Raw genomic sequence first — 72,089 nt, 5'->3', positions numbered from 1 at the left:
CAGAAAGAGTTGTAAAGATTTGGAGAATTACTTCTCTCTCTTCTTTTTTCTTTTAGCAGTAAAGAGAAAAGGGGAACAATAGTACTCCTGGGAGCACCAAATTAGCTACTGTTGTGGGTTCTCATTGGTGTGATATATGGGACCCACCTGCTCACTGTGTGGGTCCCATTGTTACCATTAAACCCTGGTGGATCTTTAATCAAGAATGGGAGTTAGCAATGAGCTCCTCCACCTTATCCTGCACGGGAATCTGTATCTTCCTCTCCACCTTATTCTATATGAGCCAGTTGCTGGAGAGAATGACCAAACATGGTCAAGGTAAACTTCAGAACTCCAGTTAGGATGATTTAGGCATGAGTGTGTATTGGTTTATTCTCTAGTTGTTGCAGACACCTTGTTGGCACTAATGGTGATGCAGGACATGAAAATTAAATATGATATGCGAGATTTCAGGCTTAAGATCACGTTAGTTCAGAAACAATTACACAAATTCCATATCCCACATGAAAGTCCAAACATTCAATTAAGGGGAATCTATGCGGGTCCAGGCCTACACATGATAGGGCTGGATCAATAAAAATTATGAACCAAACGATACTCAAAGATAAGAAATAATCATCCACACATGCATAGTAATCAGTCCCTAGTCCAAGTGATTCACTAATTTCAAATCAAGGAACCCTAGGGTAAGAAAATGGGCATAAGATTGGGGATTTGAGTAATTTAGGGTTAGGTTTAGAGATTTTGGGTGAAAACGGAGTGAAAGAGAGGAGAGAGACGAACCAAAGAAGTATCGCATGCGTGGACAACAACAATAGCCCAGACGCACGTGCGTGTGATCACGGCCGCACGTGTGTGGGGCCCACTATTCAGAAAAAGGCCACCTTGGCCCTGGTCGGCTAGGGATGGACTCCAAAACTCCCGAATCTCAGCTCGATCCGATGTACGGTTTCTGCGTGGTGCTCCGTCGAAGTTTCAGCCCTCCTGTAGGGCCGGATTCTGAAATTCTGATGTGGAGAGGAGAATTGCTGCAATAGATGATTGATTCAAAGTGTAGATGATGGAGTGAGATGAGAAGAAGGGATGGTAGAAGATGGGTAGTAGAGATGGTGATGTTTGGGAGCAAATTGGGATAGATGTGGCTTCGCACCACGGTAGTTAACCTTTCGATGAAGGGATGGCTTCGCACCCAATTAGGCTTCACAACTCAGAGAGTAGGAAAACACAGAATTTTTATTAATCTTCAATGAATGAAAAGAACTACAAGGGGTGCCTATTTATAGGAAAACCCTATACCCCAAAACTCGCACCATGTGCGCAACCTATTACTTGGCGATGGAGTAAACTAAAATAAAAAACAAACAAAGAAATCTAAAACATTCACGATGTTCTAAATAATAACAATAAGCAAAACCTAAAATATGAAATCAATTCGACTAGCGGGCCATGATCATGAGATCCCATGATGGACTTTTCTTGATTATCGGGCCCATTTTTTTGAACAAAAACTCCGTCTTCTGGCATGGGGGCCCTCCCTGGACATCGTCATCGATCCAAATCGACGGTGGGGCCCTCCTTCGTGTGTACATGTGTAGGGGGTGGCGTGCGTGCGTGTGATGTCCCCATCAAATGGTAAGAGCTGCAAACATTATACACAACAGCCTTGTTAGAATTTTTTCATCTTCAGAGTCCAGATTCATAGGCAGCTTATGGGAAGTTCATGGAGTCGGCAGTTGGTAATGCTCCACAAGGTACAAAAATGCTAGGGCAATTCACCTGAGAGACTGAAGATGCAATTCAAGTTACATGTGCCGATGTGGTTCACATGTGTGAGGTCTGGGCCATTCAGCCATTGTGAAGATGCAAGGGCCCAAAAATCAGGCTTGTTCACCATTCAGGTGGCCTACACATGAATGGGAGAAATGTTCAATTAGAAAAAAAAGATGACAAATGGTCTAATATCCAGCATACACACATGGCACACCTAATGAGAGGACACGTGACACACCTAATGACAGGAGGGCCACGGAATGTTCAATGCTCTCTCCACTTGAAGAGTGGCCTGGATCCAGCCTGCACCCTCCACACTGGTACGTCCTGTGAATCGCCTCTTCAATATCTCTTTGATCGCATTGCCTCAGTATTAGTCAAACAACTTAATATTTTTTTAACATTGATCTCCGTTTGACTTTTCCCAAGCTTATTGCAATTAGTGCCCAGACTTTACGCTATGCTTGGACAGCGCAGATTTGGAAATCAGAGTATTCAAACAACCAGGATTTAAGTGACGCGTGACCAACGCATTAGCAGTAACTTGTGATTTTGCATGGAACCTCCTGCAAAATCAAGCTCGGACCTTCTTCTGCCAGAGTTTCAAAATGAAGGGTAATGCTCATTTGGCAAGTCCAGCTCCCCCAAAGTCCTGATTATTTGGAACTCTTGATTTTCAAATTTTGTTGCCCCAATGCAAATTCCAACATTTGCATTCATCAGGATGCACTTGAAATCAGTAATTACAGTGTCGATTGTATCGGTTGATACCATCGATATCTTACAATGTATTGATTGTAGTAGGGAAGTTTCCTAGTATCAATCTATGTATCGCTATATATCACAATGTATCGATGACATATCGATATATTGTGATATTATGACAATATCCCGTTATAAATCCCCAATGTCATTGCTACCTATCACACGTATCAATGACATCACACTTGCCCCAATCTCCTTCTGAAAATTTAAAAAATTCACCAAAAATCCATGAAAAATCATTTTCTCTGGTATTTATTTATTTTATTTTTATTTATTAATTTGCTGGGATTACGTTGTGAAGGGGTTTTTGACCAATGCTTTTCATTTGTTTGGAGAGATGGGATTTTTTACCTATCCTTTTCATTTGTTCGGAGAGTGTGATTCTAGAAACCTAATAGATGAGTTTTTGATAATTAAAATTTTCTCTTGATTAAATTATTTGTAATATGTGAAATGAAGTTATCTTTAATTCTAGAAACCTAATTGATGAGTTTTTGATAATTTAAACTGTTCTCTTGTTTAAATTGTTTGTAATATGTGAAATGAAGTAATCTTTAGAAAAAGATAGCAATGAAGTTAGTAATCCATAATATTGATGCTTTGCTTGCTGCTATCATATACATGCATCATGCTGATATTATAATATACATGCACTATATTATAGGATAGATTTGGCTTTTGAATGGTATTGGTTATATTTTTATGCATGTCTTTTATGATTTATTTGCATCACTTATTATGCATGTCAGAGAACGCATAGTTTAGGATCACATATAAAGGAAACTTATTATATATACTTGTTTTTTGTAATCTATGGAATTCTGTGTGCATTAATGTTGTCTTTAATATTTATGAAGTTTCATTAAAAAAAAAATTGACCAATTTCCCAATGTTTTCTGAAAACAGTGATGCATGCAATATTTCCCATGCGATACCTAATGTGTTTTAGTATCCCAAGGGTGCAATACATGCATCAATGCTGATATTGAAACACTGCCTGAAACTATAGTCGGGTGACTTCAGTTGACTTATCTGCACGACTATCCTTCGGTTGAATATAAAAAGCTGGAAGCTTAGGGCCTGTTTGCATGCACACCAGTAAAGAGAATGGCATGCAATGATGCTGGATTCCACTCCGTTTAGCTAGTGGAGGTGTTTGACGCATCCCGCGAAGTGCAGAAGCCAGGATGCGAGATGCTTTCTGCTCTTCCGCCCGCAAAAGGGGCACTCAAAATGGGAGTGTGATTGTAATGGTCTGGCCCGTGGTCATCCCATTCTCATTTCAAGATGTGCATGATTCGTCTCCCAAACAAATCGTGTTTGGAACCATTTCAAGATTTGAAGTATCGTGGAAATGAAGTGTCTTCCATAAATGATACAGCTTTATCCACCCGAAACAACCTGATACAGCCACAGGGCAATATGGGGCGTATCAGTGGTGAAACATGGGATAACCCCAAACACTAATGTTGAACCTTGATTCATTTTGAGCCCCATTGGGCCCCACATGCTGAGTTGGTCTGCTGATTTGAACGGTCCCCTATCACTATACTACCACAAGAATCTACTGTCCAATAGTAATGCTTCAATCATGATCCTGATATCTGATTTTTTAGGGTAAATGTGAGAAATTGAAAATTTTCATTTCAATGTTAAGTTCATCTAAATACGAGTAATGGTCAGAATCATCCGTTCAGTTTAGTTTTCTTCCGGTGTCCATTATAGTGTGGTGTGTACAACATCTATTCGGATCATCGCAGCATCCATCATGTGGGCCCCAAAGGGGCGACACATGCTGGAGTCGGACAGAGGGAGAACGAATTCCGAAAAAAAGAAAAGAAAGAGCCGATCAGCATTCTGAGTAAGGCTGGCAATGGGCTGGGGCCCGGCCCAGAAAAATAAAAATTTTGAATAGGTCCGACCCAAAGACTGGGCCTGATTTGTTCAAAATCAAGGCCAGGGCCCACCCATCGTAAGGCCTAATTCTACTATTGTAGGTGAAAAATTGAAAAAGGCATCTCCTTGATAGGCATGGGATGGCACCTTTCACGACTTACCCTGTAGCTGTTGCCCACATGACCTCATTTTGTCTTGTTTGCTTGTCGGGACGTGGGTGTTGCAGGAAGTTACTGCAACACGAAGCTCTGCAGGGCCTACTGCGATGTACGCGCGAAATCCATTCCTTCCATTTAGTTTGTCAGATCATGCCAGGATGAGAGCTTAAAATAAGGGAGACCCAAGACCTAAGCGGGCGAAACAGCGGGAGCATTGATTCCCCACTGTTTCCTGTGGTGTGGCTCTCTTGGGTCCTGAGGCTTCCTCGTTTTGAGTTATCATCCGAGCATGATCTGAAGAAACTGATGAACGGAGTGGATTTCACGCGGACATCGCAGTGGGCCCCACGGAGCTTCGTGTAGCAGGAACTTCCTGTGACAGCTGTTGCAGGAAACTCAGGTCCCTTGTCGGTGCGCCAGTGATTTGCCTCTCACATGATGTCTTTTGTCCACGACATGTGAAGTGCACTCGCGCGACTGCACTTTTTTGTCATTTGTCCTTCTCACGCAATCGAGATCCAAGCCGCACGTTAGAGGGACCCGTGTCGAAGGTATCCTGGTCCAAAATTAGCCTGACCGTCTTGTAGAAGCAGATTGCCGGTGACCTCGGGCACGGATATTCCTGTGCCCTGGGCTGTGGGACCCACAGAGATGTCCGTAAAAAATCCTCTCCGTCCATCTGTTTTGTAAGACCAGAATAGGAGAGGATTCTGAGTATCTGGCAGATCTAAAACTCATCATGTGGGCCATACCACACGGAAAAGTGGGTGATAGAGGTTTTGCATCATGATGAAATTTGTGCCCACCGTTTATCTGAGGTAATAACCCTATGAACGGTTTGGATGTCATATAAACATAATGATCAGCTCACCTAAGTTTTGGATCTGCCTGATTTTTAGACTCCTGTCCTATCGACTATCGTGGTCTTTCAAAACAAATGAACGGTTGGTTTTGTCACATTATCTATGAAAACCCCACACAGCCTCAGTAGAAGTTCTGTATCAGGATGAAATCTGTGACTACTGTTTATCTGAGGTAATAACCCTATGAACGGTTTGGATGCCATATAAATATTATGGTCAGCTATTGGAAGGCTTCAACGGTGGACATTTTTGTTCCCGTTGTTTCATTGGTGTGGCCCACCTGAGTTTTAAATCTCCCTGATTTTTATATTCCCGTCTGATTATGGTCTTTCAAGACAGATGACCAGAGTGGATCTGTCACATATTTGTATAGACGCCATATTACGCTCTTTCAAAACAGATGAACAGTGTAGATTTGTCACGGACATCTCTGTGGCCCCACACAGCTCCGGCCACAGGAATATATCTGAGCGTGGGTCACAGGCAGTCCGCTTGCACTGGGAAGAGTCCATTTTGACCGTGTGTCTCACCCGAGAAGCCTTTTGGCTGATTTTTGACAAAAAAGGTTAACCTCCATGATAAGACTTGTTTGCTGAGCAGCTTACATCTGGGAATGCTGACATGTGTGAGCAGATCACCCGAAAACTGCACTTGCACCTGCCAAGTTGACCTGTTTAGCTTTGCTAAAACAGGTGTGGTTTTTTTTTTTTTTTTTTTTTTTTTTTTAAAGTAATTTTCATTATGAGAAATCATTTTTAATCTTTAAGCGTGTTTGGTTAGCCACCAAATACATTTTAGAAAAATAATTTTATAAATTTCAACCTTTTTTATATAGCTAAGATTTCCAATTCTCGACGATTGCAAGTGACCCTTGGCCCACAGAGATGCCTGTGACAAATCCAGTCTGTACATCTGTTTTGAAAGGCTACAATAGGACAGGATTCTAGAAAGCGGACAGATCCAATACTTAGGTGGGCCATACATGAGAACAGAAATGTCTTATTTTCCATCCAAACTGTTCATAGGGTTATTATCACTCAGATGAACTATAGGCACAGATATCATCCTGATACAAAAGTTTTGTCAACCCCTACCGTTCAATCCCCACTGTTTCGTGTGGTATGGCTCACATGAGTTTTGGATCTGCCTGATTCTTGGATTCTTCTTCTATTGAGGCCTTTCAAGACAGCTGGACGGGGTGGATTTGTCACAGACATTTAGTGACCCCACACAGCCTTGGGTACAACTCACAAGAATACCTCCATACCCGGGTCACAGGCAATCCACCTCCACTCATAAGTGTCCATTTTGATTGTGTGTTTCACTCAAGGGAATAGTTTGGCTGATTTTTGGAAAAAAGTAACCTACATAGTGGGACCTCTGTGATGAGCTGCTTAGATTTTGCCATGCTGGCATGTGTGAGCAGGGAGCACCCGAAAATTGCCCTTGAACCTGCCAAGCTGGCATGCTTGGCTTTGCTATTTTTTTCCTTTTAGGTAATTTTCATTATGAGAAATCATTTTTAAGCTTTAAGTGTGTTTGGTTATCTACTTAATTAATTTTTAAAAATAAATTTATAAATTTGAATTTTTTTCTAACTAAGATTTTCACTTCTTGCAAATTGCCTATGACCGTTAGGGCCCATTGAGAAGTCCATGACAAATCCACTTTGCCAATCTGTTTTGAAAGGCTACAATAGGATAGGATTCCGAAGATCAAGCATACCCAAAACTCCAGTGGACCACACCAATGAAATAATGGGAACAAAAATGTCCATTGTTGAAACATTCCTTGAGCTGACCATGATATTTATCTGCTATCCAAACAGTTCATAAGGTTATTATCACTCAGATGAACTATGGGCACAAATATCACCCTGATACAAAAGTTTCATCAACCCCCAGTGTTCAATCCCCGCTGTTTTGTGTGGTATGGCCCACATGAGTTTTGGATTGGCCTGATTTTTAGACTTATCCTATTGCAGCCTTTCAAAATAGATCGATAGGGTGGATTTGTCACAAACATCTTTGCAGGCCCCAAGTAGCCCTAGACACAAAAATATCTCCATGCCTAGGGTCATAGGCAATCCACTTCCACTTGAAAGAGTCAATTTTGACCGTGTGTCTCACCTAAGGAGCAGTTTAGCTTATTTTTATAAAAAACAGAAGAAGAAGAAGAAGAAGAAGAAGAAGAAGTAATTTACATGGTAGGACCTGTGTGATTAGCTGCTTAGATCTTGCTTCGCTGGCATGTGTGAGCAGGAGCACTGAAAATTGCACTTGCACATGCCAAGTTGGCCTTCTTGGCTTTGCTAAAAAAGTTTTCCTTTTATCCTTTTCTTGTAATTTTCATTATGAGAAATCATTTATAAGATATAAGTGTGTTTGGTTAGCCACTCAATCAATTTAATTTTTTATAAATTTGAACTTTTTCCGACTACGATTTTTACTTCTAGGAACTTGTGATGTTAGTAAAAGTGAAGATTTCTCTCCTGTAGTAAGGTTTGTTATTTGAAGACTAGCGTGTAAGGAAATACATATGCATGCAATCATGCCATGTAGATTTGAGATCAAATCCATCTACTGGTTAGTTTGACTATGTTTTCCCTAAAATTAAGTTGGTGATCTAACAAGGTAGGCTCCAATATTAGAAATAGGTGGATGGATTAGAAAATTTTAATGAAGTGTTTTAGAGCTGTACATTTTTTTTTGTATGCTGTGGCCCACCTAACCAATGTATTAATCTAACTCTTAGGCTAAGGCATGATGGATTAAATAACAAATTAACCTATGTACCATGATGGTGAATGTATGGCGTGTAATCGAATTGTATTGCACATGCACATGAGCTTAGGCTTAACAAATCTAAATATCTCCCAATAAGCCAAATGAATGGACACTGACTTCCTTATAACCTCGCGTGCAGAGTTGTGGGGCCCACCGGCTGGCAACATCTAGTCACTCCATGCTTTTAGTCACATCATGTTAGGGTATGACTCCAAAAATGAGGTACACTCAAGACTTGAGTGGGCCATATCTAGGGCTGTCAATGGGCTGGGTAGTCCAACGAGCCTTTGGGCTTGGCCGGTATTGGGCCGAGTTTGGTTGGTGTATCAGACCCGACGGTCAGGCTTGGGCTTAAATCAGGAGCCCGTTGTAAATAGGGCTAGACTTGGGCTTAGCTCCCCAAGAACCCATAAACTTGACTCGCCTGATACGTCTTTTCTAAATCTAAATTTCTCCATTTTCTCTCACTCTCTGTCTGGCTCTCACACGCGCACACATTTTATTTTATTTTTGTTAGTTTGTTAGTACACAACACTATCAGTTCACGCTCATAGTTAGCCACCCCCACTAGGGATTGATACCAAGACCTCAATGTGGAAACGAGGTATCATGTACATGAGGCACACCAAAATATCATTTATCCATGGATATATTGAAGCTTGAGCTCAGGTGAACTCGGGTCTAACTTTGTGTAAATGTCCTAGGCCGGACTTAGGTTGAAATATTTCAACTCGTCATAGGCCGGGTTGAATTTGAGCTTAGGTTCAAAATTGTAGGCTGAGCTTTAGAAAGAGCTCATTCTGGCCCTAACCCAGCCCGTTGACAACCCTAACCATGTCATGAGAAACAATGACGATTCAATGCGCGCAATTGAAACCAAAAATTGTTTTCATCATGCATGCTTACCAAACAAGGGTGCAAGCAATTATTAAAAAGCAAATCTGATGAGAATCAATTTTGAAGTTAACACAATCAAGCCAAACATGCCCTATCCATGGCTCTTCCTTCTAAAACTTACCTACCAAGTTACTTTTTCTCTCTCATGTTCCTAAAGTTGCTCGAATTTTCAGGACGTCCACTGTCCATCGAGTATACCTGTTCATGCATGTTTAGGGCCCCTTTGGCCAGGTGGATTGGAAGGGATTGGACGGTATTGGAAGTTAAATCCCGGGATGCGTGCCAAACAGACTGGCTGATCTGATACCGGGATATAGTAATCCCATGGATCTTAAGACAATCCACTGACAACACCATCATTACCTTTAAATCCCATCCAATCCACCCTAACTTGTTCAAATTTGCTTGGGACATGTTTGGTTTGAGGGATTGGAAGGGATGGGAAGGTTTAATCCCGGGATTGGCCGGGCGTGCCAAACAGACTCGATATAACAATCCCATGGATCTTAAGACAATGCACTGACAACACCATCGTTACCTTGAAATCCATGCCATCCACCATAATACCCTTCAATCCCTTCCAATCCACCCAGCCAAACAGGCCCTTAACCATTAAACTCAAAATTCATAATAATTCAGAATTCAAGTAGGCCACAACGTAAGAAATAGTTGGAATTAAATGGCCTTCATTCTATGTACATTCCATCCAATCTATTCACCCGGCCAGCCTCATCAGGATGAATGAATCATCCAAAAATCAAAGTATTCCAAAACTCAGGTGAGCAATGTCATGTGAATCTAGAGGTTTTACATATAAAATTTTGGAGAGGTCCACTTGAATGTTGAATCAGCCTGATTTTTTTGCCAAAAAAAGGAGTGGTGTACCTGATGGATGGCGTGGATTTTACGTATGTTAAGTCATTTAATTCGTTTCCACATGTGTAGGGGCGGCTCAAAGTGGTATGCAAGTGAAGCAATAGCCTAAGGCCCCCTAATTATGAAGGCCCTATATTATAGCAAAACTAAAATTTCTAAATTATGAAGGTCCTATATTATAGCAAAATTAAAATTAAAAATAAGAGAAAAAACTTAAAATTTTTGAAATAAAATTTATTGAAAGGCCTACAAAATAGGAACATTTAAAAATTAGTTTACAAATTTAAGATTGAAATAAAAAACAAATCCTATAAAATAACACTATCAATAATAATAGTCTAACTCTATTATCTCTTTTCAAAATGATAGTATTATTTTCAGTAAATTCTTCTCCTAAAACCTAAGACCACAAATACCTACTTCATTGCTAATTAAGTTTTAAAAAAGTTAAATTCTAAGCCTCATTTTTATGACTCGCCTAGGGCCCTCGAAAATGTTAAGCCGCCCCTGCCACGTGTGAGAAAGTAAGCACGCGAGTACCTCTGGCGCCAGGTAAGCATGCGTTTTCCTTGATTGTGGCTGGGCGTAACTCGCGGGAAGGTTACCAGGACGTGAAGCGTGAGAAGCCTGCCCATCCACGCGTGGACAGGTGTCAACATGGCTAGCGTGTGAGAGATCCAGGCCATTAATTCGTTTGGACCACGGTGCATATCTGTACGAAACAAATGAATGGCTGGAATTAGCGGTTCATTTGTTTTATACAGTGACTGACTGAAGGAGGGAAACGGCTTGGATTTAGAGTCAGATGATCTAACTACAGTGTCCCACCTGATGGATAGCTTGAATCTTTCACACGTTTCCATATAAATAAGTAATGTGGGCTTAGCAAATCTCCGCTCTGGCTCTGCAGTGCAGACAAGGTCAGGGCGGTTTCAGTTAGTGGTATCAATAGCTGCTACGTTGCACATCTGAATCACGTGGGGTATAGTATGAAATCTAGAATTACACTCTGTAACGAGTTTATAGGGCGTCGCTTCGGTGGATCCTTGACAGTGGGCCCACTTTGATGTTTGTGTCTTAAATCCACGCCGTCCATCTGTTTCTTCATCTCATTTTAGGGCTTGACCCCAAAAATACAGAAAATCCAAATCCCAGTTGGGCCACGCCACAGGTGATTGAATGCATACCATATAAAAACTTCCTGGTGGACCAACGGAATGTTTATTTGCCATCCAACTTACTGATAATGTCACAAAGACGTGAATCCTTACTCATGCTTGGGTGGCATACTAACAAGAGTTTCAAGATGAGGTCATAGGTTCAAGTACCCGTGGTTGTGTAAAAATACTCGTGTGTGAGTGTACGTCTTAAAAAACAGAAATCCAAAACTTTTGTGGCCCAAGAAATTTTTAATAGCTAATCACTATGTGATGTGTCTACCTAAGATTTGGATCTATTTTATTTTTTGCTTCATATCAGTGAGCCCCAAAATTAGGGATGTATTCAAGGAAGGTTTTTATTTTTGTTTTTCTTTTTTTAAATGATCCAAGGTTTGAAAATCCAAATTTAAAATTTAAAATTTAAAATTTTTAATTTTTTTAATCCTCCATCTCATGTCTCATCATATAAAATGATTTTGGAAAATGAAATAGTAATGTCCATTGAGTTTTAATAAAGTGGATCACCAATAAAATGTTAATGAGAATTTAGTAGAGCCATTTCCTATATTTCACGTGTTGCAGGATTATGTTTAGGACTGTCCATCAAGTTAAACCCATCATGGATTGGATTGGATTGATTTATGATACCCATAAATGGGATGATCCTAGCCATATAAATACTAACCTTCAAATCAACACTGGAAAGAGAAAAAATGAAAAGAAAATGCTAATGGTCAACATTAGGTGGTGGAGAATAGAGACAAGTGATGGCTATGGGTTGATGATTCAAGCATAATGAGACCTGTTAGTTAGACAGTCCATATTGTTGGATCTTCCACATGCAACACGTAGGGAGAGGGCTCTACCATATTCTGGTTCTTCTGAATTTTATATATTTTTTAATTATTTCTCTTTTATCCTTTTTGGAAAAGTTCTCTGGAGCCTACATGACATGCATTGAATGATGCTCTACCTAACCTTATTAATTATTAGTCAAATGGTTCTACTATTGCAGTTTAAGTAACCCTACTAAGTCATTTCTCAATACTCTAAGCAGCTAGATATGAACCCAAATTTGACAAGTGTCTTTAAATTACATGTGTCAGGATCTAATGAAGCCCAATCATTAGAGGGGTACAAGCTAAGCTCGCTGGGGTTGAGGATGGTTGACACGGGTACAAACGTGATGAAGTTGATCACCGTCTTCCTCAAAGATAACTATTTCGGATCCACAAAGCCTTTCTAGACTCTTCACAGAGAGTTCTTGAAAATTCATAAATTGATTGATGATCGAGATAAACGAATCAGAGACTCTTTAAATAAGGATACCAAGTCTTGAAAGAATTTTCGAAATTAAACTACAACTAAAATTCCCTAAAATTCATAACTTATTATAAATGCTATTTATAGTAAGTGTCCTATGTCGGTTAACCACGTTATTTTCCTCATTTTTCTAAACACTATTCATATCAGACACAACTCCTAAAGCCGAATGGATGAAGAGTTACATATTACCCAAAACTTACTAAAAATAGTAAAAATGGAAATAAACCAGGAATTTGACTGTCGATCTAATGGAATCTCATAAATTCAGTGTGGACAACCTGCCATTGGTTGGTTAAAGTAGCCTGTCTTACCCAAAATCATATATAGTATATTGAGTAACTCATTCCGATTTGTGAGATATGCTTGTTTTAAGTTTTTGACTATCTTGATGACGTTTGCCTCCGATCAGGCATTCTTTGGTCCATCTTGGACATGAAAGTGTCCACAACTGGCTCTACATCAAGGGTAGCATCCCCTTGCTTGGGGGTCCTGGGGTGTGCCCTGATTTAGAGGGTAATTTTATAATTCTACACAGAATTTTAATAAATCTTAATTTATTTGGGGTAATAAGAGAGCTGTTATCCCATTGAGAGTTTTTTACTTTTGCTTTCACCGTAATGGATGGGTGTAAATTCGTAAACACACTTAAAAGAAAACCACGTGAATCTCTAAATCTCTATATGTGGTATGGATTTCCTTTCTTTTGAATATGATATTGTTGTGCATATGGTCCAAGAGATCTTTCTCCCAACTATATTTCATTGAATGAGAACTGTAAATAAGTACTTTAAACTGCTCAAATTTTAACTGAGGTTAGCCATGCCACCATGTCTGCTTCAAACCCAAATGCAGTTCTCAAGCCAAGTTTAGACCGACAGGCCTTAGCCCTAGCCCATTGTCAGCCTCATGACTATTTTCCAGCCTAGCCTCGCATGTTTAGGGCATCTAAGTGTTGCATGTATGAGCTGGCCCTACCGTGAATAACCAGTGCATGATCAAACAGGACCGCTAATTAGGTGGGCCATTCGCATCTGTTGAATGAGGACCATTAAAAATTCTTTCAACCGTCCATTACATGCGTGATATTTGCACCATACCAATTTCTTGCCAGGTTGGCATGTGTGGTTGCACGTGGGGAGGGTGCGTGTGGGTCTTTCAAACCCTAATTTATTAATAAAGGGAGGCTCCAGAGATCTACACATGATGCGGATAAGCTAATACCCCATTTTGTGGACATAAATTACTCTTTTCTTATTCCTCTAACGTTCGAAAGCTACACTTATTTTATTTTTGTACATTACATTATTATATAAAAATAAATAATCTAATGGTGTAAGTGCATTGAGAACCTTCCCATACACTTGACTAGCTGGCATCCTCATCACCTACCTGGACCGTCCATTAGGTCCAGCTCACTCTTCAAGGCTGCCTTGAAATAAATCACACTAACTGGACGGTTGAAATTGTCAAGTCAGTGGTATACAAAATGAATGGACACGACGGTAATTAGAGGATATATAGGTCCAATCACGGGGTTTAGGATCATATAATTAGTGTGATTTTTGCATGGTAGGGGAAGAAGAGTGAAGTGGACCTAATGGACGGTCTAGATTGGTGATGTAGATGGTGATGAGTCGAGATACAGTTACGTACGTGCATGGGAAAATTTCCATACATAGCCTATTTAGATAATTTCGTATATAAAAAATGGACGGTGCTTTTTGTCAAATTAATGATAGACATGAGGTTAAGGTAGTATCACCGAGCTCAAGCACGTATACCACAAGCATGCGTGCCCCGGTTGCCACGTACTCGAATGACCATCTCAATTCCTATCCGTATATTTTATTAGAGAACACAAGCCATCGCGACAAACGTGCCGTTGGGATTTTGCCCGCTCCTGCTAAAGAGATGAAAGGTTGATAAGGATTTTTGGGCAAGTAAGGCCGAGGGGGAAATTGGAGATACGAACTGGGTTTGGTGAGGCTGGGAAATACAGGGTTGGGTGAGCCCTCATGTGGTGAGATTTGATTGGCCCTGCCCATGTGTGATGTTGGTCGAGTAAGACCAGCTCTACATTTAGCTAGCTAGGTGCTCCTGTCAGAGATGAGGCGGATGTGAAGTGAGGATAATGATTGAATACTACTCTGTCCGTGACCAGGAATGGATATGGACTCTTGAGGGGCACAATGATACATGAGTTTTATCCACACCCTCCATCCATTTTGCTCATTTTAGGGGACAAGCCTAAAAACGAGACAATTTCAAACCTTAAGTAACCACACAATCAGAATAAACACTTCTTACAGCTGAAAACTTTTCAGAGGTTACAAAAGTTTTGGATCAAGTTGGTATTTGTGTTTTTCTTTATCTAGGTCGAATGGGTTTTATTGCAATTACCCATCGCAATGGATCGTAGGGAGGTTTCAATGGTAGGTGTCATTATCACTGCTCTTCCTGTGGTGTGGTCCACCTAAGGTTTAGATTTGCTTCATTTTTGAGCTTATACCATAAAATGACATGGAAAATGGATGGACGGCATGGATACATACAGTAGCCCCTCAGAGTTCTTAAGTAACAATGGCCTGGGTAGTACCAAATCCATGGCCTGTCCAGTGCACCAAAAGTATGTTTGGATCACATGGCATGCATGCTTCGGGGTGTACATCGAGTCGAACCAAGTTGAGTTGGCCTCAGCTCGACTCGGCTCGGCCACTAGCTGACCTTAGCTCGAACTCGGCTTGGTTTGGTCCTTGAGCCTGACTGCCCAGCTCGGCTTGGTTCGATCAGTAGCTCGGGCTAGTTTGAGCCAAGATCGAGCCGAGTTGACATGTGCAACATTTTCACAACACCTGGGCTGCACCTTCGAAATTTCATTGTATTTAAGACAACAACAATAGTTTTACAGGTATTTTATCAAACACCTTCTAAGCAACATAAAAATCAAGAAAAAAAGGATATTGATTTCATATACATACCTTCCTTCCACCAACCACACTTCGTTGAGTCATTTCATCAAACACTTGGTGAGCAACATCAATATCAAAGTAACCGAGTCACCGAACTGGTTCAATTCGAACTGCGTTCGATCTGAGTCGAGTCAAGCTAGGGCCAGCTCGAACTCATTTTCGAGCTCAAAAAATCAGCTCGGCTCGGCTCGAACTCAACTTCGAACCAAGTCGAATTGAGCTTTTTCGAGTTGAGTTGAGTGAGGTAACTGAGCTAGCTCGGTTCGAGTACACCTCCATGCATGCTCTCTCATCAACACAAGAATATTCACACAGTCACTAGAGATGTTGTTCCATCTACAGTGGGGTCCATGGTTTGGGTGGTTTTGATTAGTGTGCAAGCTACAGGCCATAAATTGCAGCGAACAACTCTGACAATCCAGGCTCTGTGTTTCATTTGGTGAATGTGTACTGTTGTTCTGACTCTTCTATTTGAGTGGCTGCCACACTTCTATCCTCTTGCTTTTTTGGACGTCGTCATGCCTGTCCACGTAGTTGAACCCCCACAAAAGCCATCCTCAAAACCGACAAAATTCTTCCCTTGGGAAGTCACATGGGTCACCGAGATGTATATGAGAATTCCATGCCGTTCATCAGTTTCTCCAGCTAAAGTTAGGATATGATCTAGAAATGATTCAGAAGCATAAGTTGAGTGACCCAACTTTAGGAAACAGTGGGATATAAATGGCCACCGTTGAAGCTGTCCGGGGGCTCAACATGATGTTCATATGCCATTCAAACCTTTCACAAGATCGATTTAGCTAGGATGAACTGAAAACATAAACATTAGCCTCGTCCAAGATTTTTGTGTCCCCGTCAAAGTTTTTACAGTAGGTGTTCCGATACATCCCTACTATTTTCGGTAGGCTCATGTCTTTAAATGATCCAATAAAATAATAGACTTGATGAATTTCTGATAGACATCTCATTGGCCCCATGCAGCTTTGTAAGAACTCTATAAGGTGGGGCTTATTGATCAACGGTTTGGATTGTCGTAAAGGTTGGATGATGTGATCGATTAAACTAGTGGGCTCCACTATGTTGTGATACATTCAGAATTCGTATAAAGAGTAGAATGCTATAACTTTGATAAGCACACAATATTTTAATAGAATTAGGATTTCCAATTCACATGGAGCCTTGGGAGAGGAGTTTTGAAGGGTTTCAAACTCCTCGATCCCTTAACCTATATTAAGAGGGCTGGGTCCCCATTTTTACACCAAGACAGAAGTAAAAATCTCATCATATCTTCTCTACAAGGGTGTAAAGGAAAGGAAGATCCTAACATCCGAATTTGATTCCTTTGTAATCTCTATAATGGCGCGCATCACAGATAGGTAAGCTATCTAACTCCTGTGATCTCCATATCGAATGCATAGCAAGGTCTTTCAGCAATTCTGCAATAAGAAATTCTAACAAGCTTCCGATGGTAGGAACTTCTTGCAGGCGGGCCATAGATAAGTTCCTTGATCACTGAACATTTTGCCATGTATAATGTGAGGGGAGTGGATTAGGTGCAGCCTGGTTGCACCTAAGAAAGTAGGACCCTTAATGTGGAGCCCACCTTGACCTATTATGTATTCTATATTTATGTCATCCATCTGTTTTGCAGGATCATTTTAGGGCATGAGCTTGAAAAATGAATCAGATTTAGATCCAATCTTAGATGGACCACCATACTATAGGAAACAGTGGTGATTGAACTCCCCCCATTGAAAAATTTCCAGGTATTATAATGTTTCTATGATATTTATTTCCTCTCTAACTTGTTGATAAGGTCACAGTGCTAGCCTTAATGAAAGGAAAAAAATAAATAAATATTAACTTGATCCAAAACTTTTATATCTCATAATAAAATTTCACATTTGATTTAGATTTGCTTCATTTTTGCTCATGCCTTGAAATAATCTAGCAATACAGGTGGACAGCATAGATATAGAAAACATAAGTCAAAGTGGGCTCCCCAGTAAAAGCCACACCTTCCCAGGTGAGAACCGCACCTAATCCGCTCCATAATGTGAGAGGTTCGCATGACAATTAGCATGCGTTGGGGCTGTGTGGGGCCCACCTTGATGTTTGAGTGCCATCCGATCCGTCCAACGGATGCACCCCTCATCTTTTACCTAGATGCAAATCCAGCTGCCTGATTCATAACGTAGGTGGGCCAAACCAAAGGGAATAATGGGGGATTAATTCATAAAAACTGTCAAACTGCTGAATGGAAAGTGGGGTCCATCCCACTGTGTTTACAGAATCCAACCAAATAATTAAGTGCACACCCACCTGGGAAAAGTGAAACAGCAGAAATAAATCCATTCCAAAGTTAGGTGCGCTACAACAAGTAAATATATAGCTTTTAAGCATGACCGTTCATTTATCCAAGTGGTGTCCCCGAGGGATGATTCTTGGATGCACGGTTGATTCCATGTACATTATGGAAAATGTTTTGATTAAAATTATTTTAAATTTTATATATATATATATATATATATATATATATATATATATATATAGGTCCGTTAAAAACTTGATTATCTGTATTTTGAGATTAGTCCAGGAGGAGAGAAGAAAATACTTTTGAAATAGGTAGTGTCGGGTGTCTTATTATTTACCTAGTAAATTAGAGTAGTATTAAAACACAGTGCACGCACAATCCTAAGCTCAGTGTGAGGGCATGAGCAAGTGAGGCAATGTGGGCTTTTTTTTTAAATTATTATTATTATTATTTACACACGCATCCGACACACACAACCACACACAAGTAGTAGGAGTTCACCACCTATGTGTACCAAAACCAAGACCTCACGTTGAAACTCCTTAGAGACCACTGATGTAAGGACTCAAACCCAAGGCAATGTGGTTATAGAGGCGCTAATATCACACTTTACATATAGGTGTGAGTTGCGGTGCAACAATGACTAAGAGAGATAGGTTAGATGGCTAGATTTGGAGTACTATGGGTAAGAGGTTCTGAGAGAGACGTATCTATTTGAGAGTGTTGTGGATTTGGATTGCTGGGCAACTTGTCAACACTCTCAATTATTTTAAGAATGGACGAATAGCACTTTAAAAATAGTGTGATAAAAAATGCTTTAACTTGTTATTAGTAGTTTTTATTTTTCATTCTTTTTATAGAAATTATAAACATGTAATATGAGAATATCAAATTATCAAACAATGTATACATCATGTGCAGGCCTCACACAGGTCTAACGCATCGTACTTGCCAAATATTGGAATGGATTTGATCATACATCGCGTGTATTTTTGTGGAGGAGGTGATTATCATGACTTTGCTGTTAGCACTCAGGATAGCTAACAACCGTATTTATGCAAGAGGTATACGTATTTGCCTAACGGACATCTGTACGTACATGTGTACAATCTACGGAGCCATCCTATCCTATCTGAAAAGCTTGCAACGAAGGGAAGAAAGAACAAAAGCATCCCACGTAGGCTCGTTATTCTATTCTAGTTTCCAGATGCTACGCTATGTCTATTCTTCTTCCTTGTACTCGCATTAGGTGTAGCCGTCCCTCACACGCATAGCAGACAGGTGGGCCCCACCTTTTCTCGAATGGGTCTCATCATTTCCTTCAATGAGAGCAAGGAGCACCCCCTGCGCCCTTTACCCCGTGAAAGAGGTTTCGTTATTCCCCAACTATACCCGAGGATGGTAAGATAACTATCGTCTGTTTTTTTCTTTGGTACTTGGCTTCTCACATGTGGTAAATTGGCCTGGGTGTCAGAAATCTAACCTGCTCATTGTGACAATCCCATGGTGTAGATGCATTGTGTAAATAATTGGATTGATCTAACAATCAGGTGGGCCACACATTCATATTAAATGTGGATCACGTGGTCCATTGTTACTTATGTGCATTAGACTTGCTTAATTCTTTAGGGCTTTATCAGCAAACAAGCACCATAGTAGACAAAGACTATATCATTGGTTTTAATTGGACGACAGGTTACTATCAGAAATTTCTTACTTAGGTACCTAACTAATTTTATGTAAGTTTTGGGTTAGCCTACCTCTAATAAGAAACATTATGTAAATCAAGGGCCGCTGGACCTGCTTGTACTCAACTTGATTGGAGCCAAACACTATCCAATCCATGTCTATCTTTTTATAGACGGACATGGATTCAGCATTACTCAAAATAGGCACAACATTGCTTATTAGATAACAGGTGGCCAAAGGTGCTATCTTTGGCAGTGGCCTGCTATCAAATCGAATCCAAATATATTATACCATGTATTGACATTTTAGTAATAGAATAACACAAATTCTACCTCAAATGTGAAGCTATTTTAAATATGGCCTCAAGGCAAGTACATAAAAGGGTAACATGGATTTTCTGACATTGGGTGTTGTGACCATGGGCTACCTTGATATGTGTTGTATACTGGCATTATCCATTTACCTTCCTAGCTCATTCAGTGATTGGCTGAAAAGAATTAAAAAAAGTAGATTCAAATGGTAGCGGAATCACATCACATAAAAAATAGTGGCAATTGAACAACCACGGTTAAAATATTTTTTGGACCACAAAAGTCTTGGATTAGACAATATTTGTGTTTTTCCTTTATCCAAGTTCATATTATCTAACCAACAAGCTGGGTGGAAAATAAATATTATAATTGTCCAAAGTAAGTTTTTAATAGTGGGCATTGTTCACTGTGGTGTGGTTCACATAAGATCTGGATTTACTTCATTTTTTTTAGCTCATTCCTTAACATAGCCGGAGAAATGGATAGATGGTGTGGATATAAAACACATATATTAAGGTTTCCCCTAGGGTCACTGCCTCACCAAATCCACCTTCACCGGCTGTACACTAGAGCATTCCTCTCAGTGATGGTAGATATGGTGGGCACTTCACCTACAGCATCCCCTTCATGACAATCATTTTCCCCATTAAGAAAAGGACGAACCAATTAAAATGCGGGTTACATTTTGAGGCGTGCCTTCTCCGCCTCGGTCCCACCCTATCAATGGCTCCAATCATTATACGCAGGCCTAGTGCATGGTGGAGATCAGGCATGATCACATACGTTCGAACTGTGTGGGGCCCACCTGTAATTTATACTGTGACTTCTCGTATTCACCGTACATCACATGAATAATCCATATACAGGACTGAGGTGGGACACACCAGAGAAAGCAATGTACAATCACACCTAAAATATATTTATTCACTTGTTGTTTTCTATATGAGCTTTTGAATGGTCGGAGCTCAGCTGTGTCCTTTTCTCCTCGTGGGCTGCACCTGAAGACGGGATGGATGATATTTGATATATACACAGCCGTTCTATATGGAAGTTTCTGTTGTGGATGCCCTCCTACCCAACATCTCTCATGGTTCACCTTGGTGTGGCCCACCTGACAAGTTGCACCAAAGTCACACATCACGAGAGGGCCCTACACAGCCATCGTGACACATTCCCCGTCAGGCCATCTCACGGTGTCGTGAATCTGGACCCCACCTACAGGGTCCCATTTGCAGAGTGGTCCTATGATCATAACCGTCCATGTTGTAGAATATATGGTAAAGAGCCACTATAAGAAAATAAAATAGTGACAATCGCCATTTGTAGTACATGAATTTAGAACACTATAGAAGGAAAATTTTCAACGGCCCACATTCAAATTTAAAAATCGAACACGAGTTTCATCAATGAGGCATGATCATGGGATATTAGCATACTTATGGTAGTAATGAAAGCGTGGACGGATGATTTTCATCGTTCCATGTGGGCCCAGTGGGTGCATGTGTAGTCACGAGAGGCAAACGATCTATGTACAGAATCCTGGGAGCGGTTTTGGTGAGGCTTGGGAAACAGCTTACTGGTTGAGGCCCTGACCGTGGGGCCCACCTTGATGCACTTATTGTATATCCACTCCATCCATCAGTCTTTCCATCTCATTTTAGTCCATTTTTCCAAAAATGAAGTATATAAAAATCTCAATTGTACCACGAGGAGGGATTGAATTCCCATCATTAAAACTTCTTGAGGGCCACACAAGTTTTGCATCAAGTGATATTTTCGTTTTTCCTTCATGAAAGCTTGTGTGACCTTATCAATAGCTTGGATGGCGGATAAACATAACGGTGGGCCTATGAAATTTCAATGGTGGGTGTGCAATGACATTTTTTTCTCTATGGTGTGGTCCACTTGAGATTTGGATCCGCTTTATTTCTAGGATCATACACTGAAATGAGCTGGAAAAACTGATGAACGGTGTGGATATACAAAAAAAACATCAAGGTGCTCCCCACAGTAAGTGCTTCACCTAGTAAGCTGCTACCCGGGCCTCACCAAATCCGCTCCCCAACATCCTAGGGTGCGCACTACGCAGGCATGCGCAATGCGCAGGTACATTACCCAGTTTGGTGGAATCATCAATCGCGCTTGCGGACTACACGACCTTGCGTATCTTATAAAGGAAGGATAACACCACCTCGCACTAGTACCAACCAAGGTTACTTTCACTTACTTGGGATAAACGACTTAAACTGCATGAAATCCATGCCGTCCATCACGCATACCACTCTTTTTTTGGCCTTGATTCAACATCAGGATGGTTCAATCCTCAGGTGGGCCATCCCAAGAAAGTTGTTTAAAAAACCTCTAAATTCATGTGCTGTGACCCACTGTTTTTTAGAATAAAATTCTTTTTGGGTAATTATTTAGTCCCAATGAGTCAAATCAAATGAATGGATTGGATGACATAAAAACAGTACAATGAGGCTTATAGAAAACTAATGCTGGCCGTTCTATCTCAACTGTTTCGTTTTGTGTGGCCTACCTGAGTTTTCTATTATCATTTTTTTTTTGGATTTAACGGTTATAATGAGTTATTCTACCTAATGGACGGAGTGGATCTTATGAAAGTTAGACTCATGTAGCTTTATGTTGTGAAAGTAACTCCGGTAGGTGCGACTTACGAGTTGCCCTATCGCAGCTGTATCTTAAATGGGGAGGAATCCCTTGATATTCTATTCCACATTCACGATTACGACGACCCCGTAGGCATGCATACCACCACTGTCCACGTGGGGAACACCTACCTCAATGGGGCCCACTAGTAAGGTTCGCTGGATCGAATAGATAGAGTAACATAGAACAGCAATCAATGGTCCAGATTCAAGCAACACGAATCCATTAATCAAGCTAAGATTATCCAACCGATTGGATTTTGTGTTTCTACGGTTTGGATTGAAGGCATGCATGCCACGTGTATGGTTGCCGTGCCCATGCGTTTGGATCACATCTCCGCTTATGAAATTATACAGGACACGCAACCCAATGCAATGCAATCCTGACCATGGTTGATTTGTATCCCACCGTTGATGGACTTTCAGCCAATGACTTCCAAGATTGGAATATCCCAATCACCAAATCTTCTAGTTTTTCTTCTCCATTGAATGTGGACCGGTTATATTCTCTCCTTGACCGTCCATCTATGGACGAGGATTGCGTCCTGAGTAACTCTGTGGAGCCCACCATGATGTATGCGTCTTATCCACACCGTCCATCCATTTTTTCACCTCATTTTATAGCAAGAAATCCAAAATTAAATACATCCAAAGCTCAAATGGACCACACCAGAGGAAACAGAATGAATATTAACATCCACCGTTGAAACCTTCTTGCGAGCCACAAAAGTTTTAGATCAATCTGATATTTGTCTTTGCCCTTCATCCATGTTGGTGTGACCTTATGAACAGGTTGGATGACAAATAAACATTACCGTGTGCCCAAGGAAGGTTTAAACGGTGGAAGTCATTATCCCTACTGTTTCCTGTGGTGTGGTCCACTTGAACTTTGGATATGCTTCAATTTGTGGTTTGTTAGTAAAATGAGCTGGTAAAACCGATGGACGGTCTGGATAAGACACATACATCACGGTGGGCCTCACAGAGATTACTCAGTACGCAATCTGCTTCCCTATCCATAGGCCATGGCATTATCCAAAGGAGGAGATTTTGGGCATTATCCTTTTAAAAGTAGCGGCCTGGATATCGAATCATGGGTCCCACTTATCAAAATCGGCAGCCGGCGTACACTGGGTGAAGTCTCTGACAGCATATCCTACTTGAAAATAAGACGGCTTGTCAGAGTGCTCTACCTTGAACGTTGCACATGTGCATGATGATCTAGACCATTCATCCTTTGGGATCCACCATTGGTTGGCTACCCACAGAAGATTTCCTTGATTGGACTGTCTAAACCATCTAGAAAATGACAGGTTGTTTATGAAATGTGAGATATTGATATTTTGTCTATCAAGTGTCCATTTTTACGCAGCCGATTCAAAATTTGAGATTTTACAGACGGTGAGTTTTCTTGTGTATGATCGAATTTCTGTTGGAGATACTGAATGAACGGCTCTGATCGCGTACACGAGTGCTACTTGTGCGGCAACTGGATGGGGGCACAGTCCTAGACGGTCACTGGAGCAGCTCATAAACAGCCACCACCGGCCCCGCAAGCAAACCGCAGTAGAGAGGATGGCTACAATACATCTCGATGTATAGAGTATACGATACGTCAGGACTTTAACTTTTGAATTTATGTAATTTTAAAATGATCCGAACCGTTTATATGAAATTTATCGCTTTTTAAAATAGATATAAAATCAATAAAAATATTTAGATAGACTATTTTAAGCATAAATTGCCCTTTTTTGGAAATGAACGGTCATAATAATATTTGTAAAATCAGCGGTTCAAAATATGCAATTTGAAATTTATTTCTGAAAATCTCACATATAAGGAGATTAATATCAAATAAACGGTTTGTATAGTTGTAAAAGGCCACATTGCAACGGATATAATCTCGATGTCTCTTAGAGTAATACATCGGGATGTATTTGACCAAAGTTACCGCAGTAAACGCCAAATCCTAGAGTACGCGGGTGGGCGTAATGTGCATCTGTAATGGCGATTGATAAGTGGACTGGAACCGCGTATGCGTAATACACGCCGGTGCGTATTTTAAACAGATCCTGATTGAAAAATAGAGGAAGGAAAGTTCTTCCTCCACATGCTCCTTTCCTCTTTGGCCAACGTCTCTCTCTCTCTCTCTCTCTCTCTCTCTCTCTCTCTTATTAAAACAGGCCGTCTGAGCTCCTTTCATGCACCTTCCAGCAGAGATTGCAATGGCCCATTTCATTATTTTATCCCAGTTGCAGTAGAGAGAGGTATCTCTCTCTCTCTCTCTCTCTCTCTCTCTCTGAAAGTAATATTTCTCTCATTTTCTACCTTTTATTGTTCTTTTCTTCCTGTAACGAGTTTTCATTGCTTGGATGGTTTGGCTTTTGTTCTTTTCTTGTATTCTTTTCTTGATTCTGCATCTTTCCGCTTCTTTATCAGATTCCTCAAAGCATTTCTTTTTCCAGTCTCCCACATGCATGTTCTTGGGTTTGTCTGGTCTAGATTAAACCACAGGGATCTGTTGTTTTATCTTCTTTTGGAAGAGGAAAGTGGGGTTTTGATACTTTTGGGGCTGCCCTTTTCTCCTCTTCTTATCTCCCCATTTGGAAACAAAATTGAGTCTTGGAGTGACAGAAGCTGAAATTTCAGAGTTGGGTTTTCTTTTTTGTGGGTGATTTCGTACTGGGTCTGATTCCTTCTGTTGTTTCAGGTTGGTTTGGGAGGTGGGTGTTGTGGGTTTTCCCTTTTTTTTTTTTTTTTTTTTTTTTTTTTTTTTTTTTTTGTTGTTGTTGTTGTTGTTGTTGTTGTGTGGTTCTATTTGGAATTGGGTTTGATTTTTCGGTTGTTTCAGATTCGTTGTGAGTGTTTATTACTTATGTTGATGATTGTGAACTGGGTTTGATTTATTGTCTCTTTGATCATTTGGAGGCAGGTTCTTTCTTTTTCTTTTTCTTTTTTTATAAATTGGTTGGTTTTGAATTGGGTCTGATCGTATTCATCGCAGAGCTTTATCCTTCGCGGAGTTTTTTTTTTTTTTTTTTTAGATTGTAAAAATATATATTTTAGTATCTGTTTCTGTGTATCATTGTGAAAATTCGGTCTGATTGCATCAACCATCTCGATCCATTTTGATGTCTAGAGAGATAGCAGGCATGGATGTTTCAAAATATGCTCAGAGTCCTGTGCATCAAGCGATTGCTACCCGGGATTATGCAGCTCTCCGGCGCATACTCGCCGCTCTTCCGAAGCTCCGTGACCCGACTGAGATACAAACAGAGGCTGCTTCGTTGGCTGAGGAAGAGAAGGCGGATGCAATCTCTGCTGTTATTGATCGTCGGGATGTCCCCAACCGAGAGACCCCTCTCCATCTTGCCGTCAAACTCGGGGACGCGACTGCAATTGAGATGCTGATGGCTGCAGGGGCGAACTGGAGCTTGCAGAATGAGCAGGGCTGGAGCGCTCTCCAGGAAGCAATTTGCCTGAGGGAAGAAGCAATTGCCAAGATAATAGTCAGGCATTACCAGCCGCTGGCATGGGCAAAATGGTGTAGGCGGCTGCCTCGAGTGATTGCAACGATGCAGAGGATGAGAGATTTTTACATGGAGATTACATTCAATTTCGAGAGCTCTGTGATCCCTTTCATTTCGAGGATTGCACCCTCAGACACCTACAAGATTTGGAAGAGGGGGTCGAATTTGAGAGCAGACATGACTTTGGCTGGTTTTGACGGTTTCAGGATTCAGCGATCGGATCAGAGTATTTTGTTTCTTGGGGATGGGTCAGAGGACGGGAAGGTGCCACCTGGGTCCCTCTGCATGGTTTCACATAAGGAAAAGGAGGTGATGAATGCATTAGACGGTGCTGGTTCTCAGGCCACTGAAGCCGAGATCCAACAGGAAGTTGCTGCAATGTCCCAGACTAATATTTTCAGGCCTGGGATTGATGTAACACAGTCAGTGCTCTTGCCACAGTTAACATGGAGAAGGCAGGAGAGGACAGAGATGGTTGGACCATGGAAAGCCAAGGTTTATGACATGCACCATGTGGTTGTGAGTGTCAAGTCCAGGCGGGTCCCTGGAGCCATAACGGATGAAGATTTATTCTTGTCCCCGAATGAGAATGATACTGAGAGCGAGGAGTACGGGGACCTCTTGACGGATGAAGAACGGAGGCAATTGGAGGTTGCCCTCAAAATGGAATCTTCGGACTCAGCCGACGACAGTCTCTCTGATGGCTTTGTTGGGCCCCGACACAGCTGCTATCAACAAAGGGATATCCCTATTGAAGCGGCGCGTGTTTGCAGCAATGGCGAGGTGAAGCAGGAGAAAAAGGGGTGGTTTGGCAACTGGGGGCGGCGGGCTTCCAAACATGAAGCACAAATGAAGATTGCCCCACCAAGAAGTTCTCTTTGTGTTGATGAGAAGGTAAGCAATCTCCTTGGGGAATCTCCTAATGAATTCCAGGGCCAACCGGGAAGGCATTCTGTGGAAGTTTCCATTATGGGAGAGGATCACCCAAGGGCAAGGGATAAAGATTTGAGAAAGCCTGCTACGAGCTCTGAAACCAGACAGAGGCGCAAGGACACTAGCCGTGAGAGTGAGTACAAGAAAGGATTGAGGCCTATTCTATGGCTCTCACCTAACTTCCCTCTTCAGACTGAGGAACTTCTGCCATTGCTTGACATTATAGCAAACAAGGTCAAGGCAATACGCCGTTTAAGGGAACTACTTACGACAAAGCTTCCTCCAGGAACATTTCCAGTTAAGGTGTGTGACTTCAACTATAACATTGAAACTTATGATATAGCTGATTTATTATCTCGATTTTCATCTACTCTATCTGCCTTCCTCTTTGTTCTTTGATCTCCATATTCAAATTTCACACTGATGAATTGGACGATGTTTCTTGGTCCATCCTCATTAGTTGTGCATGATTGTCATTCCATGTTTCTTTTTTCTTTTGAATGACTACCTTTTCTCCTAGGATGCATAAGTAGAATTCATATCCGCCATTAGTTCGATATTGGACAAATTGCTTTTAATCCCTTACTAAACAAACTCTTGGTTTGCATTTTGGGTTAGTATGGATCTTAGTTAATAAGATGGTACAAGTCAAAATCCATTTTTATCATATTTGATTAATTGCATGGTTTTCAAATAGACCTTCAATTTTGGTTGGATTTCACTAAATGCTTAACACTGTGAAAGTGTCTATCGCTTGAAGTGGAGAAAGATCATTGTTTTTTATACGAGGTGTACATTTCATCAGTTTGGACTTGGAATAGAAACGCAAAAACACTACATTATAAAAGGTGGTAGAGTCCAAGGTTTTCATGCTTGTTGAAAGGGTTATGATTTTTGAATAGTGAACCTGTTTTGAGATTTTTCTTGTTCTTATTTGGTGAGTAGCCATTTTTCCTTTTGGCAAGTGTTCTAAAGTTGTAGGAGTAATGGTGGGTTGTCAATTCCTGCTCCTTAGATTTGTCGATCGCTGGAATTGCAACCTTGATGTACCGTCAAGTCATGCTTATTAGCAAAGTGAGTGATAAGGCTTGTGGCGCGAATTGTTGTGTAGGGGTTGTGTATTTATGGCCCATTTGGGAGTTTGGATTTGCAATGCATTGGAATCCAAATCACAATTACGTTGGAACCAAGGTGATTTTCTAAATCTTCGGTTGTATTTGGTTGAAATGCACTGGAATCTAAATCTTCTTATTTGGGTGCTTGTATTTGGAATGCATTGGAATTCTTTAGTATATTCACAGGACTTGGATTTGATTAACGAAATCAATTTTCATATCACAAATTAGTATATATATGTGATATTTGATAGAATGATTGTAATAAGCCCATTGAAATATATACTTTGGCAAAAATGAGGAAATTCCAAGCCTTAGGTGGGCCACAAAGGTAAGGATTACAAACAAGCGACTCATTGACTTTTTTAACCGTCCATTTAGATGTCCAGTGTTTGGATGGTTCAGATCATTCTATTAATGTGATTTTAGTGTTGCAGCCGATAATTGGATTGTTTTGGCATCAACGTGCCACGTGTACAATAGATTAATAGGCTGGCGACACTTTCGTTACCCGCACAACTCTCCAGTCTTTTAAAAAAGAGCCAAAAAAGGCAATTCATTTGGATTACATTGGAATCCCAACATTTTGCTGAGATTTCAAAGCACACCAAAAGGGTGTATTTGAAGTGCCTCCAATTCCATTTACCTCCAAATCTAGGGCTGCCAAATGCAAAAAAGTAGCTACTTAGATTTGAAATACACTCATTTACCTCCAAATCCAAGGTGCCAAATGGTCTGGTGATGCTTATTAGGAAAGTGAGTGATAAGGCTTGTGGCGTGAATTGTTGTGTATTTAGGGTTTTCTCAACCGATGGTTAATCGTGATGGATCTAACTCAAAGCTGTTGGGGATCATGTAATTGTTCATTTGAACCCTAGATGATTAAAGGGAGGAACAAAAGGTTAGTTTTTGGAACCGCCTAGTGGGTGCCTCTCCCTCTTTGAATTTGGACATCAAACTCTCTACTTCCTAGCCATTTATACTTGCCATAATCTTGAAAAGGACACTTGCCCACTTCCGCACCTGAATCCTATGCGTCTTCCCTTCACGCCTTGTTCAACATTAAGATTTTTTAAGATATTTTTATGGGGGTAAGGCAATAAAGTGGTGAGACTCTTGATAGGTAGTTGAGTCTAGTTTGGCATAAGCTCCTTTACGCTTTAAAGAGGAACAGATCTTTAAGGTTGGCGGAGGGGCTGTTGTTGGTTGATTGTTGGAATTTTGAGGTCTGTTATAATTGTTGGGTAGGAAACATTAAAGCTGACAAAGTGTTCAAATGTAATTTGTCCCAATTGTGGTGAATGGCGGCTTCTTGTTTCCCTGAGGTGAATAATATGCGGAAACTGTCACCTAGGTTGGGGTAAAAATTTTGAACAAGGTCAATTGTCTTCAGAGAAGGCTAATTGAATCCTTGAGGAAGGATTGGGACCATGGGTGTTCTTGAGCATTGAAAGAAGAAAGTGAATGCCTGGCACCATTCTGAATGCTGGATTCATTTGGATTGTTTCTTTGGAATTCTCCACCCTCGTGGGGCTGCTTTAGGGTCCTTTGTTGAGGTGTACGTTGATTCATTCGCTTGATCCATAAAGAGCAAGGGATCTTTCAGGTTGGCAGAAGGAAGTCTCTTTCTGGTTAATTGTTGAATTTTGTGGCACATTGTAATTGTTGGGTTGCAAATCCCAAAAAGGACAAGGACCTTGAATTTTGCCTCGTTTGAAAATTTTCCCAGTTGTGGAGAATGGAAGCTTCCTTTTTTGGGTGAATAATATGCAGAAAGCGTCATCTGGGTTGACGTGAAATTTTTGAATGAGGTGGATGCTCTTCAGAGGAGTTGAATGAATCCTCAGGGAGGGGAGTGGGACTGCAGGTCCTTTGTTACTGAATTGGAAGAAGAGAAGTTGATGACTGATCCCATTCTTAATGCTTGATGGTCTTGTATTCTTAGTTGGGAATTCTCCAGCCTCGGGGATGGTTTGGATGCTTTCTTATCCTTTGTTGAGGGGGACACATTCATTCTCTTAGGATTTAAAGAGCCAGAGTTCTCTCAGGCTAGCTGAAAGGGGGCTCTAGTTGGGCTCAAAGCTGTCAAGGAGCTTGAATATTGCTTGGTCAGAACTACTCCCAGTTTCGGAGAATTGTGGTTCATCTTTTCTTGAGGTGAATAATATGTGAAAAGTGTCACCCAGGTTGGATAATATGTGGAAAGCATCACCCAGGTTGGGGTGAATTTTTTGAATGAGATCGTTGCTCATCAGAAGAGGCGTATTGAATCCTCAAGGGAGGAGAGTGGAACTGTTGAGTGTTTTGTTCTTGATTTGGAATTGCAGTTTTGAGGTGAATTGAATTCCTACAAAAGTTTATGGTCTATTGTGAATGCTTCTATGTGCTAGAAAGATTTTGGATCTTGAGTTAGAAATCTCCACCCTTAGGAAGAGTGGGGATGCTTTAGGATTCTTTGTTCTGGTGGACACTGATTCTCTCTCTTACGATTTAAAGAGCCAGAGATATTTCAGGTTGTCCAAAAGGGGTTCTAGTTCAGCGATTGTTGGATTTTTGACTTCTGTTGTAATTGTTGCACAGGAAGCATCAAAGGGTGACAAGGAACTTGAATGTTGCTCGGTCAGAACTTTGTCTGGATAGTGGAAAACGGTGAGGTGACTTTGTCTTTTATTGAGGTGAATTATATGCAGAAAAGTGTCTGCTAGGTCGCGGTGAAATCTTTGAATGAGGTTGATGCTCTTTAGATAATGTGAATTTAATCTTCGAAGTAGGAGACTGTAACTGTGGGTGTATTGTTCTTGAACTGGAAGAAGAGAAGTTAGATGGATTTGAATTTTCAGTTTGGATTTCTCCATCCTCCAGAAGAGTGGGGATGCTTTAGGATCCTGTTTTGTGGTGGACATCTATCCCCTTAATCGATGGTATAGTGTTGGGATTGTGGCACCGGCTTGGGAAGTTGGTCGATGGTGGATTCTTCTCACAAGCAAACTGTCATGACATGGTTGCTTTGAGTTGTCTTTGTGGGAGTGGTCCAGATGAAAACAGATGCAAACAATGGCTAGGTGTGACAGGAAGAGGATAGTGACACAACGATGAGCAGAGAAACCAATAGTTAGGTCTATTTGGAGTGTAGTTTCAACCGCTTTGGAGGCGATTTTTGGAATTAAGAAACTTCAAAGTTTCTTAAATATAGAGGTCTCGGAGGAGATCAGGTGAAACTTCAAAGTTTCTTAAATATAGAGGTCTTAGAGGAGATCAAGTGAGATTAGGGGTATTTTGGGAACTAACAGCAGCAATTCATGTTGCTTCACTGGAGCAGCTAGAAGATTTTGAGGCTTTAGTATCTTGTCATTGGGCATTTGTAGTACGCATATGCAGAGCGGAGCTTTACGAAACCCACACATGTGCAATAAATAAACCCCACGTACATGCTACACGTGTGCCCGCATGGCATGATAGGTCTGAGATCCAATCCATCCATCCATCAGAACGGCACTGCTCTATTGATGCCCTAGCCCAAGAATCAGGTTGATTCACCGGTCAGGTTGGCCACAGTTTACAAAATAAATATACAGCTCTGGAAAATGTGGCTGAAGTTTTCTAACCCATCCGTCTGTTTCCAATATTGGGGCCTGAATGCTGATTGGATCAGATTGTATTTTTGGGAAAACACAGAATGTTGGACCAACCTGATGGATGGATTAGATCTCGTGTCTGTGCCATGCTGGTAAATGTGTGGTGTACACAAGCTTCAAAGCTCTGTAGAACATCAACATGTAACGGTTGGGGATCTCAACGAGCTTAGAATTGGACAAGCACCCTGTTCCTTTCATCCCAACTTTTTGGGTAATGATTGCTTGAATCTTTTTTAACTACTAACCCTTGTGATATCTTTAATTTTTTTTTAAAAAAAACCACACTAACCCGTGTGGTTTTTTATTTTTTATTTTTTTGGTTTCTTGTTGTCTTTGTAACCGATTGATGGTAGTTTGATCATTGCGCACCTATTGTGAAGCTTATTTATATGGGCCGCCCTTGTGAACAATATGACACCTGAAGCCTTTTTCATTGCACAATCTTCCTTTCTGTTTTCTTCTTCTTCTTGATTATACTATTGACTTGACAGGAGGTAGGGCAGGAGAGAATCAGACTAAGCTGAGTTGAATCGGGCTCGGCTGAGTCCGATCTGGTTTGACACCATGAGTTAGGATCAAATATACCCAACTTTGAATGACCTGGATTAGTCGCCCGCAACTTCTCCTGTCCTGACTCAATTCACAAGTTGATCCGATTCATGGTCTCTTCAATCCATAGGGAGGAATGGTCATGGACATCTTAGTGTATAGGTTGCAACCGGTGTTCGAAATATCGGTATTCGTTATGTATCGTATCCTTGGGATACATATACGAATCAGTTATCGCACGGGATATATCATTTGTATCTTGTAATTTATTGCACTTTTTGGGAAACATTCGGAAAATAGTTGAAATTTTCAATGAAATTTCAGGGATTGTTAAAAAAGACCTTAACACACTTTTAAATCATACCATCTCAAAAAAGAAGTGCACATAATAGGTCCTTTGTATAGGGTCCTAAGCTATGCGTTGTCTGACTGAACTAATGTTACAATATTCAAATTGAATGCCCAACATTTTGAGTGTATGTGATGATCATTTCATCAAATACTCCGAAATACTTCAAAATTAGTCTCAATTGACAGCTGGTTGAAGGGAAATTTCAAAAAAAAATAATATTTTAATAAGTTTTTTTAATTAATTTTAATTAAAATGATTTTTATTTTTCGAAAGTTGATAAGGGCTTAACAAATCAGTAGATTAGCCCTCATATATGCTTGATTTCATGTTTGGAGTGCAACATTGCAACCAATTTGGAGAAAATTTTAAAATTTCTCAAAATTTCCCCAAATCGGACCACCTACACTCAAATATTGAAATTAGTCTCAATTGACAACTGGTTGAAGGAAAATTTCGAAAAAAAACATGGAGAACCAATGGATATCGAAATCAAAGATCCAACTCCATGATTTTTCATGCAAGACATGAAGAACCAATGGATTTGTAATTATTTGACACTGATTTAGAATAATTTCAACAAAAAGGGATCGAAAATTGAAAATGCTCACCGCATCGAACATGTGGGATATATCGGTACTACCTGTTCATTTCGTATCGCATAGGTGGGATACAAGATGTATCGTGGGATATATCGGCCAATATTGTCAATATTTAAAACATTGGTTGCAACCCAGTGCCGATAGACTGGTGATAAGATTTCACATTTTGTACTCCAGTGGGTATTGCAGATTTCTCAAGGGCTTTCTATTTTTGATTTTTTGAAAACTCCATTGTTGGTCGGGGTTTTGGGTATCTATTTAGAATGGTGGAACATGGAATTTTCCACCTCGGGTTGTGCAACCTTCATCCTTGTGACCAGCTGGACAAGGAGGAGAGAAATGAATTTACTGATGAAACCTCTATTTTCATTAGTGTTTTAAATAGCTATGCTATATAGCGTGTAGCTTAGCCTTCACACTACATAGCTCATGAAAATAGCTTAAGTCGTGTGTGTAGCCTACATTACATGTTTAATTTGCATACTCTGCATGCTACATAGACGATGCTACACTATGTAGCTCACGTTATAAGTTATTTTTCACAACAACATTAAAATCAATTAATGTTTTCAATGATTTGTTACAATTTTCTATTTTCAATATAAGTAACAGTATTAAATCGGATTTGTTGTCCTTTACCTTTATACTTCCTATTACTTTAGGTTGCGTTTGGTTGCACCAAATATCATCATTAAAAATAATATATATTTCATTATTAATCAATTAATTTGGTGAAAATATCATGATATTGGTGCAACCAAGTGCAACCTTGATTAAAAATCTGTTAGTAGAGTGTAGCATAAGTAGCTCACACCTCACACATCAGAGGGCTAAACGCTACGCTACACGCTATTTACTATTTAAAACACTGATTCTCATAGTGCTGTATTTTGTTCATTTGCTTGGGTTCCATCAATGACTTATTAGTGGATGGTAAGGAAAGAGTTTCTTTCTAGTGAGGAAAAATGCTTGGATGCACTCCATTTTGCTGATGGGATAGCCTTGTCACCCCACAATTTTAGGAATCCATGGAAGTGGGTAGGAGCTGTTTTCATCTCTTCCATGCAAGGTGTTCTGTAACGGTAACAGTGGCAGTAACGGCCACCACCGTTACCTTTGCGATATGGGTCTTAACGGCTATTATGTCCCCCGTAACGGCCGTTACAGTCTCTTTTTTTAATTATTTTATTATTTTATTATTTATTGAAAAAAATAATCCTGAAAAGCCTATATCTGCCCCGTAATGTTGGTTAAAAAGTATGGAAAACCTGTATCTGCCCCATAACAGGCAATTACGGGGCTGTTATGGCCCTTATAAGGACATAACATGCCGTTAATGGCAATCATGGGTAATCTTTTCCATAACGGTTATGGCTGACAACCTCGTAACGTGTAACGCTTGCCACCATTACCTTTACGTAACGGCCTTTACGGCACACCATGCTTCCATGTTTTAGGCCCTTTTACTGAACACCTGCTATCTGCATTTTTTGCTGAACCGCCAAACTGCCCTTGGTGCATCTGTCATCATGCTCCCTCAAGATGAAACTGCATGGATTCACGTACACCGCTGCCTGCATTTTTGGGCACATACAAACAGGGCCTTGGCATGCTTCAACAGGGAAATTTATCACACAACTTCTTCATGTGGTAAGGGACAGGTGTGGAAACTCCTGAATATTTAACATTCTTGTTTTCCCAATATGCACAATACCCAAGCATCTCATGATCCTTTTTGACCAATCCAGGCGGTTCTAAGAGTGTCACTGGAAGGCTATTTTCCTTGACTGTAGTGGTACTGAACTATTGCCAACTGTTGTGAACTGGTTACACACTAGTCCAGACCGTCCAAATCGTGGGCCCCAATCTCGCAGATTGGATGATCCGAACCATCCAATTAGTGACCATCAAATGGATAGATGGTTAAAACAGGTGTGGACACTCCTGAATTTAACATTCTCGTTTTCGCAATGCGCATGGTAATCATAACAATTCCCAAGCTCTCATGGTCCTTTTTGACCAATCCAAGCAGTTCTAAGAGTGTCACTGGAAGCCTATCTTCCTTGACTGACTCCAGTGGTACTGAACTACTGCTAACTGTTGTGAACTGGCTCTGGACTGCATGTGCACACCAGTCCAGACTGTCCAACTAGTGGGCCCCGATCTAATGGATTGGATGATCTGAACCATCCAATTAGTGACCATCTAATGGGTAGATGGTTAAAGAAAATGGTTGATGGTTCCAAATTCAATGGGTGAAATCAGACAGTTAAAGTCTTTTAAGCTGGGTGATTTTTGGCTTGTGCTCCAGCCGCAGTGGAGCCCACGATGTATGGACCTGATTAGCATGTGTTTATGCTGTATGTATAGCAGGTGAGTTGCAACACACCAGTGCTATCTGGCAGGAAAGAGTAGTATCCAGACCCTTATTATATCTTTTTGTTCACACCATTCACTCAACTGAGTTTATTTTGATTGAATTAACGGATTTTTTGTTTGTTGATTGGAAACAACACCAATAACCTTATTTCCATGGTTTAAGTGAATGGCACTGCCCTGTCTAGTTGCATTTCCTTATGTGCTATCATTTATTTCATGTTCTTCATACATTGTCACTGAAAATCACTGGTATTTACTTTCAGGTTGCTATTCCGATAGTTCCTACTATCAGAGTGCTGGTTACATTCACAAAGTTCGAAGAGCTACAGCCATCAGATGATGAGTTCTGCACACCTCCATCAAGCCCGGGCAACCCCCGTTTCACAGGCCGTGAAAGCCCAGCCCCACAGTCCTCTAGTTCATGGCTTCAGTGGATAAAGGCCCCTTACCGCCCTGGCTCCTCCATGATATCAGGCCCCAGCCCCAGCAGCCGGGTGGAAGATATTCAAGACCCATTTGTGATACCTCCAGATTATACTTGGATAACAGTCGAAGAGAAGAGGAAGAAGATGCAAGAGAAGAATGGATCGAAGAAGGGAAGAGGTCCAAACCGTTGAAGTGCATGGAAATGGGATGGCTGGATTTTTATCGAGGAAATCAGTATGATCCCACATGACTGCCCGGGTAGCTCGCTGGGGAGGAGAAGTTCCATTTCCCGTGGCCCGCTTAGATACCGGGACAACATCATCAAGGCCAATCGACGATCAAGGGAGCGGTAGATCCCGCAAGGTAAGTTTGGAAATCATTGAAAAAGAAAAACAACAACAACAATAGTTGTATATGTTGGAAGTGATTGTAACAAATATTTGGATTTGCGGGTACATTATTTTCGTGAATGTTCATACACCATTTATCTTCTTGATGGCAGTTGTGATGGACGGTTGTGATCATATTTAAATAGATGTGTTAGTGTAGAGACCTCGAATCATGTGAGATGGATAGCGTTCTGTTTCGCGGTGCCTCACCAGCGCCGAGAAAAATCTCTAAGAAGATATTAACCATCCAATAACTGACCTGCAAATGGATGATAGCGAGAAGACTATTGGCAATGGTCAATATTGGGGAAGGACACTAAATGGACGGCTAGGATCATCCAGTGCATGAGATTTGTAGGTAGCGGTTCTTCCAGCTTGAGGCCAACCGGATCATGTGTCTAGTTTACTGTATGCGCAACAAATAAGAACGGGGAGTTTTTTATTTTTTATTTTTAGTTTTTTACTCTGGCGTGAGATGGTTGATACGCAGGCACTCCGAAGTTATCAAGACGTGGGCGAGAGTTGCACGGTACGTTCTAGTTTTCAGTTCGTACAAGTCAGGCCCGTGATTCAGTGATACAAGACGTTTATGTGGTGGTGGCCCTAATTCGTATAGGCTTTGGACTGTCAAAGGCGGCCGTGATGCTGATATCAATGGTTTGGATCACTTAAAAATGGGCCCCACTTGTACACAGTTCAAGTAAAGAAACCGAATGGTACTGCCTCTACCGTACCCAACTCCCCCCTTTCCATCCTTGATTCAGGGTCGCATGCGTGTGAGAGATCCGAGCCGGTTATCTCGGTTGTCCCCACTCGATAATGCTCTCTCTGAAAAATAAGAATGATGCCTGGTGGTGGTTATTAAGTGCACGAACAGGTGAATCCCTCTCCACCGTCTGTTGATTTTGTGCTCGTTCGTGTCGCCAACCTTATGATTGGACAGTTCTTTTCAGAAAAGGAATATGCAGGGAATGAGCGGAGAGCATGTTTCACATGCGTGCCTGGTGTCGGTTGTGTGAGAGGTGAGCGTTGATAGGACGCGAGTTGCCTGTGCTCTCGGAGGGCAGAAAGTTCATGTGGTCGGAAGCTATGTGGGGCCCACAGAGATGCACGTGACAAATAGACTCCGTCCATCAGTTTCTCAACGTGGCAATGGGATAGAAATAAAAATAAAATAAAAAATGAGGCAGATCCAAAACTCAGGTGCGACACACCACACGAAACAGTGGGGATTTGAGCGCCCGCGATTGGAAACTTTGTAGGAGCACAGAAATTTTGTATCAGGATGTATTTGTGCCTACAGTTTATCTGCGGGGTAATAATCCTACGAACGGTTTGGATGGCATATAAACATCAAGGTCGGCTCCAGGAAAGTTTTCAACGGTGGAAGTTTTTTTTTCTCACTGTTTCATGTGGTGTGTCCCATATGAGTGTTGAATCTAAATAATTTTTGGCAACCTTCCCTATTGTGATCTCAAGAAACTGATGGACGGAGTGGATTTATCACAAGGACCTATGTGGGTCCCACATAGTTTCCAACCAAAGAAACTTCATGTGGCCCGGGGGCACAGGCAATTCGTGTTTGAACTCGCTAATTTTATGAAGTGGATTTTCGCGACCAGAGAGAGATGGAAGAAGGAAAAGCTACTACTACTACTACTACTACTTGTTCTTCTTCCATGAGAAAAGAAGAAGAAGAAAATGGTTGGTGGGGTCAGAGGTCCTGGAAACTCCTCACAGCCGTCCGAAACAGGGCCCCACTCATCCAATGCATCACCAACTTCGTCTCCATGGACATCATGGCCAACACCCTCCTGGCATCCGGTGCTTCCCCAGCCATGGTACACTGCCTCCATGAGATCCCCGATTTTACGCCGCACGCTCACGCCCTCTGCATCAACATCGGCACCCTCTCCCCCGACTGGATTGCCTCCATGAAGGCCGCTGCCTCCCTCGCCGTCCGATCGGGCAAGCCCTGGGTTCTCGACCCAGTCGCCGTCTCCGCTTCTGATTTCCGCATGAAGGCCTGCCTTGAGCTCGTAGAGCTCCGGCCCACTGTTATTAGAGGGAACGCGTCCGAGATCATTGCCCTCTCCAGTGCTTCGCTTGGACCCACTAAGGTCAGGAATGCAATTCATGTTCTTGTTCTTGGATTCTTCTTTTTCTAGGTTTTTGGTTTGCTGCCATTTTATTTATTTATTTATTTTTTCGTTTTTATTATATATTTCTTGAATTGGGTTTTTGTTATTTGATGTTCTATCTCCTTTGTCTTCATTTTTTTTTTTTAATGGGTTTTTAGTTCTTTATGTTTTAATCTTGTTTGTAAAGTCCTATCTCTGTTTGGATGCTCGATTGAATCGAATTGCAATAATTCACTTTGATGGAGTGGAAATGAACCAAATGGAGCTAGCATCACTTCATTTATAATGAGGGACTAGCCCTCAAATTGAAATTTCAATTGTTCCACGTCCAACTAGCCCTCAATATACACTGAATCTGATTACTGCAATTCAGTTGATATCCAAAACCATACCTTTTTTTTTTTTTTTTGACCTTCCATCCACTGGATTGGAGAGCGGTCCATAGTTGTCTGGTATATGGTGTGCCATAACTGCCGTTGCATAAAGATAAAGGTGGCAACCAGTCCACGTTACAGGGTCATAACAGCCGCTATGGAGAAAATGACCCATAACCGCCACCCGTAAAGGCAGTATTTTGTTTGTTTGTTTTAAATAAAAAAGAGGCAGTAAAGGCTGTTATGGCCTGTATTGTAAAGGTAATGATGGTGGCCATTACGGTCACGGCTACTGTTATGGAATACCTGGTACCCAAAAGAAGCATGTGAATGGATGGCGAAGAAATATTTTCATCCTTAAGTTGGTGATTGGGGGATGGGAGATAATTAAGATTGGTAAATGTGTGCCAGACATCGGAAACATTCATTTGATTACTTGCGATGGCTTAGGGCCCATTTGTTTGTTGCATCTCTTTTGGAACGGAAGATGAAACAGAACACATTGGGATGGGGCACCCACTTCCACAGGGATGTTTTGGGAATAACATTAGTTGGCTTCACCCATTTCCAAACAAGCCCTTGTTTGGAAAATTTCTGGTCAGAATTCCCTTTCTCAGTGTTCAATTGTAAATATTTTGAACTAGAAGTCACATTCCATTATGAGCGAATTGTCAATCCTTACATCTCTATTAATCTCTTTATTAGCATGTCTTAAAGATCTGGGTCATCTTGGGTATTTTTCATAGTAGAGTTTCAGTAGTCTTGCAGCCAGCCTTATTTATCCAAGGTACAATATTATAGAGGACTATGTGGGTTCACTTCAAGGTATTTTGTATCAGTAACTGTGGCTGTAATGGTCACCACCGTTATTGATACGGGTATTGTTCGTAATGGTTAATGTGGGGACGTAACAACCCTTACGACCCCGTAAGAGTTTAACTTTTTTTTTTTGCCCGAAAATTTATGAAAAAATATTTAGAAAATCTACAATAATGTAAATATTCTAAATTTGTATTCATTTTTTTGTTTTGAATATGTTTATGGTAGCGTAACAGTCTACTCTTTGGTGAAAGTGTTGTATTGGGTTGTCTAGTGAATTTATGAACATGGTTCTATGCCTTTAATATTTATACATCACAATCAAGCATTAAAAATAGAAATCGGAAAAAAAAAATACATGTATATGGCTTTTTTTTTTTTTTTTTGAAAAAAGGCTCTCGGAGCTTCTACTCACCAAAATCTCTTCAACCTATTATTTTAACCCTAAAAATTATACTACGAGTAGTCGAAATCTGTTGTAGAATGATGTATGAAAGTTTTTAGAATGAGAAAAGTGAAAAAATGAATTTATATGGAAAAAAGAAGTGGCTGTGAAAAATGAATTTATATAGAAAACGGAAGTGGTTGTTTTTCGACCATTACGGGAGTGATGGTCGTTATACTTCATAACGGTCGTTATGGCCCCTATAATGGCCAATACGGTCCAAAAAAACCATCCCGTTTCACTCCCATAATGCGTAACGGTGACAGCCATTCTTATACGTATCGGCCTTTATGGCCGTATCATAACGGATACGGAACACCTTGGTTCACTTACTTGAATGACGACAAGACAATGGCCACTTCCTTTGATGGTTGTGTAACGCACTGCTTATAATGGTGAATTTACCCTATCCTTGGTTTACCACAATATAGCGGGTGGACTCATACCCATTATATTCTCCAAAAAAAAAAAAGAAAAAAAAAGAAAAGAAAAAAAAGAAAAAGAAAAAAGAAGAAGACTCATACTCATTATTACATGTGCGTAACATGTAAGGTGTTATTGCACCACTAGTTGATAACATGTTTACGTGGTTTACCCCAATAGGATTGTTGTTGGGTTTTGCTCTCTTACCACAAGTTTCTAGGCCTACATTTATTCTTATCCTCACTCCATCTATGGTGTCATCCTTTGACTACCAAACGTCCATGTGTGGGTTACTTAATTCAAAACCGTCAGGTGCCTTATTTCGAATCCATATCTCGTCACTTCTTTTGAAAGTTCTTATTGTTTCTTCACCATTCCAATTATCTCTTTATCTCTGCTTTTTCCATCCAAGTTGTCTAGAAAGTAGATTCTAATGTTTTTTTATTTATTGATATACCTCTGTAAAGGGAAACATGTCTTTATTGCTTTTTGACATACTGAAATTCCTTTTGGCCTTCTAAATTACACAATGAAACCCATTTCCAGTACAATGTAAGGTTCCAGTACAAGCCCACCTGTGCTGACTGTGCTAAGCCTGCCATAGCTGTGAGCTCCTTTGCTAAAATTCATGTAGCCATCTGATTGTTATTCATAATCCTGTCACACCTTTTATCTTTATAATATGTATGCATCTAATACATGGAAGCTAGTGTTTGAGCCAAACTGAGGGAATAGGTGATTCTTTGGGGTCTCTAATACTTTTGGAGTGTTTTCCAAAAGCTAAACCTGGCAAAGAGCTCAACTTTCAAAATAACTTAAACAGCTACCTTTTTGAAACTAAAAAAGTCCAAGCATATTTGGCCATCTAACATGGAAGGAATTTTCTTCTCGGCGCCAAATAACTTGAATGATGTTTACCCTATTTTTTGAAGTTGACTGAACATATGGTTCAAATTTTAACACCATCCGCTTTCTCTTTTTTGTGGAAAGAATTCTAAGACACAGGAGTGGTAGAACTTTTGTCAAGCAATTACTAGAATTATATTGGATATGAATTGCAATGGGATTTGTTAACAAATAACTTGGACAAGGTAATGACAGCGATAACGACCATGTAGCCCTCCCCAGGGCACACCATACGATGCTAATATATCAAATTTGTTTTCTTTCTTTCTTAACTGACAATTCCTTTTAGAAGCTATATTTTCTCACGTTGCATTGTATGGTAAGCATGTCGGCCTAAGAAAGTGTTGCATTAATAAGCCTCCAGACCTGAGGCTGGTAGTGCATTGAATCATGATGTATAACTGCATTTCCACAATGAACTGTATGATGCTCATTTCAGCACAATCTCAAGAAGCCATCTAGGGTATGAGCATTCTTGGAGTGCTCTTCTAGGTGATTTTGAATCACCAAAAGTGAAATTGTCCCACCCTCAGTTGCAGGGATAATTGTCAAAATCCTATGATTTATGATTTGAGTCGAATCTTAAGCAAAACGATTTGAATCCCACCTTGAATCCTTTTAATATAAATTCTACAATTCTATGATTTGAATCCTATGATTTAGGATTCAAATCATACTTGCTCTCTTCTATTTTAAGCTTCACTTTGCTTGCATTTTTCGTTATAAAATTGGTGGGGGCTTTAAGAATCATTTAGAGAAGGTAAATTATTTTATTTTGTTCTTTATAAGAGATTCTCTAACGTTAAATCATGGAGCCTTTTTTTTAAAATTTTTTTTTATAACACTTCTTCACTGGTCAAAACACCAAAGTGATGTATGACTTATTTGGAATATGTTTATGGATGGTTATGATCATGTTGACATATATGTATTGTGGAATGATGGTTATAAATCAAAATATCTTTTTTCGTTAGTCTACAAAATCAAATGCTGTTTTTCCAGCTTGATTCTACATTCAAGAAAAATAAAAAGAGCATAAATTATTAAAGGATCCTTGTCTACTTTTAAGGGAAATTTCTTGAAAGTAAAAAATAAAAATAAAAAATGAAGGAAACATGAGAATCCTTTTAACACTATCATTATATGGTATTATTTGGTGCATGTTGATGGCAAAAGGATGATTGGTGAGTTTTTTTTTTCCCGATTTATTTATATATTTCCAATTTTTTAAAAAAACTTCTTTAAGAAAATCATAAGAAATCTCACGATTTACAATATGATTTGCGATTTGATACGATTCAACTCCTGTTACGATTTTTGATTTGCTAATGATTTTGACAACATTGGTTGCAGATCCTTCTAACTAGGTGTTGCTCCTACTTCTAATTGTGCTTTAGGCTCATACTCCGAGTCCCGCTTCCTAGCCTTTTATGCTTGATAATGTTTTAAAATGGACGTGTCACCGCACGCGCATACGAATTTGTTGCCCCTTCGCTTCACACATCATGCCCTTATAATCCCACCTTAACGTTATAGAACTGCTTCACATGCCCATTTGGAAAAAATATAACTACTTCATATTACTAATTATTCTGTCAAAGGCTTCTCTAATTCAAAAGGAGATCTATGAGGGTGTTAAAGAGCAACTATGTCAGCTGAGTCCCTGGGTTTCCATATTCAAGCAGGATGGGGAAAGCCGAGACCTCATTCTTTGCTGGAGGAGGCTTATGAGGAATATGAGCCAATGGAGGGTGGCTTGGAGGAGGATCAAGGTCCAGGGGAACCTGATCACGGAGGTGCTACCTTTCGCAAGCATCTCCTTCAGAGGAGTAGAAGGGTCACTAGTGGAAAATGTCCCAAGTAGCAAGGAACTACATGACATAACCCACTCCAAACTTCAAAAGACCAAGGTAGGGAGGTGAGCAATCTATAAGAGGCAACAGAACAAGGGCATTCGTCTCACGGGATCAAGGAGGGGCCCAAAAGTTGTCGGCCAAAGACATAAGGTGGTTGAAGGATGCTCTTAGCTAGCTGGATAGACTGGTGGGAGTTACTTATGGGGACAGGGGTGAGGATCTGACTGCATTACTTTAGTTTGTAGAAGCAGGGGGTAGTCAGAAACTTCAAGCAGACACTGTGGTGGGTCCAAAAAGTTATCAAAGGGCTAAAGAGAGTTGTTCAACCCAGAATCTTGCATCAACTAAGACTTTGATAGCAAAGTTAGTGATTTGAAGAGTGGTAAAGTTGGTTGTTTGATGACGGTGCTTTCATGGAACATTAGGGGCCTGGGATGCAAGGATAATAGATTACAGGTGATGGGGACATCACGCGCACACGCACACTCACGCCGCCCCCTATGCACGTACACCAAAAGGAGGGCCCCACCGTCGATCTAGATTGATGACGACGTCCAGGGAGGGCCTCCTAGTTAGAAGACGGAGTTTTGGTTCAAGAGAATGGGCCCGATAGCTAAGAAAAGCCCATCATGGGATCTCATGATCATGGCCTACTAGTCGGATTGATTTCATATTTTAGGTTTTGCTTATTTATGTTATTTAGAATATCGTGAATGCTTTAGATTTCATTGATTGGTTTTTATTTTAGTTTACTTCATCACCAAGTAATAGGTTGCGCACATGGCGCGAGTTTTAGAGTATAAAGTTTTCCCTATAAATAGGCACCCCTTTTAGTTCTTTTGATTAATTGAAGAATAATAAAAATTCTGCGTTTTCCTACTCTCTGAGTTGTGAAGCTTAATTGGGTGCGAAACCCTCCCTTCATCGAAGGGTTAACTACTGTGGTGCGAAGCCACTTCTATCCCGATTCGTCTCCAACCATCGCCATCTCTACTACCCATCTTCTACCATCCATTCTTCTCATCTCATCCCATTATCTACACTTCGAATCAATCATCTATTGCAGCAATTCTCCTCCCCACATCAGAATTTCAGAATCTAGCCCTACAGGAGGGCTGAAACTTCGACGGAGCACCACGTACAAACCGTACATCGGATCGAGCTGAGATTTGGGGGTTTTGGAGTCTATCTTTGGCCGACCAGGGCCAAGGTGGCCTTTTTCTGAATAGTGGGTCTCACACACGTGCGGCCGGGATCACAAGCATATGCGTATGGGCCATTGTTGTTGTCCACGTGTGCGGTACTTTTCTGGTTCGTCTCTCTCCTTTTTTTCACTCCGCTTTCACCCAAAATCCCTAAACCTAACCCTAAATTACTCAAATCTTCAATTTTATGCCCCTTTTCTTACCCTAGGGTTCCCCGAATTAAAATTTCTGAATCCATTGGATTAGGGACTGATTATTATGCATGTGTAGATGATTATTTCTTATCTTTGAGTATTGTTTGGTTCATAATTTTTATTGATCCAGCCCTATCATGTGTAGGCCTGGACCTGCATACATTCCCTTTAATTGAATGTTTGGACTTTCATGTGGGATATGGAATTTGTGTAATTGTTTTTGAACTAACGTGATCTTAAGCTTGAAATCTCGCATATCATATTTAATTTTCATGTCCTGCATCAGCAGGTTTAGAGATGTTTGTCGGAACGCTAGGGCTCAGTTGGTTTCGTTCTAGGAGATGAAATTGTAGTTGTTCGATCACAAAATGCTAGACTCGATTTGGGAGATTAGGCACAAGGATTGGGTTGTGTTGGATGTGATCAGTTCTATTGTAGCCTAGAATAAGGAAATTTGGACCAAGGAAGACTGTTGAGTTGGATCCTTCACTATCTTAGTTGTTGTTAGAGAGATTGTGTCTGGATTCTGATGGACATTTACATTGGTTTATGGGTGTGTCAGGCTGCTCATAGATTGATGTCGTGGGAAGAGTTAGGGCTAATTTGACATCTCTACTCTAATCCAATAAGAGCTTTTCAAATAAGAGCTGCTCTAATAAGTTCTTTTTGTTCGAACTCTGGTTAAAAATAAGCTCATTTAGTAAAATCACTTTAAAAAAAGAAGCTCTTATTTGAAAGAAGCATGTTTGACAAACCCTTCAAATAAGAGTTTTTTTAAAAAGGGTAGTTGATGCCATTTTTAAAGATTACAATAACTTCGTTAATATAGATCGTTGTTTTGGTGGATCTTGCCATAGATGGACCGTGCCCCAAATGACAAAAGAATGGATGGCTACAATCTTCATGTTTTAAGACATTTGGGCCATCCATTTTGTCATACATTGGATGTGGATTGCCCATCATATGGAGCTCACCTTTGATGTGAACATCCATCGTGTGAGCCAAACCTTCAAAGTGGGCCATCCATCATGCGGGGCCTGTCTTGGATGTGGAGCATTCATCATTAGGGGTTGACCTTTGACATGGACTGTCTATTACGTGGGGCCCACCTTGATGTAGGTAATCCATCAAGTGGGGCCTACCATCAATACTAATTGTCCTTTATCTGAGGCTCCTCAATGTTCACTACCCATCACCTATCACGTAGAGTCCACATTTGATGTATCCATAGTGTGGGCCCTACATTCAAAGTGGATTGTCCATCATGTGGGGCCCACTTTTGATACCCACCATCCATCATTTGGGGCACCTTTTATGTGGATCCGTCATGTTGGGCCACTTTGGATATGGGTCGTCCATCATGCGAGACCTTGGATGTGGATCATCCATTAGGTGGGGTCCACTTGATGTGGACTGTCCATCACGAGGGGCGACGCTTTGATGTGGGCCATCCATCATGTGAAGCCCACCATGTTCATTATGTGGGCATTCCTTGATGTGGACCGTCCATCCCGAGGGGCGACGCTTTGATGTGGGCCATCCATCATGTGAAGCCCACCATGTTCATTATGTGGGCATTCCTTGATGTAGACCATTCATTGTGTCGTTCATCATGTGGGCCTGCCTTTGATGTCAATCGTCCATCATGTGGGTCCCACCTTTGATGTGGACCGCCCATCAAGTGGGGCCCACTTGATGTGGATAGTCCATCATGCTGGACCACACTTTGATGTGGGCCATCCATCATATGGAACCCACCTTTGATGTGAATCATGCATTATGTGGGCCCACCTTGATGCGGGCCAATCAGCATGCGGGCCCACCTTTGATGTTCACCATCCATCATGTGGGTCCCACCTTTGTTGTGGACCATCCATCATGTGGGTCCCACCATTGTTGTAGACCGTCCATCATGTGGGGCACACTTAATGCGGATGGTCCATCATGCAGGGCCAAATTTTGATGTGGGCCATACGTCATGTGGGACCCATCTTTGATGTCCGCCATCATCATGTGGGTCCCACCTTTGCATGGACCTTCCATCGTGTGAGGCCCAAAACTTCAATATGGGTCGTTCATCATGTGGGCCCACCTTTGATGTCAACCATCCATCATGTGGTCCCACATTCAATGTCCACCATCCATCATGTGGGCCCCACCTTTGATGTGGACTGTCCATTAGGTGGGGTCTGCTTGATGTGGATCATCCATCATGTGGAGCCACACTTTGATGTGGGCCATCCATCATGTGGGGCCGACCTTTGATGTGACCGTTCATTATGTGGGCCCACCTTGATGTCGATCATTCATTATGTGGGGCCCCACCTTCAATATGTGGGCCTACCTTAGAGAGATTATAAAGAGAAAAGAAGAGGGCAAGATGAGAAATAATTGAAAAGTTTAAGAATAAACTTGTCCAAAAAATTTGCCAAAGCTGTCTACCTGCATAAGCCAAATAAGCTCTTAAAAAAATAAGTGACCTCTCCATCACTTATTTTTTAAAAGCTTTTTGGCTAGTTTCTAAAAAATTAAGTGGTAAAATTAGAACTTTACCAAATGGTCTATTTTCAAAATAAAAGCTTATTTTTTTAGAATAAGCAAATAAGCTCTTATTAATAGAGATGCCAAATGGCCCATTAGACTCCATTTGGGCGAGATGGCTAATGCCGTCGTGCGTGGGAGGTGATTTCAACGTCATCAATTCTCTTTTGAAAAGTTGAATGGAAGCCAAATCACCACCAGTATGGAAGATTTTTCGTAGTGGGTATAGTGGAATGAGATAAATGGTTAAGATAGAACCACTCTGTCTTGTCTTGATAGGTTTCTGGTATTTGTGGATTGGATGGAAAAGTTCCATCTCTCTAAATAGACTAGTTTGCCTAGACCATTCTCTGATTATAGACCGATCCTTTTAGAGTTCGAGGATGAGAACTAGGGCGCAAGGCCTTTTCAAATCAAGTTGTCATGGCTGGAGGTGGATGGTTTCTATAATCTAATTAAGGATTGGTGGGCTTCCTTCCAGTTGGAAGGATATGCTGTGTTTAGATTGAGCCAAAAGTTAAAACTTTTGAAAGGGAAGCTAAATGTGTGGAAGAAGGAGGTCCTCGAGAGCCGGGAAGTAGAGACTGACATTATCCTAAGAGAAATTCAGGCATTAGATGTCAAGAAAGAAGGGGGAATGTTATCAAATGAGTAAGAAGAGTGGAGTTATTTTTAGATTACTCAAGGCAAGTTAAAGAAGAGGATATAAAATGGAGGTAGAGATCCAGAGCAATTTGGTTAAAGGAAGATGATAAGAACACTAGGTTCTTCCATATCATTGATAGTACAAGAGCAAGAATTAATGAAATTAGTGTCATTGTTGTGAACGGCAAGCAAGTGGAAGAGAATTCACAAATCTGCAACTCTATTGTTCAGTACTACAAAGATCTTCTCATAAGTGAAGGTTGGAATCGGCCTCATCTAGATAGCTTAGCATTTAGAAGAATATCCAACCTTCAAGCCGACCTCTCGAGAGGTCGATTACAGATTAAGAGGTGAAAATTGCAATGGATTCCCTCACAAGGATAAGGCTCTAGGGTCGGATGGCTTTCTTTCAAGTTTTGGAACGAAGTCAAAAGCGACATCGTCAATTTTGTCTCAGAGTGTTTTGAAAGGGGCCGTCTGTCAATGGAGTAGGGGGCGTCTTTTATTGCTGTCATCTTGAAGGTCGAAAGAGTGGAGAAATTGAAAGATTTCAGACTGATAAGCCTATTAGGCAAGGTGTTCCAAAACGGTAACTGTGGCCATAATGGCCACCACCGTTACCGTTATGATACGGGCCGTAACGGTCATTACAGCCGTTTTTTATTTTTTAAAAAATGCTGTTACTAGACCGTTACGGCCCATTTTTCTGTAACGGCTGTTTCGACCCCATAACGCATAACGGTTATGATTGTTACCGTTACGTAACGGCCGTTATAGACGTTATGTAACTGATTTTCAATACCATGCTCTTAGGGGGTCCCTACAAGATCCTCGCTAATGTCCTTGCTTCCAAGTTTTGAGTAGTTTTTGCAAGCATAATATAAAAAAGTTAAGGTGCTTTCGTGGCTAGTAGACAGATTTTGGATAGTTATTTACTAGCTTATGAATATTGAATGCATAAACTCCAAATACATGGACGATGAGGTAGGGGTGATCTGTAAGTTAGATATTGAGGAGGCTTATAACAATGTTGACCGGGGATTCCTAGATTTCATGTTGAAAAGAACTGGATGCAGTCAGAAGTGGAGAAGTTGGATTTCGGAATGCGTGCGCTAGGCTTCCTATTCGGGTTTAGTCAATGGCTCCCCAAAGGGGCTTCCATGGGGTTATGTCAGGGAGACATGATCTCTCGTTTTTGTTTGTGGTCGTGGTTGAGGCATTCAACAAGATGCTTGAGAAGGGTTAAGCGATTGGTTTGATTCGGGAGTTTAAGGTGGTCGAGGTAGGAATCCAAGTCTCCCACCTCTAGTTTGTAGATGATACCATTCTCTTTTGCGAGGAGAGGGTCTCAATCGTGGAAATTTTGTGGAGGATTGTGAAATGCTTTGAAGTCTTTTCAAGCCTGAAGGTGAATACTGCAAAATGAAAAATGCTTGGTATTCGACTGCTCGATGAGGACGTGACTCAACTAGCAAGTCATTTGGTTGTGGTGTCGAGTCATTTCCTTCGGCATACCTCGGCTTGCCCCTATGTATTGGAAACCCCACAAGACATCTCTGGAACAAGGTGTTAACAAGGACTGAAAAGAAGGTATATAAGTGCAAAAGTCGACATTTGTCTTTGAGTTGTCACTTGACGCCGATTAAAGAGGCCTTTACAAATATGCCTCTTTATTGTCCTTGTTCCTCAATCAGTGTTGGAAAAGTTGGAAAAGCTTAGGTGAGACTTCTTATGGAGCAGTGTATAGGATAAAAAGAAATTCCACCTCTTACAGTGGGAGGAGGCGTGCATGCCCATTTGTGCGGGCAGATGTGGTGGTTTGCTACGGAGGACGGAAGATTTTGGCGAGAAGTGATGGCTAGCAAGCATGGGACCCATGATGGGGGTTGGTGGATCAATGATTTGTTGCGGTATAGAGCTTCTAGATTGTGGAATGCTACTTTACGGTAGCCCCCAAGTTCAAGGAATGAGTGTCCTTCTCTGTGGGAGATGGTTGTTGCATATGGTTTTGGAAGGGTTCGTGGTTAGGCGATTGACCATTAAAGGAGGTGTTCCTGAGGTTAGTGATTCTTGCGTTGGATAGGAATGTCTTAGTAGCTCGCTATCATTCTTGGATTGGTGGTGAGGTGGTGTGGGCTCCCCCATGTCGAAGGGGCCTTTGGGATGAGGAAGTAACTAACTTCATTAGCCTTTCAGACAACCTCAAGTTCTTCATTCCTAAGGTGGAGGAAAAAGATCAGGTTGTGTGGCATGCTCATAGCTCGGGAAGGTTTTCAGTTTGGTCCTTCTACAGTATGCTTAGTCAGCCCAGATGGATTGATCCCCACAACTACTGGTTTTGCAAGAATGGAGCCTCATCAAAGGTTGTAGCTTTTGTTTGGTTAACGAGAAGAAAGAAGGTGCTCACTGTTGATAATCTCATTAAGAGATTCATGGTGCTCGAAACATATGCGTTATGTGCATGAGCAATGCTGAATCAGTGGATCATTTGTTCCTCCATTGTCTGTTGTGAGGAAGATTTGGGAAGCCTCTTATCAACTCTTAACATCCAATGGGTGATGCTGGGATCTGTGCCAAACTTCTTGTCAGCATGACGTGGGGGCGGAGTGGGCAAAGAGGGGAAGGTGGTCTGGCGGTTGGCAGTGATGGCTTCCTTATGGATGATTATATGGGGTGAGAGGAGCAACCACTGTTTTGAGAACAGGTCCGGGTGTGTGGGGATGGTTGTTAGAAAGATTGTATCTTGGGTAGTTGAGTGGGCGCCCAGATTTAGAGATGTGGATGCTTGTGTTCTCATTGCCCTTTTTGGGCCTGTGATCGCTTTGTACTTTTTCCCGCCTTAGGTTCATAAGGAGGCTTTTCAATAAAATTTGTTGTCTTTCCAAAAAAAAACACATGATATCGAAAGTACCTCCTTTGGAAATCCTTTCGTTGCTAGTCAATGTGATAAAAATTATAGCATCGGACGTCACCCCTTTTGGAATCCTCTGATCTCACTCCTTTTGGCATCTTCTTAAGGACATTCTGATAATTGGACAGTCGGGCTGGTTTGTCAGTGCCAGGAAGATACCATGCCTTCCAGATAGATTTCCGTAAGTACCCAATTCTAAATAGACAGCTTCCATTCTCTTGACCTTGTTGTTGATGCTTATGGGAATCTCTTCTCCATTGCTTGCATGTTCATGTTCAGGTGATTTTTGCTAAGGGGTCGTTTGGTACCGTGGATTGGAGGGGATTTGAGGGGGTTTCAAATCCCCTGGTTGTTTGGTAGCATAAAGTAACTGGGGGTTTCAAATCCAGGGGGTTTGTAATCCACGGTGAGAGCTTGGATTACACCTAAAATCATTTCAATAGTTGCAGGTGTAACATGTGTGTCACTATACACTATCATTCTATTGGGCATATGACCTACTAATGATGATCAGCACTGTCCAAACATTGTCCATGTAAATCAACGATTAAAAATCGTTGGTTAGTTACTCAGACATGATCATGTGCTTGTGGCCCATCGGAGACTTGGAATTTCATCATTTTCGGGCAAAGCATATATTTCAGCGGGCTTATCACAACCTTTGTGTCAAAAATTACATATCTCACTAATTAGAGATAGTAAAATTGATTTGGTAATTAAATTCAAACCCTTTAAATATACCATGGATAGGTACTTTTGGATTAAAGTTGATTCACACTCCAGGGTGCCAAACACACTGGGAGGATTGCAAATCCAGGGGGTTTCTAATCCTGGGGGTTCCAAATCCACTCTCCCAAACAGGCCCTAAGGGTGATGGCTAATTCAACTTGCCCCAGATGGATTTAACCTTTGATCAAGGATTAAACGTCCACATTTGATTCTTTCCAAGCTCTCATAAAATTCACAAACTCGTGGAATACTAAACTGGATAGAGCCCAGGATCTTCTTGGAAATTGGAAGATCTAGTATAGGCAGCCAACCTCCTGGAGTGAGTGATGTGCATGGACCAGGTGAGTAGGGATGCAGCTCCATGGACTGCTTGTCAGGCCTGGTTGGTGGTGGTATCACACCCTTCTCGAAGGAACTCTCCCTCCCAGAATCTGGACCTCCCATTTCCTATGACCAACGCTAATGAATTATTTTCATGTGCAATAGTAGTATTTTAAATCCTTTTATGTTGAAGTTGCGCCGTGTTAGCAAGCCGATGTTTTAGCCATGCTTCTCTCAACTTTCAATGTTTTCAGGGTGGGTTAGCTGATTGTATTCTAGCCTTCAATTTATTACCATGTATGGCAATTCTGACTTGCTGTTGTGAAGGGGGTGGACAGCTCCCATGGAACACTGGATGCGGTTGAAGCAGCAAAGTCCCTAGCTCAATCCAGCGGGGCTATAGTTGCAGTATCCGGAGCTGTTGACATCATTACCGACGGACAGCACGTGGTCGGAGCACACAACGGTGTGGCCATGATGCAGCAGATTACAGCAACTGGGTGTGCCGTTACAGCTCTCATTGCCGCTTTTGTTGCAGCTAACCCATTAGATGCTTTCGAAGCCACAGCTTCTGCACTTTCAATATTTGGTGTAGCTGGTGAGGTGGGGCTGGACATGGCCAAAGGGCCAGCATCGTTGCGGATGCACCTGATAGATTCACTGCATGGGCTTGATGAGGTCACTGTGCTTTCCCGAGTTGTCATCACTCACATGTCGTGATCTGATAAGGTACATGTACACGGTTCATATTACCGTAATGTTCGAGTAATTAATCCGGAGATCCATTAGGAGTGGAGTATGTTAAAGTGCCTTATTTTCATGGTTGGTTTGAAATTTACTGAAGTTGGGCGACTACGACAGTTTTTGATGAAATGATCACATACAGCAGTAGCCATTTCTTTTCCACCTAGATATCCCATCCATGAAAAGGGTGGGTCACACCATGATGATCACCTTGTATGAAAATTAGGGTGATCCACTCATCAGGCAGGCTCCACCGGTACACTTGAGTCATTTCATCAGTGTTCCATTGGTTTTGACGTCGTGTCCCGTTCCATGAATTGAGCAACCTGATTTTTGTACCAGGTGATTGACAAGGTATGGCCCACTTTTTCATTGATCGAACATCCTATATATGTGACACAATAGCAGGAAAGAAATGGTAATTGGCAGCGGCTTTGGGTTTCTGTATTATAGTTTTGGCCTTCTTCTCTTAATTAAAAAGAAAAGAAAAGAAAATAAAAAAAATAGGTATTGGGGTCTCTTTCATTTTCTTCAACTTATCACAAACTCTGTTGTTGTGCATGTAGCCAGTGTATGAGATATGAATCTATCGTCACCTTGGATGGACCATACTCCAAAAGTTGCACTGATTAGGCCAGTCCTAATAATTAAGTTGGAGACTTCTGTGAAAAGAGAAAGGATGGCTGAAAAATGTTGCCAAAGGGCTGTGATTGCCCAAGGTGGCTCATCAATGAAAGGGCCCACTAGATGCATGGCTCAGATCTGGTGGATGTACATAGACTTGTGTGATAACTTCTTTTTAGTTTTTTGCAAGTATACATTGGGATGTGGGGCCGGATTTTGATTTGTTTGGGCTGGTGGGCTGGCCTATTCAGAATTTACACTTGCTAGGCTTAGGTCCGTCCTGCCGACAGCCCTAGTTAGACCCTTGACACCCATTTGCAAGCTATGAGGCTCTTTACATTTTAGTCCCAGTTTTGGCCATCGTTAACATCACAGATGGGCCTCTTCTTGGGATTTTGTGGAGTCTCAGTAGAAAATTTGCAAAAACCTAGACCGAGGGCCAACCTATTTATTAATAGTCCCCACAGGTTCCTTTTACAGGCCTTAGTGCGACCCATATGGGACGGGGACAAGGAGCCCTGTGGGTGCGCCCAGCCCGTTTGCTGTTAAACCCAATGGCCTGGCTCTGTCTGAACTGGCTAAATACACATTATGAGGCTTGGTATCTTAGCTCTTGCAATGGGAGGGTCAGACCATGCGGACCGATTCAGCCTTGGGTCCTTGGCTTGTAGGATAGTTGATGTAGGATGAGGATCAAGCACATTCCTAACACACATAGACCAGAAGAAGCCCAAGAAGAAATCAACAAAATTCAGCATAGTTTCGACATGTCAACCTTTGTGGTCGAAATTCTGCCTGAAATTCCAGATTTTTGTCGGTTTAGACAGGTCGAAATACTGTTTCAGATATTTTGATGGCTAATTTCTGCCGGTTTAGACAGGTCAATAGATCTTGTCAATAGGTCGAAATTCAGTTCGACAGGTTGAAAATCGCAGAATTTTTTATTTAAATCTTTGGACACTTTTTGGTTGCTTCAACTTATCGACTCGACTCGACTCAACAGGTCAACGACAAGTGGACAGATGTAGGAAATTTATATGTTTTTTGAAATTTGTTTCCTTATTTGATTAGAATTCTTTTGATTACGATTTTATAGTTTGTTTAGAGTTATTTAAAAGGTGTTAAATTATTTTTTATATTTATTCAATCTATTAATTAAAAACTTAGAAATTTTATTTCCTCTCGTGGGTTCAAGATTCAAGAGCACCTTGTAGTTTTGAAGACATGATCGATCCATCACGTCCTCACCTGCGTCACTTCCGCTCGCTTCCAAACCCATCGCTAGCTCCATCATCTGGGAAGCAGAAATGGTGTTCTGAGAGCCGAACGATACGAACAGTACAGAATACGGACGGTGCAGATTCAACAATGAGAGACATCGATCCACGGAAATTCCAGGCTAACGGAGGGTGAGATGGTATGGTAAGGTGTCATTGCTTTCCGAGTTGGGAGGGAGGCCGTGATCTGGGCCGTTGAAAGGGAGGGAGGCGAATCGGAAGGAGGTGGTTGGAGGGAGGGTAGACTGAAGGTTTTTTACATTGAGTGGGGTGCTTACGAGGGTGACGGTGTAGCGATTTAGGTGATCTAGATGTGCAGCGAATGCGAGGAAGGGAATGAAATGGCCTTGGCCCATATAAGGGAAGAGGATTACGCGTTGTATTTCGGCCATTGAAGAAGGGAAGTCGCAGAGGTTTCTGTTGCTGTTTGGGAGGATAAGTTCTTGGCGCTTCAAGATTTATGCTTATGATAGGTTACCCCAATAGAATTTCTACTGCCTTTTGTCTTTAATGAGGCAGCTTTTGAGGTGTACAGTGAAGTGTGAACTGACATTGAGGTGTACTAACAAGCTAACGAGAAAAAAAATAGAAAGAGAAAAAAAAGAGGCAGCTTTTTAAAAAAATGTTACCGGAACATAAATAAATTTCATATCAATTGGATTTTTTCTTTGAATTCTCTTGAATGTAAAAGGGATGTATTGTATTACTTCTAAATAATTTAATTGAATTATTTTACTTTTAAATAGTTTTCTCGTTAAAGGTGTATAATTTTTATAGTAAAAGATAAAAATACCACATTTTGACAATATCAATGTATGAGGCGAGCAAATGAGTCTGTTGCTCGGGTGCGCCACCATCATGATGTTTATGTGAAATACACCACGACCAATAGGTGTGTTACCCCATGTTACGCCAAGGACCCAAAGGTTAGATCCATTTGTGACTCAAGTGGACCTTGTGAGTGGAAACACCCTTGAAACTATTTTCATTAGTGTAGCCCACATGAATCATGGATGAATATGTTATTTGGGCTACAAGCTTATATGTTTGGATGATTTGATATAATTATGACTGTGGGCCTTGCAGAAGTCCATGGCAAATGTCTATTTCCCAATTGGTTTTTATTTTTAAAATTTTTCTTGTTGGCTCATTAGAATCACATGACAGCTTGATTTTTTGTTTGTGAGCCAATTGTGACCCTAAACATCTAATGGTCACACAACTAATCTTACATAAACCTCATGGTTGGCCCTGCCAAAATCAAGAACGCTTATTTACTATTTTTAAAAAATAATATTAGGCTCAAACTTGATTTTTGGCGGGGCGCGACTATGATGTATTTGCAAAATCTATTCAGACTATTAGATGCATAGTCTCACTTTAGGTACAGAGCTAAAAAAAAAGAAGCTAACTTATGATTCAGGTAGACCATACTAGAGAAAATAGTTGGGAGAGACGTGTAACCTGGATTTTTACTGGGCCCATCTTAATGATTATATGAAATCTACTCTAACTATCATATGGCATGCCAAAATTTAGGCCTGGCAGTAAACACCAGTTGCATTTGTGATTCAGGTGGGCCGTACCAAGGAAAAAGTTTTGAGGATGATTAGGATGCCAAAGAGTCCAAATGCAATTAATGTGCATGGAAGACTCACACAATACTTAGCCCATCAAATCATTTTTCTTTTCAATTATCAGCAAGTGGGCCATTATTCTTCTGAGATAATAACCTTGGGTTTCTAGAAATTTGGACCATTCAAACGTTTGATTCTAGGAATATGGACCATTCAAACGTTTGATTCTAGCGGTCAAATAGATGACAACAATGAGCCTGTTTAAATATTACTTCAATATAATTTTTAATTAATGGACCTACCTGAACTGGGGTCTACAAATTTTTGGTGGTTTAGTTAGGGGAGTGGATTAGGTGTTACCCGGGTAACACCTTAGTGGGTGCATGTTACCAATATCATGGGGCCCACCTTGCCCATTTTAGGACTTAGTTCTAAAAATTAAGCAGAGACAAATCTCAAGTCGGCCACACCATAAGAAACAATGGTGATTAAATGTCCACCATTAAAAACTTCCTAGGGCCACCGTAATGTTTATTTTCCATCCAACCCGTTGATAAGTTCAACAAAATGTGGATGGAGGGAAAATATAAAGATTGCATTGATCCAAAACTTTTGTGGCCCACAAGAATTAATGGTCATTCACCATTGTTTCCAATGGCGTGGTCCATCTGGGAACTGGATCTGCTTAAGTTTTGGGATCACCTCCTTAAAATTAGCTGGAAAAACGGATATATATATATATATATATATATAACAAATTAAGGATAGATGAAGTGGATATACAACAAATTTATCAAGGCAGGCCCCACACGGTTAGGGGAACCACTAAAGTGCTACCCGGGTAACACCTAATTCACTCTTTTTGACTAACTTATATGCCAACAAGAGAAGAATCTGGTGAGTTGAGGCACATTACTGCTGTTGTCTTAAATTCAAATTTGCCCACACAGGATGACGATCACGGATGCAGTAGGTCCCAGTAAGTCTGCCTTTGGGATACAACAGCTCTCCTCTAAGAGGAATGATTTACATCTAGTGCACTCTTGATCACATCCACACAAACTCAAGAATACTTGAATTGATTTACTAAAAAAGAACACAGAGGGAAATCCAGAGAAGAAATAATTTTTGGATGATTTCGCAATGGAGATGATATATCCTTACAAAGGAAAAGTAGTACAAGGTTGCTCCCATGAGGTACCATTGTTTTTTAATGCAAATGATTAGTGAGAAGTTTTAATATAAAAGCTTAATTTTCTTAACAACTTTTCAATGTGGGACAAAACTAAACCCAATCAAGGCAAGTTGGTTAGCAAAGGCAAAATTACTTTTCCTAAAATTTTTCAAATCTCAATTTTTAAATCCTTTTAATCTAACAGTCTCCCACAAATTGAAAAAATCAGGAAAACGAATATAAAATCAGTTGAGAAAATTAGCAAAACGAAGTGCATCAACAAATGTATCTAAAAGATTTGAACTTTACTAAGTGTAGATATGTCTGATTTGTTGGGATAAAGTAACGTAAAGTTTTAAACTATAACCAAAACACATTACACACAATATTTTAGAGTAACTTGAATTTTTTGAGTAAGCATGTTATGGTCCTGTGCTTTATCCCAGTTTCATGAATTCTTTAGAAAATGTCCTAATTCTCATAGGAAGCAACCCAACTTCCACACTCATAAGGTTAGTCCATCAGAGATGTGTCTTCGGCTAGATATTACATTGTATCACAGTTATGAAACTCAATAAAGACATAGTTCAACCTTCCTCGTTATAGGTCATGACACTGCAACACTAGAAGAATGGGGTTCTTAATTTTTATATACAATGCTGATACCAAATTACTCAAAGCAATTTATTATTACCAATTGAACCTAGTTCTTAGGATCTCCAGTCATATGGGAATTGGGTTATCATTGTTAGTGATTTATCTAAATGGGACTCAACCCTATTTCCCTTGATGTATTCATCATTGAGCACTACCAAAAACAGGGGTAATAGGTACAGAATACGTTAGTTTTTTGCTACGGATATAAACCGTAGCTTTATTTCTTTCTTTTCTTATTTAACAATAAAGGAAATAGCTACGGATATTAACTGTACTCATTTTTAACTTAGCCTATAGCTACAGATCTGGTCATACATTTAGCTACAAAAATTATCCGTGGCCATGTGCGCATATCGTTTCAAAAAATATGCGACTGATTATATTTGTAGTAATTGGTATTATAGCTACAAATTAAATCCGTAGCTATATATTTTGAGCTATAGCTACGGTACAATTTGCCACGGACTATAACCGTAGTTATAGTATTTATCTACGTAACCATATCTCTTACTAGCACTTTAGTTAGTAGATTAGCTACATTCTCTTTAAATCTTACAAAGTCAATTACAATTATCTCATCTTGCATCAATTGTTTGACTAAGTTATGTCTCAGACGTATGTCTAGACTTTTCATTACAGGTTTTATTGCTTGCCTTAATTATCGTAGATTGACTATTACAATGCAGCGCAATTGCTGCCATTGGTTTACCCCAAAAAACTTATAAATTTTTTCCGTCTGTTGACCTGTAGTCAACTTGTTGAGTCGACAGGTCGAAATAACCAAAACATGTCCAGAGATTTAAATCAGAAATTGTACAATTTTCAACCTACCGACTTGATCTATTGACCTGTTGAACTATATTTTGACTTGTTGACAAGATCTGACGACCTGTCTAAACTGTCAAAAATCAGCGAGCAAGCAATCTGAAATAGTATTTCAACCTGTCGACCCGATTCATTGACTTGTTGAACTGGATTTTGACCTGTCGATAAGATCTGTCAACTTATCTAAACTGGCAGAAATTAGCCAGCAAGCAATCCGGAACATTATTTCAACCAGTCGAACAATATTTCAACTTGTTCAAACTGACAGAAATCAGCCAACAAACAATCTGAAATTTCAGGCGGAATTTCAACCCATGGACCACAATGGTCGACCTGTTGAAATTATGCTGAATTTTCCTTGGACTTCTTCCGGTCCATATGTGTTAGGAATGTTCTTAATTGTCGTCATACATTAATAGTGCCAATAGATGGGTCCATATCATATACACCATTGCTGTATACGAACATAAACCAGTGCCAACCCTAATAACTTGCTGCAGGTAACATGAATAGCGAAGAGTAACGAAGCTACCGCGAAATAATACAAACAAGCTTTATTGATATTGGTATAGATTTCAACTACACACACTAAAGATGTGGTCCTAGAAACGGACGGAAGAGATTATTTCAACCAACCAGTCAACTTTCAAGATATACAAATATAGTCCTTGTAATACCCCTCACAGAGCCATTGTGCCAACCATGCTTATTACACCACAGCTCAATGAAAACGATACATGGATCCCAATCTTCTCTGGTGAATTTTCGACCATCCAACTGGTGGCCGGCCCTTCCACGAATCACGAATGATAAACAAAACCATAAAAAAAAAAAAACAGAAGGAAAAGAAGAAGAAGATTAACCATTCTGATTGGTAGCATTTTCTCCTTTGAGTTTACATTTCCAGTCTCCATTTGAAGGTCTCAAACTAGACTGCCAATCTGGCCAAGGCCAACTAGATGAACGGTCCCCATCCACAAAACTCACAACCACATGCACGATAGCATGCCAACAGAACATGACTGGGTCATTCGACAACCCCTCTCTTTGACAATGCAGTCTTAATAAAATCATCAATAGCAGCAACAGAAGACCCTTTCTCTACTCCCTCTCCACCTCTCATTGCTGCCTTTATCATCTCTCCTACTCTCACAGCCTCTCTCTTCATATCCTCTCCTTTCTCTGTCCCGCCCATAACCACCCCAATCACCTTCTCCACCTTCTCTCTCCCCACAATCTCTTCCACTCCTCTCCCAATCTCTACACACACACCCAACTCCTCCTCCATCATCTTCGCATTGTAAAACTGCTCAGCTGCCATGGGCCACCCAATCAATGGCACGCCCTGGCTCAAGCTCTCCACCATTGAATTCCAACCACAGTGGCTGAGAAACCCACCTATCGATCCATGTGACAGTATCTCCACTTGGGGGGCCCATTTCTTCACCAACATACCCCTCTTCGTCTCCGTTATCCGCTCTTCGAATCCCTCTGGCAACCATTCCACTCTAAAATCTTCACTTACGTCGAACCCAATCGGAGGCCTGATGACCCAGATGAACGGCTTCCCGCTTGCTTCCAAACCCAACGCCAGCTCCATCATCTGTGGAATGGAGATGGTGTTTTGAGAGCCAAAAGATATATAGAGAACCGAACGTGGATGGTGGAGATTCAACCATGAAGTGCAACTATCGATTGAGATGCCAGGTTCTTTTCCAGTACGCCCAAGAGACAGCTTCAAAGAATGAGAAGAAGAAGAAGAAGAAGAGTCTATGAAAGATGGAGGGATCAACGGTCCAACGCACCAGACAGGAATTCCAGCAATGATTCTTCGGAAAATTTCCAATCCTGTTGTCTCCATCTCTTCGATGGCATTACACAACATCCCGTTTGAGTGTAGAGAAAGAGAAATCTGCTTCTGAATGTATACAGACCATGGATCACTACCGTCCGCCTCCCGCAGATAGGAAGCTAGCTGAGATCGATGGAGCCGGAACGTTTCTGGAAAGCCCGGCAATTGGAATGTCTCTAAACGTGTTTTGGCGTGTGGGAGATGTAGCCACAGGGAGAAGTAGGCGGCCATGCTGTAGGCACCACAGCTGGAGAAGGCGACGTGGAAGATGTCGAACTGACGGGCGACATCGACCGTCCATCCGAGGAAGATGTCGCCGATAATGCAGAGAGGTGGGCCACAATCTTGTTGGGAGATGGAGGTGAGAAGGTGGTAGAAAGAAGGTTGGAGGGTTTGGGTGGCTTGACAGAGATGGATGAAGAGATGGAAAGGGATGGAGTTGGTGTTTTCAGCGTTGGATGGGAGGCCGTGATCTGAAGGGTTGAAAGGGAGGGAGGTGAGACGGATGGAGGTGTCTGGAGGGAGAGAGGATTGGAGGTTTTTTATGTTGAGTGGGGTGCTTACGAAAGTGATGGTGTAGGGAGTTCGGTCGTCCAGGAGTTTTGCCAGAGTTAGGAAGGGGATGATGTGGCCTTGTGCCATGAATGGGAACATGACTATGTGTGGGGAGGATGGGGATTTTGGAGGAGCCATGGAGAGAGAGAGAGAGAGAGAGAGAGAGAGGGGTTTTTAGAGGGAGAGAAGGATCATGGTGTTGTTATTTGATGCTCCGGCCTGTACATAACAGAAGAGGTCGAGTCTTAGATGGTTAGGAAGAAGGGAGCATCGGGCCTAATGGATAGACTGTCAGCTGATGAGAGGATTCTTTTGTTTTTTATGACAATGGCATAAAGGTACGACAAAATTGTTTTAATTTTTTTTATGGACAAAAATGTCCTTATATCAGTGGCTGACTTGTACGATAGTAGCTTGTCTTTTACTGTGGAAGAGAAATTTAAGACTGTGGACCCCACCTTTTATCCAGTTGTTTGAATGAAGAATTACAAACTTTGTTTTGCAACTTAGACCTGCACGTACGGACATCGAATTTGAGAACGAAAATACCCTTCCCTTCCTTTCGAAGACGAGCGCTGACGCTCCTCAACTGAGAGTTGTACGAACGGCTCAAAAGAGATCAAAGTTACATGGCCCCACAGCTATGTATTTATTATATCCACAACGTTCATCCATATTTCGAGATCATTTCAGAGCATTATCCAAAAATAAAAAAATCATATCCAAAGATCAACTGGACCACACCACAGAGCAGCGGGAAAATTGATTTTCACCGTTAAAAATTTTGTAGGGCCACCATAACATTTATTTTCCATCCAATCTATTCATAAGGTCTCAAAGGCCTGGATGAAGTGGAAAAACAAACTTCATAATGATCCAAAATTTCTGTAACCCCTAAAAGGGTTTCAATGGTAGACGTTCAATTCCCCACTGCCTTTTACAGTGTGGTCCACTTGATAGTTAGATCTACCTTATTTTTCTTCTCAAGCTTAATATGAGCTCGCCAAATAGATGGGCGGTTTGGATATAACACAGACCTCATGATGGGACCCACATAAGAAGAACAGCAAAAAAAAAAAAAAAAAACAAACAAACAAACAAAAAAACAAACAAACGGCACTACCGCCGGTTGATCTTTGCTGAAATGAGCTAAAGATCCAGAGCTAAAATGGACCATAACACAGGAAAAATTAGATCTAATGACGTCCAAGGCTGAAAGCTGAAAGACATTATTTTTGTATGTCTCCCAACCTGTTTCATAAGGTCATACAGATATGATTAATTGCAGCCCCAAGTTTTCATACTTCGGTGTTCAAATCCATTCCTGTGGTGTGGTCCACTTAGCATTGAATCATCCTCATTTTTCAGGTCATGCCCTAAAATAAGCTGGCAGAATACAATACAGTGAGCCCCTCGGTATTAACATGTCCAAATCCTGCGAATGTAAACCAAAGACTAAGAAGCTTTGCAAACAAGCTACCTGTCAACACCTACATAGGGAAGTATGCCATAATTACATTCGTAAATAATCATGGCTGATTTACCACAAATTACATCGGTAAGTAAAAAATCAAACAGCCTCTAAGACTGCTTCATAACAGGGGAGCTGATTAGGTGTGGCCCCAGCCTCTCCCAAGATTGTGCAGCCCTAACTGTAGGGCTCACCTTATGTATGCATTCTATATCCACTCAGTCATCCGTTTTACCAAATCATTTGAGGGCATGAGCCCATAAATGAAGATCCAAATCTCAGGTGGACCATACTATAGGGACAGTGGTGATTGAAAACCTACCATTAAAAACTTCTTAGGGCGACCGTAATGTTTTATTCGACATCCAAGCTGTTGATCTCACACGTGTGCCACATGCTTGCACATTGGAGACACGGGTGCCATGAAGGTGGACTCCAGCAAGTCCACTTAACAGGACTCCAAATTACAATTGGGAATTTGAATAATGACCATAATATATCAGGATGAACATTTATCATGGTGATCACAGTACCTGAAGGTGCAAATTGACCTCATCCGGCTGCGAAAGAAATGGAAAATCCCCACCAGTCTTCAGGTAGGCTCTCCTTGCACCAGGATATCTTTCGCTTAGCTGATCTTTTAGTTGCTGTGGGATAGCACAGTAATCATTTGTCTGCAATACAGAGAAATGTATTTTTAATACAAGCAACAAATGCAAATATGATTATGATCCCTTCCTTTTGGTAGTAAATTACAGAGCTTCGCTAAGCCAACATGTGTTTACAAGTCATCTAATGCATGCCACCATAAATGTCAGTATATGGTGTTTGGTGAAGTTTGTGGGCTACTTCGATGAAGGTTATCCAATAGTATTGGGATGAACTGGCAGCTGAAATATGGGATAGCTTATGGACTGGTTGCTGTTGGTTGGGACTGGGTATGAGCTGCTGTTGGTGAGGAATGGATATGAGCAGGATCAGTGGACTGGTTCTGGTATAGCTTGGGGTCATTTGTAGGTGTATTTTTGAGACAGTTCATAGTGGGGATTTAGGGACAGTTCTGGGAAGTTTTACTTGCTGTTTAGGGTTGCTTTCATGCAGTAAATTGGAAATGAATGTGCTGTCATCAGATTAGTTTTAGACAGATATGTGGCAGTTTCGTGGGGGCTAGATTGGGCATGGGCCCGACTTAATTTCACTGGTATTAAGGTATAAAATTAGGATGAAAAAAGACGGGTTTTAAAGTCAGCTGCAGTAAGTGGGGTGAATTTGAATCCTAGTTTAGGGTTCCGGTTCTTCTTTTTTTTTTCGTTTTCTTTTTGTAGTAGTCCAGATCTTTAATCAATCCAACCTAAACCCTTGATGATTTGATGGTCCTGCATCAAGTGGCATCTGGAAAGACCAGGCAAGGGGGCACTGAAGCGAGAGCAGGTGTGGATGAAGCGTGACGTAAACCCTATACCACATGATGGATGTAGACCTCCTAAAAATGATGAGTGTAGAAATAAGAATTGAACAGATTTCAAGTGGAATTATACAATTGATCATTCTTCTTTGTTGTACTTGGGTAGATTTATCTTTGTTTATCGTATAGTTCAGTTTAAAGGTAAGTTTATTCTGTAAAATGAAATTTCAATTCGGGTGGTAGACTCTCTGGAGTTTCAACTTCGGTTAAGGGTTCGAGTACCCATAGGTGGTGAAATTCCACTAGCGTGAGTGTGCGGGGTGTGTGTGCGTGTTTAAGAAAAAACTTATTCTGTAAAATGAAATTTCAATAAATTAAAAAAGGAATCTTTATGTCTTGTTCCCGAGGGCCTTGTTTCAAAATATGTCGTCCAGGCGCTTTTATTGGAAAAAGTAACCCCAAAGATTTGGGACCAAAAGGTAGCACCGTAGCAGTGACCATCGAATTAAGTCTCTTCAGCTTGAGTTGGTTAACATAAGTTAGGTCCTCCATCACAATGTTGAACGAAACTATCCATGAAACCGTGAGTTGTGTCAGCCTTTGAGAATTTCAAATATAACCCTAATGGTCTAATCCCCGGGGCCGACCCCAACTGAAAGGTGCCAGATGGACCTACGACAAGTGAGATAAAGTAGCTGGACTGCCTTTCCCTCAGTCCACAGGGACAAAATATATGACTAATGCCAACAGTTCATCATGGAAGAAAGTTGGAGAATCTCGTGTTAACTGGCGGATATACAGGAGGTAGGGGAAGCCTATGTGAAACTCTCCGGGTTCGACTCATGGGAAATGTGTATCAGGGACATTGATTGAACTGGCCTTTCTGGGTCCCTTGCTAACCCAAGCGAGCATTCAAATATCTGCCCACATTCATTCATGAAGGCACTCCTAATTAGTTGAAGACCATATCAACTGGTGTTTTAAAAATTTGCTGTAAACTGGGGTTATATTACCACTATTGATGCGATCTAGATAGCCAGAATCAACTGCCTTCAAATGTCTTGCTAAATGGGTTACTCAGAGCCGTTTCTCAGGCTATGATAACTGAGTTGTACACTTTCCTCCCAATCTTGAGCTTCTTGCACCATGTTTCCATGTCATCTCTCCTTGATCTCTTCTCCTTCTTTTGCTGAGGTCTTCTATAGTTATTGGGAGAGGCATCAGAGAACCAGGACTTGGAGAGATTTTGAAAGATCAAAGATTCCCCTCTCAAGAGTAATAGATGAAATTGATGGCATTCCTTCAATTCCAATGAATTTCATGAGTTGTTTGAAGGATAATGCAAAAAAAGGTTTAAGTAAGAGATTTATTGATTAAAGGGCATGATTATAGTTGCACAAGAAGGAGAGAGCTTGTCAACACACACACACACACAAAGAAAAAAAGAAAAATAAAGCATGGGATATGGTTACAGCAAGATTAGAGCTCAATTAACAGGAATTGTTGCTTTAAATCTGATAGGAAATTACCTAAGGGCGCATTTGTAGCTGGTGGGGCATTTTGGGAATTTTCTGCAAAAAAAAGTTCTAGGAATTAAAAAATGATGGGCTTAAATCTCAAAAAATAACCATTGGATCAATTGATTTTGCTTCCTCAGTAAAGTTCAATCAAAATGCTATATAACCAATGGAAAAATCATTGGGATCGAACATAACACGATTTTACAAAATTCTGTCAAAACGGGCAAAAGGCGGTTAAACAAGCTATCTTAACCAAGTGAATCAAATTACTTTGTACTTCGTAGTGGGTGGTTAAACTTTAATCACTTTTGCTAAAAGGCTGGTAAACTATAACCGCTTTTTACCCAATCTCACAAAAAAATCTGTGGTCGCTTACAATCTCTTGTGAGGCCTACACCAAATAATCATCTTTCATCACAACTGTTAAGGATTCAATCATGTCTCGTGATCCTATCATTTCAAAGACATCTAACTTCACATTTTGATCAAATCTACACCATTTATTATAATCAAGGTCTCTGATCTGGGCTCACTTGATAGTGGGGCGTCTACAATGAACTGAGGGTCCTTACTCTTGCTCGGGTAGTAGACTCTCAGGAGTTTCAACTCCCGGTCTATAACTTGGTAACGGTCAAATTTTAAGCACATGCTGTCATGTCTTCCTCGGTTTGTGCGAATAAATGAGCCTAATTAACAAACAATCTACGAGTTATCTACCGAGAACAGCTTGTGCAGAACAAAACTTTGCTTGAATTCAAACTACCCCTTGGCCTTTCTTTCAGCAATTTGGGGTTGGTTTTGAAAGGTAAGAGTAGCTAAAGTTTCGCATTTGGCTGCCTATCAAAGCCAAGATGGTACTTTTTTCTTCTTCTTAAAATAAGCCAAGATGGACATTTGAACAACAGCTTTTAACAAAATATCTTTAGCACGGATAACAAGAAGAACTTTTAAGAGCACTAGTAGAAACAAAAATTTACTGAAATGATGGTGGCAATAATTTCGGTCAAAGCAAACACAAATACTTCCTTGAATTGCCAAGTTCATGATATTTTTCCTAAAACCTAAAGATTCTGGATGATAGAACTCATGTCATGATGCTTTACTTCAGTTACTTGGATATACTTCCACAGGCACCCTTTCTTTTCTCCTCCATAAAAAAATCATGATCCCATCATTCATTGTTTTTGAAACATTTCAAGAACTACAATTATTATTGTTGGGATTTTAGCCTGCGGAATCATACAGATCTAGATCTAGGGTAGCAATCCAATGGCATCAAACACACACAAGAAAATACAGATTTAACGTGGAAAACCCTTTCAGGAAAAAACCACGGCACAAAGCGACAGATCTCCACTATGAAAATAAAAATTACAAAGAGAGAGGACTTACCCAATTCGAACAACCTCGAATCTCACCCTTGCTACACCCTTTGATAACTCTAGAACCCTTTAGGAAGCCTTAGAATACTTTAGAATAGCCCCAGGGACTCCTATTTATAGTTTAGGAAACTTCACTTTCGCACCCTTGCGAAAACCGCCTCAGATTTCCGCAGTCCGCACAAGATCCAGACTCGAATTTGCGTAACCTCGATTGATCGAGTAGCCCGGACACCAAAAATCATAAGACGCTGGACTTTGAGTCGAGTAATCCTCGACTAGTCGATATGCCCACTCGACCGGTCGAACTAGGCCCTTGATCGGTCGAGAGACCCAAAACCCTTTTAGATTGAAGGCTTCTGACAATAATCTCCACCAAGTATTCAATATTAAACCATGTATCTTGCTGCCCTCTTCTCTTATTTCTGCATCATAGCTTCTTGTGCACACTCCGTCCTTCTTTTATGTCATCGCCAAGCTCAGAGAAGTTACGCAGAACTTGAACTTCTCTGCAGAAACGATCTAGGAGAGCATGTCTGCCGAATCAAAATTCACGTGCTCAACCACCTTTGCTCCTGTCTTTTGAAAAGGAAAGACGTAATCTTCTCACCATCTCACTGCTACCCAATATTGCTTGTCGGGGTACTTGCTCACAACACTGATAGCTTGTGGAATAACTGGTCTAATCCAGACCACGACATACACTGCCAAACGCATTTGAATAAGACTCATGAGATATCCTGCTTTTCCTCATCTGTTTTGGAACATGTCCTGAGGAAAACTTGATGAGAGACGCGTAGGGAACGCTCTCCGGCTTTACATGGTCCATCACCTCCTTGATCAATACCTACCCAAGGTATTCCGATTAATACCTACCCAAAGTATTCTACCCGAGATAATCAAAGCCTACTCCTCTTTCAGTCTCAACGCCAAGAACCATCTTTGCAGCCCTCCGATCCTTCATCTTGAATGTCCCACTTAACTGAGTCTTCAGTACATTGATTTCAGACATGTTATAATTGGCGATATACATGTCATCAATTCCTGACTCACCATGAAGGAATCAAACCATTGCCTAGGCGACAGGTCATACCATGACCTTCTGCAAAGTCTTTTCTCAGCCCTTTTAACTTTGAACCGCTCTGGTTGCTTCATGTAGATCTGCTCTTCACTTTCCCTTGCAGAAGTGTAGACTCCACATCCATCCTTTCAGCTCAAGATCACTGTAACATCCTGGATTTTCACTGTTTTGGATTTTCAAAAAAATCCTTGAATTTTTTTTATTAATTAACTTATAATATCACTTAATGGCCATTAGTACTCAATAATAGTTTAAACACGGGTGGAACCAGTAAAGAACCGCACAGGTCCATTTAATCAACTGTAAGAAACCAACGAATCCGCCCGATCACCTGAACATCAAATTTAGCCCCATGATCCACTCACATTAGACCCAAAGATCTAACCGAAGTCAAGCCAGATGGCCCGTTTACACTTAACGACAACCTATGTGGGCCACCTAGCGACCGAGGAGGGTCAGAAAAATCTAAAAATTTAGGGAACTGAAAATCTCACTGGGCTTGTGGTCCATCGCGGACCACAAAAACAATGGACACCCAGAAATAAACTATTCAGGCCGTCCCATCGGCACTTGCCAAATGCAACACACCAATGCCAGAATTGGAATCTGGCACTGGTAAATAAAATTGAGATTTCGGGCATTTCAGCTGTCAGATTTCTTTCAGATTTACGGTAAAGGTCTAATGTATTTTTCTACACCTGCCCACAAAATCTGGGTCCCGATCGTGGCACGGTGACCGTTGATTGCGAATCAGACCCGTGCGACCAAACCCCATATCTGATCATCCCCAAATTTTGCATGGCCCTTCATCGGGCCATGGAGCACCTATCCTATGAGTTTCATGGTCAGAGGGCCACCAGAACTGCCCTGGTTATCCAAACAAGCTCTAGACCGCTCGTTGGTGGACCACTAGTTCCAAAACTATAGAATAATGTCTGTCTCATTGGACTTGACGACCATCGCGGTAATCGGACCTGGGTACGGTCCAGAACCGGTCAACTTGAGCCGAAGAACGAGTGCATAAGAAGTACAAATACCCTAAAGGAAGGAGTTGAAACTTAAGTGAATTGAGTCGTCCAATCTTATGCAAAGTTGAGGATTTCGGACCGTCGGTTTGTGACCAAACTTTACCCATGGAGTAAGGATATTTTCCTGCTCATATCCGTATAGCCGCGGTCCTGATCAACTATCGGTGACCGTTGAACAGACTTCTTATCATATCTGTCGATCGGCGCATCCAAATGGCGGGCCGATTATATCCATACGTAGATCATCATTAGGGCTAGCTATCCTACGGTGTGTATTGACTTGTACACCCTATAGTGGGCCCTAGAGGCTAGAAAGACCCTCTCATAGGTCTAGTATAGTAAAAACCCAATACTTGGGGCCATTGTCACTAAATCTGACATTATAAAAGGCCTCATTTGGGGCACCCCTCTCCCCATACGAATTTGCCCTAGAGAAAAGAAAGAGAGAAAGAGGAGAAAAGAGGAAAAAGAGGAGAAGGAGAGAAGGAGAGAAGGAAGAAGGGAGAGAAAGGTGGGCCCAAGGGAGGTGAGATCTAGAAACCCCTCTTCCCTTTGCTCAAGAAATTTCACTTCCACAAATACAAGTGATTTTCATTCGATTGGGGAGGTAAGCACCCATCTTTTTTGTAATTTTTTGTGTTGAGCTAGGATTTGTATGAAATCCTAACATGCAAGTGCATTGTCTTAGGATTCCGGCCAATCAACATCGAGTTTGGCGTTTCTAGGTCATTTTTCAAGATCTCAACGATCCATAGGTGCGGACTATTATCCTTAGGTGGCCTAGCACCAATTATAGTTGGAGTTTAATGATTTTGTTTGCTTGGTATATTATATGGAAGAATCTAAAGGAACCTAGGGATGACACGTTGTTGGAATTGTATGAATTGCATGTTTATTTCTCTTTAATGTTAATCTTGCCTCTCTCATGATTTAATGTATGGATGATTACATGTGTTGCTTCATATTATGTATGATTCATTTGCTCTTATGTATTTGATCCCTTGAGGTGTAGGAAGTGCTTAACTTCCTCACTAACCCACACCATACACATACACCTTTTTCAGGATATTAATAGTTTGCTTGTTAGAAAAATTTGAATTGTATGTTGAGCAACATGAGAATACGGTGTTGAATATGCTTGATGTTACATTGGTAGTTGGCATGCTATGAGTCACTATTCCTACCCTTGGGTTGGTCAGGAACATGAGGAGAGTGAAGGTGGTTCCATTGGTAGGACCACATTGAGGCTAAACCCATGGGTTTAGGCGAGCACGTGTGGGCGGCAGTAGTTAAGCTACATGGGTCGCTTGTACCCGATGTCGTTCCGCCACATACTTACCTGGGCTCGTGCGGTTTAATCCACTGGCTGACCCACCTGGTTTGTTAACCTTGTTTGCTCACATATGTATGGAAATTGAAACACTCTACCACCGTTGTAGCCCATTGATAACGGATGGAATATTGATCCACAGTCTCGTGAGCCGGGTATGGTGGAATGGGACACTATGTCTGAGCTGTCGGCCTACGCTGGGGTGACGCGCTTCCCCGTATTGACCGCGAGCGATCTCACATTCAGCACCCCCATGTGCTTGAAGTCGGGGATGGGGAAAACCCAACGAGGTCAAGGATCGCGGGGTCTCGGCCTCACACATTGGGGGGTCTTAGCCTCGCAACTAGTTCAGGGCATTTGATACGTGGGGTGTATCAGATTTTCAAATCTGCTGGATGAATGGACTTAACTAAGAACCCGGTTAATATCATCATTGCATGACATTAGCTAAGTTGGCGACTCGGCAGTCGAGGTTGCACTGAGGGAGTGTTGTCATATGCGATCGTTAGATGGAGTCGCTCGAGGGAGCGTTGTGGCGAGGGCATACATCATATCATTTTGCATGCATGCGCATTAATAAGACTAGATAGATGTTTATGATTGATTGCTTTTCATTAAATTCTTATTATAATTGATGCTTGTTACAACTTATGGCTAATAACACCCACTGAGTTGATCACTCACTCCTACACTGGGACGGTATTTTAAAACACAAACCAGATCTGTTCATAGATGCAAGTGATACAGATTTCGTGGAGCCTGGCAACACGAGCCTCGAGGAGGAGGACGAGTTCTCTTACGTCCAGCCGAGTACGGGCCCCCGTCGGATCAGTAGATGGGTCGTTGGATTGCCGAGTAGCGGCTCAGCTTTATTCTTTTGGTCAAGCCATTCTTTTTGTGATTTTGTTGGGCGTCACCTTGTGCGCCGTTTGTATTCTTTTGGTCATGTATATATAGGTATAGTTGATTTTCTTCAATTTCAGTAGACTTGTGTGATTGTGCTTCATGTTCTAAGAAATTCCAGAATGCACATTTAGACTGGATTAATCGCATATTAATGAAAACTGGTTATAAGTAACCCTGGGAACTCGGGAATCGAGCGTATGCACGACCCCCGATTTCCAGGGCGTTACAAGATGGTATCAAAGTAATAGTTTGGAATCCCTTGGGCCATGGGTCATGAACTCACTAACGCGTCCGCTGACTCGAGAGGAAACGCGACAGAGACTTAGAATGCTAGGAACCATCACAGGCCTTGAGCCGACAATTGTAGATGGAGGGTAGGACTGCTAAGGCGTTAGGGTTTGGTAGCGAGAGAGAGTAGTAATGTTAGAGAATGAGATCCGAGAGTCCACCTAATTAGGAGATTTAGCTAGTTTAGTCTACCAAATTCCTAGGGCCCGTTGGGCCAACTGAAATAGGTGGGATTAGGGTGAAATGAATTTTAGAGTAACGATAAATGCACGTGTAAGGTATTGTCCCTGGGATGAGTGCATGCCATGTTCTATAATGCCCTGTTGGAATGTATTCAATTAAGGGTAAACCCCGGGTCTTCCTTCCCAACTAGAAATTCATCATCCTGGGAGTTGAAAATCCTACATTACACCTTCCAACGCATGACTCATTTAGCAAAGCCTGTGAAATAAATTTGAGTCTCATCCCGTACTCATTCCAGACATGTCATTCCCAATCTTGAGCTGGGATTGACATTGTAACCCCAGTTA

General features: G+C 41.1%; 3 protein-coding genes across 6 annotated transcripts; 2 read left to right on the top strand and 1 right to left on the bottom strand.

Annotated features, from left to right (window-relative positions):
- Positions 1-24,501: 24,501 nt before the first annotated feature.
- Positions 24,502-36,463, top strand: LOC131245710 (uncharacterized). Of its 2 annotated transcripts, none has more exons than XM_058245336.1 (3): positions 24,502-24,716; positions 25,600-27,215; positions 35,805-36,463. In XM_058245336.1, exons 1-3 carry the CDS (start codon positions 24,560-24,562, stop codon positions 36,156-36,158), a joined length of 2,127 nt encoding a protein of 708 aa, XP_058101319.1. In that variant the 5' UTR covers positions 24,502-24,559; the 3' UTR covers positions 36,159-36,463. The 2 variants fall into 2 exon arrangements, with proteins under 2 accessions (XP_058101319.1, XP_058101320.1); XM_058245337.1 differs by having other exon boundaries at positions 25,589-27,215.
- A 1,264-nt stretch (positions 36,464-37,727) lies between these two features.
- LOC131245711 (hydroxyethylthiazole kinase) lies at positions 37,728-56,102 on the top strand. Of its 2 annotated transcripts, none has more exons than XM_058245340.1 (3): positions 37,728-38,476; positions 52,194-52,595; positions 56,087-56,102. In XM_058245340.1, the coding sequence occupies exons 1-2, from the start codon at positions 37,985-37,987 to the stop codon at positions 52,584-52,586; spliced, it is 885 nt and encodes a 294-aa protein (XP_058101323.1). In that variant the 5' UTR covers positions 37,728-37,984; the 3' UTR covers positions 52,587-52,595; positions 56,087-56,102. The 2 variants fall into 2 exon arrangements, with proteins under 2 accessions (XP_058101323.1, XP_058101321.1); XM_058245338.1 differs by lacking the exon at positions 56,087-56,102 and adding an exon at positions 54,430-55,176 and having other exon boundaries at positions 37,729-38,476.
- A 3,171-nt stretch (positions 56,103-59,273) lies between these two features.
- LOC131245709 (crocetin glucosyltransferase 3-like) lies at positions 59,274-61,448 on the bottom strand. Of its 2 annotated transcripts, XM_058245335.1 has the most exons (2): positions 60,017-61,448; positions 59,274-59,902 (listed from the first exon to the last, which is right to left on the bottom strand). In XM_058245335.1, the coding sequence occupies exons 1-2, from the start codon at positions 61,287-61,289 to the stop codon at positions 59,772-59,774; spliced, it is 1,404 nt and encodes a 467-aa protein (XP_058101318.1). In that variant the 5' UTR covers positions 61,290-61,448; the 3' UTR covers positions 59,274-59,771. The 2 variants fall into 2 exon arrangements, with proteins under 2 accessions (XP_058101318.1, XP_058101317.1); XM_058245334.1 differs by having other exon boundaries at positions 59,274-61,448.
- Between the last annotated feature and the right edge of the window lie 10,641 nt (positions 61,449-72,089).

Source organism: Magnolia sinica, chromosome 5 (assembly GCF_029962835.1).
Source record: "Magnolia sinica isolate HGM2019 chromosome 5, MsV1, whole genome shotgun sequence".
NCBI classification, from domain to species: Eukaryota; Viridiplantae; Streptophyta; class Magnoliopsida; order Magnoliales; family Magnoliaceae; genus Magnolia; species Magnolia sinica.
This window is presented reverse-complemented; position numbering and strand designations above follow the sequence as displayed.

What these genes read in the sequence shown, in the direction of transcription:
- LOC131245710 (XM_058245336.1), top strand. Translation starts at nt 24,560, where the DNA reads ATGCTCCTTTCCTCTTTGGCCAACGTCTCTCTCTCTCTCTCTCTCTCT. An exon ending in CCCAGTTGCAGTAGAGAGAG is followed by an intron (nt 24,717 to 25,599) that starts GTATCTCTCTCT and finishes GAGAGATAGCAG; the next exon opens with GCATGGATGTTTCAAAATAT. An exon ending in CAGGAACATTTCCAGTTAAG is followed by an intron (nt 27,216 to 35,804) that starts GTGTGTGACTTC and finishes ATTTACTTTCAG; the next exon opens with GTTGCTATTCCGATAGTTCC.
- LOC131245711 (XM_058245340.1), top strand. Translation starts at nt 37,985, where the DNA reads ATGGAAGAAGGAAAAGCTACTACTACTACTACTACTACTTGTTCTTCT. An exon ending in CTTCGCTTGGACCCACTAAG is followed by an intron (nt 38,477 to 52,193) that starts GTCAGGAATGCA and finishes GCTGTTGTGAAG; the next exon opens with GGGGTGGACAGCTCCCATGG.
- LOC131245709 (XM_058245334.1), bottom strand. Translation starts at nt 61,289, where the DNA reads ATGGCTCCTCCAAAATCCCCATCCTCCCCACACATAGTCATGTTCCCA.